This window comes from Lottia gigantea, assembly GCF_000327385.1.
Source record: "Lottia gigantea unplaced genomic scaffold LOTGIsca_111, whole genome shotgun sequence".
Classification (NCBI taxonomy): Eukaryota; Metazoa; Mollusca; class Gastropoda; family Lottiidae; genus Lottia; species Lottia gigantea.
The window spans coordinates 529902-595880 of NW_008707025.1; the positions used below are offsets into that span (position 1 = coordinate 529902).

At 31.5% G+C, this 65979-nt stretch overlaps 2 protein-coding genes across 2 annotated transcripts; one reads left to right on the forward strand and one right to left on the reverse strand.

Annotated features, from left to right (window-relative positions):
• Window positions 1-12798: 12798 nt before the first annotated feature.
• On the forward strand, window positions 12799-14388 carry LOTGIDRAFT_198998 (hypothetical protein; the record flags this gene model as incomplete). Its single annotated transcript, XM_009047398.1, has 3 exons — window positions 12799-12863; window positions 13676-13745; window positions 14083-14388. Coding segments are annotated over 3 exons (440 nt in total), but the record flags the coding sequence as incomplete, so codon positions are not given.
• A 12809-nt stretch (window positions 14389-27197) lies between these two features.
• LOTGIDRAFT_137010 (hypothetical protein) lies at window positions 27198-50220 on the reverse strand (the record flags this gene model as incomplete). Its single annotated transcript, XM_009047399.1, has 4 exons — window positions 27198-27386; window positions 30406-30471; window positions 31912-32148; window positions 50047-50220. The coding sequence occupies 4 exons, from the start codon at window positions 50218-50220 to the stop codon at window positions 27198-27200; spliced, it is 666 nt and encodes a 221-aa protein (XP_009045647.1).
• Between the last annotated feature and the right edge of the window lie 15759 nt (window positions 50221-65979).

Genomic DNA, 65979 nt, shown 5'->3' on the forward strand with positions numbered 1-65979 from the left:
CACTCCCTTGAGTCTTCTACAGAATGTTGTATGGCTGTAAACTCCAGTTTAAGCTCTTTTCATGTACCACCCTCCTTTATTAGTCTATTCATAGGTTTATGTTTTTATCAACATGATAATATAGCTATGATTTATTCATATTTCATATCCTCTGAGTTAAAACGTGCTAATTTTATCAAGTTTAATACATTTTGCCTCAAGCATTCAAATCAAACCTGTAAAACCAGCTTTTGAAATAGATGTTACATATTTTATATTACTGGTGATTGATATATTTGCTTGTCTAATGTTTCCTGGTGCAAAATGCAGATTAAAGAAAAAAAAAATTTATAATCCTAGTTATTGCATTCATTACAAATTGAAAACATCATTACGATTCTTTTTTTTGAAATTCATTTATCCCACATACTTTTTGCCAATGAGTAAATAACAATGTTCATTTCAAAGTAATTGATAATCAAAGTTGGAGTATTGCCCCTTTTGCATTTCTAAAATTATCAGCTTTCTAAACGAACGGTGTTCAGAGAAGAACAAATGAATTTTGTGTAATGTAAAAGGCTAATTGTTTTAAGAACTGCACCTATTCTGGCCAACATTATAATGTAATATAAATAGTAGCCATTCCCAGAATAGTTTACTGCCCATGCCCTATAAGTGACCTACACCTTTTACCACAGAATATGGAAGCAGTCTACATTTACACTACAGTTAAAGAACAATTTGATTTACTGTGATTTTAAAAGGTATATTTTATCTCGGTCTGGTCCTGGCTGAGAACAGAACACTTCAAAGCAGCTTGGTGTAAAAGGGTATTATGCACCTTGTTGAGTTGAAACTGAATGTTATAGTATTTATTTTGAAAATTAAACTATGTTTTAAACTTATTACTGTTAAGTAAGCAAAAGAAATTCATGAAACAATTGATCCCTCTATTTACATTAATTGAAAACAAGGATTAATTTTTAAATATTGATAGATAGGTAAGGTATTGATGCAAGGTAGGCCATGCTCCGAACATCTTCAATACTGAGAACCTGTATTTCAGATGTTATTAAATGTTTGATGCAAATGAGAGATGAAAATTATGACTAGGCCATTATTAATGATTTATTAAAAAATATATAGAGATAATTAATTAGTCTAATAAATCAGATATTATATGATAAGTAATCATCAATCAATGTTTAATTATATAGTTATAATATATATATATATATATATATAGGTTAATGATAAGTTTTATTAAACTTATATTTTATTATCAAAGGTCAGGGTCTATCTATGTATTGTTAGTTGTTTTTCTTCTTTGTTCACTGTCCTTTTGTTTCGAACCTTGATCAAGATTTGATGTTTTTTTTATCAGTGGACTGATACAGATTTTCTGTTTAGGATAGTAGATGGAGTTTTACACCAAACTGGACTGAGTATGTAAAGAATTATTCTTAACTTCAAGTGCCTCAAATACAAATATTGAAAATTTATATATTTATATATATATATTGAACAATATAGAGTTAACATCACAGTTATGACATCAAAGCAATGAAGAGTTCATAGTTTTAATAACAGGGTAACGTAGAGCTGACATACTAATAATTAGGACATACTACGATGAGGACAGAAGTATGAGTTGATTTGACACCTTAATATGAGAACAGGTATGTAGAGTTGACATTGTTATAAAAACCAGAGCAATGTAGAGTTGGCATAGTTATGAAAGCAGAGTAAAGTAGAGATGACATCTTAGTTTTAAAACCAAAGTAGAGTAAAGCTGACATTCTAGTTTTAAAAACAGAGAAGAGTAAAGTTGACATCCTAGTTTTAAAAACAGAGAAGAGTAAAGTTGACATCCTAGTTTTAAAACTAAAGTAGAGTAAAGCTGACATTCTAGTTTTAAAAGCAGCAAAGAGTAGAGCTTACATCATATTTATGTGGACAGAGCTTTGTAGAGTTGACATCACAGTTATGAGAGCATATGAATACATCAATGTAACTTTGACATCACAGTTATGGGGACAGAGGTATGTAGAGTTGACATAGTTGAGATGACAAAGAAATGAAGAGCTAACATCCTAATTTTAAGGAGGAGGGGTGTAGAGCTGGCATCATACTTATGAGGACAGGACAATGTAGAGTTGATATCATAAGGACAGAATGATGAAGAGTTGACCTCTTATTATGATCACGGATACATTTTAATTGAAACTTTCTAGAAGTAGACATTTTGATGAAGTGAACGAACAAAAAAGCTAGAACCTGTATTTGATTGAAGTTTAAATTGTGAAAAGATTACAGAGATTTTTAACTCATAGCCCATTGAACTTGTTTCTTTCCCCATTATCCTAAAAAGCTGATTATGTTTGAAAATTAAACAATAAAATTTCATTTCATTAACTCCCATGAAGATTAACTCTTATAGATCAAAAGAAACAATTCCGTGCATAGTTGATTATAGAATAGATGAATATAGTAAAGTTGATGATGTGTAAAATACAGGATATTGATTAACTACCTGTGGGAGATATGATGACATATTATCTGGTATATAATTAAGTAGAATATATGACCTATGTTTTATCATTAATAATAATACACCACCTGATGTCAATCAATATCAGACTAATTAGTAACTAATTATAATAGTATTAAACTATTTTAACATAGTGCACCTTTTCATAAGATGATGTAGGATTCATCTGTTTGATGGGTACATCTTCGTATGTATGATAGGATTTTATTATGAAAGTCATTAATTTTTTGCATATTTGCCATTACTCTTTTGAGATTTATTTCACTGGCTAAAATTTTCTTTAAAATACAAAATTAAGAGAGCACAATTTAAAATATTAGCCTGCAGTCCAATAAACAAAATAAGTCTAGTTTGTATAGTTTCAGCGATTATCCATCTCCACAATTCTAAGCTATAAGAATTTCTTCTAATACCTTGACTGCATTAGCCTCCTTTCCTGTATCACAGATTTTGGATCATAGAGGATTACACGCCAGCGAATACGGCCAATCAGAATCCCTGATAGAAAGTATTTAACAATAAGCCAGAATTACAGTCTGTTTGTCGAGGACTATGATTGGCTGTATTGGCGCACAATCCAATCAAATGGCTGCTTTCTGTGATAAAAAATCGATGGCTATTGCAGTCAAGGTATAAGTCAAAGTTCGTAATAGTTTGACATTGTGAAGTTAGTGATTTTCTGTAAGTTTGTTCAAAGAAATCTTTAATGAATAATGACAATTTATTTTCAATATTTGAATAAATAGTACTTACTAGTATTACAGAAAAGGGTTGGTATTTGTAAAACATATGACTGATATTTGTAAACATCAGGAAGCATATTATTATGATACAAATTGTTAATAGTCATATTTCTACATGACTAACTCATAGACTCATTAATTTGGTTCACTAGTGAACTTTTGAAAAAGTGCTATGGATAACTCAAAGCTTTGTTTTGGAAAAATCAGATCTGAAGATGATAACTCTGAGCATTGTTTTGCAAATATCAGACCTGAAGATGATAACTCAGAACTTTGTTTAGGAAAGAACAGAACTGAGGATGAAATGTAGGAGAATTTTTTACTTTCATTTTATATGTAGTGTGTTGTTTTCTAAGAATTAATTATGGTTTAGAATGAACTTAAGTTATAAACATGTCTATACAATTTGCTCTTCTTGAATTAATAGCTTTGTTTAGCTGTTTCTCAAAACAAACCTAGACTGATGACAAATTTTTATGTTTATTTCATTTATCAAATGATTAATAATTGAGCAAAATAATGTGAAAGATCTTTAACTCTTTCTGAAAAACTGTTTAAAATAAATTTAGAGATTTCATTTAGTTAGCTGTTATTGACATTTCTGTTAACATTGTCAATTCCAGACATTGTTTCTGTTATTATTAATTAGCACTACTGTTACGCTGTGTGTCTAATATGGATTGGTTATGTAACGGTCAAGTTATATTGGTTATTTGATTAGAATTATATTAGCATGTATCTTATATATCATTTGTTATATTTCAGGTTTTCAAATACACGAACATTACAAGGTACTCGCAGTATATCAGAGGACAGTGTTTTTAATCCAGAATTAAAGGAAACTAATCCCGAATCTTTGAAAAAAATAGCAGTTTCAGAAGAAAATATTCATCAGTCGTCCCTTCAGGTCAGTTCTTTATATTTTATGTTTGATCAATAGTGTCATAATGAAATAGGCACTTACAGCCTGTTTAAAGCATCTCTGCCAGTTACCATACTAAGCAGACTAATTAGACAAAACTTTTGGTCCATTTTTTTTATTAGTTTAAATTTGGTTTGGTATAATTTTACTTAGATTGCCTTAATGAAGTTGTTCATCCATAGTTGTAGCCCCTGCTAAGTTGACGTTGATCTATTGTTAAAAATAATTTAACTCTTATAACCTGACATGACTCAAAATAACTGGACTTTACTCAAAAAAGATTATTATGTTTTATGGCGGAAGGAATTTGAAGATATTATGTATCGCTAAGGTATGTATAAACTGAACTGATCATAACAATTCAATAAGGCCTTGGTTTAGCATAGGATTACGTTTCATTTTTTAATGTGGTCTCTAACTCTAAATGTAGGTTAAACTTAAAGATTGATAATGATGAAGTCTAGTATATTATATTGATCAGGATAATGAATCACATTTGAATATTTCATGAGAGTAATTATTGATGTTAGATAATAAAGATTGAAACCACTGTCTGTTAGTGATGATGTTCAGATTAAAAATAAGCTAACCAAATGAATTTTCAGACTTTATTTTTCAGTTAAGCACTGATGAAAGCATCTATTGTTCTAAATATATTGTATCTAAATTCAGCTGGCATTAGGCAACATTTCTATATGTAATCAATTAATTATTAGTTTATAATATAAACTAAAATAACTAAACCATTGATACGGAAGTCTTGACTTTTATGGAGGAATATGTGTTAGCTCATTTTTTTATATAATTACATAAGGAATTGTGAGATAGTGAAACCCAAAGAGGTTGTCATATTGCTCTTGTTTTCATTATAATAATCCACAAATACATGACAGGCTTTGATTGGTTAAAAGATAAAAACATTGAACAAGATTGTGTTAGAAACTTGTTTGATTACAATGGAGACGAAAAGATTTGAACACAATAATATTGTTTCAAATTTAAAAAAGATTGTGCTTATCTTCGAAGTAAAATTTTTTTAATTTAATTTTAGCCATACAATTGGATGTTTATGATAGAATTAGTTCCTTAATAAGTGACTATAAAAAGGGCCATCAAAGGGCAATATTATTTAAATAACAAACAAACAAACAATGACAGAGCTACATGTATGCTGTTTTCAAGTTTTATTGTACCTAGTGATGTAAGCATATCAGCATTACATTGGCGAGATAGTTTCAATATATTCCAGTGAAACATATTGTACTTATTGATTTTATGACAACACTAGCTAGATTAGACTTTAATAGTACTGCCTTTTTCTTTACTTGGTTTGTTGACATATTATGTACCATACATGGACTACTTGTGTTATGAAATTTATCACTTGTTTATATACGTGCTCATCACAAGTTTGGTGTGACATGTGAAATTGCATGAAGTATGACCAATGTTAAAGAATATCATGCTGTTCATTCTGTTTTGAAAGTGTTATTTGGTTGTATATTGAAAATATACTAGTAATGAATTCCACATACCAAGTATGTATATAGTCTATATTATTGATTTGAAAAGTATGTCAGCTTAACTGTTCTTTTAAGTAAGAATTTCAATACTGTTTTATTAAGTGTTATTAACTTCTCTTTGGGCCTGTCCAAAGTACTGTTACTTTTCTTGGCTATCATATTTTATTTTGATTATGCGTATTGTGGTATAGACTTTTAAATGATTGTGCATGGCAAAGAAATGTAAAGTTTTGTCACTGAACTTTTAAAATAAAACAAGCTTCCTTCTGAGATATTTCACATAAAAATCACCCTTGATAGGACTGGAAATTTCTTTCTGTAAATTTTAGAATTATATCTTGTTCCCATGTATGTATGGATTCAAATTTTTTCAAAGATTATCACTTGTATATTGAAGCTGATTCTCATACATGTACAAGTAATTGGAAAATTATTCACAGAAAGATTGGAAATTTCTGAAACATGTATTATTTTCACAAATTTAGTATAATTGAGCAGAATTCCATGATTAGAGACACTTTATTTTCTAAATTTATATTCTATGCACTTTTACTAAACTGGAAATATGCCAAAACAGTGTTCAAATCACATTGTAGGACTGTGTAGTTACATGACATGACTTATTAAAAATCTGTGACATTGTAGATGTCTTGGGTTAGTGCAGCCTGGTGCCTTGCTTGTTCATTTCTTTAATAATTCAGGATAGTTATTCTTAGACTCCATTCATGTTTCAGTATATCATTGATATTGTAAGATTTTAGCCTTTCGATGGGTTGCTTGTTGGATATATGTATTGAATTTGAGACACAGTTTGACCTTATGATTTAGCAAATCTTCCATTGATAACATTTTATCATCCTTCAAGCCTGATTGACTATCATTTATAAATTGTTTGATTATGCAAGATCAGGATTAGATAGTTCATGTGTTAAGTGTTTAGCAAACTGCAATTGCCAAAAATTTTCATGTAATTTTCATTGAAGTAAAACTGTCTGTAGGGTAATTCCATTCAAAAAGTTACTTTTTAATAGTTTTTAAGAACTAAAATTTTTTTAATTTTTTTCACATAAAATAGTTATATGATTATTGACTAATCAAAATCCAGCCAGAATTTTCTGCTCTCCTTATGTCATGTGACTGGCGGCCATCTTGAATCTGCCTACTTAGCCTAGGTCACCTTTTCAACTCCATTAAAACAGTGTTTTAGACATAGATAAAAGATTTTTAAGGGTAAGTTTTGTTTTTATTATATAATTTATGTCTTTTAGTGTCTCAATGCATAAAAATTCAATCATATTTTACTTTCTGTCATAAGAAAAATTAACTTTAATTCATTGAGTAAAAAATGTTACGCAGTTGAGTACAAACGTTTATTAATATATGTAAAGTAGTTACTTGAGATTAAGAATTAACAAAGAAAAGATTGAAAGTAGATTAAGAATGAGAAAATCAAGACTCCTAAGAAAAGAAAAAGTAGAAGGAATTGCACAATCACCGGAAAAAGCATTTGGGTCTGCTCAATCATTCGGAAAAGCAGTTAGGAGAGTTGGCAAAGCTCTACCAAACAGCCCAAGAAAACAACTGGCAGTGGTAAAGAAATTAGCCGTGAAGTTTAATCTACCTACAAAACATTCTACATCTACACAACATCTTCAGATGATAAAACAATTGTTAATTATTACAAGAGTGACAGTATTTCCAGGCAAATGCCAGGCATGAAAGATTATGTGACAGTTAGGCACAATGGGGAGAAGGAACGAGTTCAGAAAAAGGTTCTAATGATGACGGTAATGGAGGCTTTTCGTCTATTCAAACAGGAGAATCCTTCGATCAAAGTACAAAAATCTAAATTTGCCAATCTTAGACCAAAGGAAGTGCTTTCAATTTCAGAGAAGGATCACACAGTTTGTTGTTGTGTTTACCATGAGAATTTTGATATGTTGATAGCAGGTTTAAGTAAACATGTACCAAATTTACCCAGCAGCGAAGGTGTTCTTGGCTGCAAATGTTGCGTCAGTTACAATGGAATTACCTAGTAATCATATGACCAAAATGATTGTCAAGTTAGTTTATAATAACGTACCTATAATAACAATACTAATGAAACCCAAGCAAAACAAGTTCGACTTTATGGCCACCATAAAACCAAATTAATTCAAATTTTACTTTCTTCAAAACATGTTTTGTTTACAGTACTTCACTTATAGGTACAGGTAGTTTATAGTTTTGAAAGAAACAATTTAGGTTCACAGTTAAGGATCCTTTACACCAGCTGGTCTGTGGTCAAACCTTGACATTGATCTTTCCCGGATTATCTTCACCCATTACAGCTGGGTTGACTGGAATTATGCGTGAAGACTTATTCAAGGTCATCAGACTTTCACATGCTAACCAGGATTACATCCCACAGATGCCATTTGTTCAACATAACGGATGCAAATGACGTCATGTAAAGAACAAACGTTTGTGCTACAGGACCTTGACAGAATACAACATGGTATTTCTTAAGTTTTATATTGCAATTCTGGGACAAGTGTCCTTTAAAATGTGTAGTAAGAATAGTTTTCCAATCTAATTCCCAATGGTGCAATAAAATAATGTTTAATTTACTATGTGACTAGATGAAGTATGAAAACTAATATCTATAATGTGCAGTATAATGAATAATATATGAATTAATATCTTGTTATATTGACTAAAATACTGATGGTATGTGTATGTTATTATATGTTTATATGTAGGCATGTGTTACATAGCTGGTTACTTTATTACAATTGGAATACATCTTAGTTATTAGAATATGGTACTAAATTTTGGATTTTAATAGTTCTATTAAAATGGTAATCAATGTTTGATTGATCTAAAAGAAAATTCACCAGCTGAATTCATGGGTTTCAAGTTTCTTATAGTACAGTTTGGAGTTAAAATGACTGGTAGCTGAAATTAGACTGTTGATTGTGAATGGATGATCATAAACATCTTTGATAAAGTGTAACATTTTCGTAACCTGTTTGGACTTTTTTGTATGACCTTTTCTAAGATCTTGGAACCCATTCACACATCATAATCAATGTGAAACGGGTGAATGTTTCAACCAAAAGTAGTGAATTGTTCGCACTGTAAACAGAAATGTCTGAATCCATTGCTGAAATAATAAAATCTATCATACAATATAAAATTTCCACTAGACCTTTCATACTCATTGTAGATTTATAGTATGCTATATAGTATTGAATTTCTGTAAAAGGAAATAGCAGCTGATCATATGGTTATTTTGGAGACACTGTAATTTTACTCAGGAAACAATAGAAATATATTATAGTGTTACCACAGGATTCTCTAAGTTTCCTTAGGCCACACAAAATGCTTGCTGGTTTTGGATTTAAACCAATCTTTTTTTTTAGTTGACAACAGAACAGAGGATTGGCTTTTTGCCAGACCTGTTTTAACAGTATGTTAATTTTCCATGGATATGTTCTGATATGTTTTATAGACACTTTTTTGAAGGTTTTTGTCATAATCAATCCAGAAGGAGCTGCTTTTTTCAATTACTTAACTTTCCTTTTTTCTGGATAATTTTGAACTAGAAACAAAAGTGTTGTTCATGGATGCACTGTGTGCAATTTTTGATTTTGTCCTTAGGTAAACCTATGTGTGTCAATGCCTTAATTTTTAAATGTTGAATCATGTGGTAGATTTGTTTTCTGCTTATCTTCATTGGAAAAGACTGAGAGACAATACTGAACTGAATATATCAAACAAAGACTGTGGCATTAAGATTTGTCTGTCTTATTAAGTAGGATTTATATCATGAAGGATTTTGCCTACTTGATTGATGGTTTGAACATGTTATTGTCTATTTTCTCTGTGTGTTTTCTTGATTGGATGCTTACCTTTAGAATTAGCAAGTGTTTGCTGTTAAGAGTATGGTAGGAATCAGAATGTGTTTTTGAAGAGTGTGATAAAGGAGCAGTTTTACACCATACCCAATATGGGATGGTATATATATATTATGATAAAGATTTATTACTTGACTAATTTAGGATAGTTAAAAAATGGGCATGGTGATATTGGGTTTCAAATACCTGAAATATAGGTGTAAAAATTTAGATATTAATATCAAACTATTTTTATGTTTTAGGCTGAACTAAATGCAAAATTAAAAGGTCGTCTGTCAGTGTATTCTGATGATGATGATGCTGATGATGGTTTACCTCACAGCCCCACCCCACCAACAACTACTGCTGATATAATAATGGGTGGAGGTCTTAAGGTAGGAATTTGATTAAAATGTTATTTCTATTCCAAACTTGAATCATGTTGTTACTCAGAGTTTCACACTGAGCAATCTTCAAACAATTTGCATAGCGTGAAACTCTGAGTAACAACATGATTCAAGTTCTGTTATAATATATTTTTATCACTCTACAATTGATGTATTGTATTTTATTATAATTGTATTTTAACAGTGAAAATATATTTTTATTGTATTATTTAGTCTGAGATTATTTTTGATTGAATAGTTATATTGTCATTCACATTGGCACTACTCAAGAATGTCCGAATTTTGCATGTGAGGTCTGTAATTCTTCACCCCAGATGGATCTGATCTTAGTAATATCTAATATCTAGTAAAGATCTCAAATGTTCTAATCAATGACATATGAAATATAAAGATATCATGTATTTACAACAAATAGAAACTGATATCATTTAAACCAGTTGTTGTGAGAGTGAACAAAACTCTAATTATTCGATTCTATTCCCCCCTTCACAATTAGATGCGCTCATTTACTTTCATTGCAATAGTAAGAAGATCAGTAGGAAGATATGCACGTTAACTTTTCCTTATTCACTGTGAACTTTTCTCCAATTTTCCAACACATTTAGTCCATAATATTATCTAATATAAAAATATTTTTATTGTTTAGCCACTACCAATGTCTGGGAAATCAATGAGTCGAGAAAGTGATTTAATTAGTGAAGATGCCTCAGATGAAGTAAGTTTGTTTTCAATCCATCTTCTTACTAGCTTTAATGTCAGCTTTTAATAGATTTGATCAGAATAGAGTAAACACTCACTTAGACAACTCAAGTATTCACTAAGTTCTCACAAATGACCTATTTGCTGGATGTGATGGCCAGTCATGAATTGAAATAGTATTTTTGCCCAATTGGCCATAATCCTAAATGATTTAACAAAATGATTTTATTGCGTTAGTCATTTCTTGGCTGTACTATTCAACATATTATAATAAATACAATTGAAGCAGTCTGGCTCAGAAAGAATTCATCTTGAAAAGAGAGAATACACTAGCTTTAGAATTTACAAGAATTCAGATTTATCAATTTCTATGTACATTGTGAAGTTCATTTTGATTTGTCTGTTGGGAAGTGGGAGATCGTTCATAGTTCATAAAACAATGATACAATGATTACTCTATCTCTATTGATCTTAATGGAAATCCAAGCATGATTTTACTATATTACTGAAAATTGATTTGTATATAAAGGTAGACATGATTTTTTAACAATTCATGTTAATTGTGAAGCTAGTGCATATTCCCCAGGGACAAGTTCGTCATCTGTTTGACCAATCATACCTTAGTCTCAGAAACAGGAATTTTTTTATCTAAGCTAATCAGTAATAATGTTGTTAACAAAAATTTGAGCCTACAAATCCATGAGAGTCTATCATTTATAGAAATTTAAAGACATATATAGAAATAAACCAAGTGAAATTCCTTGTTAGATAGATTTTTGAAGGATTTTTGTACGTTTCTAGTACTTCTTCAGACTTTTTACGTAATTCAAGACCCAAATCAACCCCCAAAAATGGCGAACTTGGGTTTTTAACGTTATTATAGGGAGTATAACTCTTTATCTTTATCAAATAATTTTTGGGTCACCATCTTTAGAATTGTTGTCATTCAGAGAGAAAATCTTTGAAATCAATATCATCTCAGATTATTTAAAACACCATAACATAAGAGTTTGTTGTATTTACAGGAAGATACATTTAATAGAGAATGGAGAAGTTCAGTAGCATCTGTTCAAAGACCAAAGAAACAATCATCACCAACGAAAGGTAACAAGTTCTACACCTTATATTGATATTAAAACAGGACTTGAATCATGTTGTTACTATGAGTTTCATGCTATGTGATTTTCAGATAACTGACCTTATTATATTTAGAAAAAAGAGAAGATTGAATTCTGATAGAGGCCAAGATGTAGTTGAACATGTATTGTTGACTGTTTTTAAATAATATATTAATATCTAAGTTTAACTATGTCTTGTTCCAATGGACACAATAGTGTTTGTTTATTTTAATCTAGATTAAACTAACATTACTTGGCATTAATCCAGATTAATTGAACACTATCAGTTTTAGAAAATACTATAAAATATCTAAGACAAGTATTACAACGTTTTCCTTTGCCTGTATTACATATAGAAAAATTATTATTAGTATAAAAGTTTTTATGCAACACTTGCGATAAATTTTGTGATAAGACTTTTTGTGTATCATGGACCCTAGACTATGTTATGATACATGTATATCATATTTTCAAGCAGTGAATAACTGTATTTGTACCATTGTATGTAGATAATGTGGTCTTTACAAATGTTGAAAGACCCTGTATAGAGGTATTCAGCAACAAAAATTGGGGCAAGTCTTAAAAACAGATGTGGGACCACAGCAAAAAATACTACTCTTTCCTGATTGTTTTCAGAGTAAAAGAAAAGGAATATTCCAATTCATTCAAGAATAATCAGTAAAAATTTGTCAGTTTACTGATGAAATATGATGACTATAGACACACAAACACATTAATATATGTTATCAATAATCATCAGCTACGGCTAAATGAACACAATATTTTGATTTATGTTCTGATAAAGTTTGTTTATTCAAATATTCACCTCACCTTTATGGTTTAGGATATACAATACAAGGTGCAGAATAGAATATTTGATGTCCTCACAATTTGATATTTTGATATTTTCAGAAGAAAAAGCTATGATTGACTTGTCGTCTGTACAGAGTACACAAGTTTTAGATAATAAGTTATCCAAGGATAGACTGTTAGTAAAACCATTACGCAGATCTAGAGGACAATCTAGAAAGAAACATAAGGAGGTAAGATATAGTATGTTTGATAGTAACAACTTAATTTGACAAATGCTTGAATTTTGCTGTCCTCATCATATTGTGGATAAAAAATCAGGAATACAACAATGTTATTCAATGATATGAAAATGTTGACTCAAAATAGATACTCATATTGGGGATGTGAAACATATTATCATAGTTGATTGTTTGGTATTATTAACTTAAACAAACTGTTAGAGAGTTTTTGTAAAAATTTGTATGTGTATTGGGGACACTGATAGCTTCAATTTGCACCATTTCAGTTTTCAATCAGACATCTTGCGGGCTGAACAATTTATGTATGACTATGCTATTCTAGGGTAGTAAATATTATATACAGCTTACTGATGTCATACAGTAAAGCAATTACAGGAACCACAGACGTCTGACAGAAAATCAGAATAATGCAAATATAATCCATAAATGTTCTTTAGATTTGTACATGACTTTGAGTCAACTCTAAATTTGTCAGACACCACTATATGAGTTAACTCTTAATTTGTCTGACACGACTATATGAGTCAACTCTTAATTTGTCTGACACGACTATGAGTCAACTCTTAATTTGTCTGACATGACTATTATGAGTCGACTCTTAAATGTCTGACACGACAATATGAGTCAACTTTAAATTTGTCTGACATGACTATGTGAGTCAACTCTTACTTTGTCTGACACTACTATATGAGTCAATTTGAAATTTGTCTGACATGACTATATGAGTCATCTCAAACAATAAATAATCAAAACAACTGGACATAAGACACTATAAACTGTAATTAATGGCATTCTATTTTTAGGAAAGATCAACTACACCATTACCTGGTGTTAAAGAAGAGTCACCAACTAAACCAGATGTAGTATTTGAAGGTATGTAACATAGTAAAAACTACACTGTCCTTGAATTAGTCTGGCCTTTAAAAGTATTATGCTTCAATTTGTCATGAGCTCACATCTTTGGCATGTCTGATGACCTTAGAAACAGTCAGCACTCCTCATTATTCCAGTCAACACCGCTGTTATGGAAACTGATTCAAGAAATAACATTGACATGAGCTTTGCCCAAGGACCAACTGGTAGAAAAGGATCATTGGCAATTATCTCATCCTAAATATTTGTGGATGCAGCTCCCAAAGAAATCTGATTATTTTTCAAGTGATAAAATATGGAAAAAATATCTAATCTCATGAATTTGTATGTTTTTCAGATGCCACAAAGGAAGTTAAACTATCAGAAATATCTTCCTCTAAAGCAGCACCCAGTAAAGTTATTACTGCTCCTACTCCCTTAACTAAACCATCAGTTACTCTTAAACCAAGTCCACAAACAGACAGTGTTACTAAACCAGCTATAACACCCAAAACAGAGGGTGTTAGTAAACCAGCTGTAACACCCAAAGCAGAGAGTGTTACTAAACCAGCTGTAACACCCAAAGCAGAGAGTGTTACTAAACCAGCTATAATACCTAAAACAGAGAGTGTTACTAAACCAGCTATAACACCTAAAACAGATGGTGTAACTAAAACAGCTATTACATCAAAAACAGAAAATGTTTCCAAAATAGCTGTAACATCTAAAGCTAGTTCTCAGACAGAGAGTGGACCTAAACCAGCAGTTACCCCCAAACATAGTTTACTATCTGATAAACCAACAGTTACCCAGAAATCTAGCTCACAAATAGACAATGATACTAAGCCAGAAGCTACACGTAAAAATAGCTCTCAGTTTGACCACAAGAGTTCAGTTGTATCATCTTCCAGTAAAAATGAGGACTCTGTAAGTAGTGCTGGGGACAGTGAACTATCTAATGTGTTCAGCAAATTAAAAAAGCCCAAAAGTGAATCAGAGAATGTTGATAATGGTTCTAAAGATACAAGTGAAACTAAAAACAATAGTGTAGAGGGCAGTGAAACAAAAGACAAAAGGAACTCAGAAGAATCCTCCAATGTGAAAAAGCCTAGCGAAACAACATCAATTGATGAACCAAAGAAAAGTGTTATCAATTTGCGAACGACAGACATTAAAGATTCTGTCACATCCTCTCCTAAAGAGGACTACAAACTAAAGAGACAAAATCGTAGCAAAACTCTTCCAGTAGCTGCAGAAATACTGAAAGAGGATCAACCTGTGGTTTCTGTACAGAGAGCTAACTCTCAACGTGTAGAGCCTGATGCTTCTCCAAAGGTAATTGTCAGTAAAAGACAATCTGTAGTGTTACCTTTGACACCAACAAACAAGCCAAATGAAAATAAGCGTTTGTCATGGGTGGAACAACCACCAAAAGCTTCTGGTACTTCTGGTCAACCAGATTGGTTAGCTAATCTTAAAAAGAAGAAAGCATTGGAAAAGGAGGAGAAATCTCCATCGCCAACAGAAGAAAAGAAGAAACTTCCAGAAAAAGAAAAATCTCCAACTGATGAGATTAAAACAATTGTTGTTGATAATAAAGAAGAGAAAGTTGTTATGAGGAAGAAATCTGTTAGCGATACAAAGGCTCCAGCAGTAGCATGTAAATCATCAGCAGTCAAACCATCAGATGTCAAACCATCAGATATCAAACCTGTAGAGAAAACTGCTGAATCGACAAAGGCACCTACATCACAAATTCCAGAACGCAAGTCTTCCATTGGTAGTAATAGACCTTTGAATATCTCAACGCAACCAGCAAAATCAGAACCTGTCAAATCAGAAAGTCCAACAACTCCTGTGGCAAGCAATTCCATAGCTAGCCGCATCAATAGCTTAAAAAGTTCAGGTGGTGACAGTTCTAAAACAGAGAAAAGTTCTGTTACAACCCCTACTACAGACACAAAAACACCTACACTGACTAAACCATCTACAGTAGTCAAACCTACACCTATATCTAAACCATCAGTAACAATAACCAAACCATCACCAGTCAGCAAACCAAATACCACTCATGCTGTAACTAAGCCAGATGTAACTCCAACTTCTGTTACCAAACCAGTAACTTCTTCTCATATAGTTACCAAACCAATTGCCACAACCACATCAACAGCAGCAAAACCTGCAACTACTCCAGTGATGTCTAAACCACTTTCAACAACGACACCATCATCTCGCTTCACTGGTCCTGTAACTTCTGTAAAAACTCCTAGTTCCTTCAAATCTGTTGAAAGTTCTTCCTCAACAACTAAACCAGCAGTGAATCTGTCCAAGTCTGTATCAGCTAAAGCATCATCACCGCTGAAAGAATCACAACCTAAAATTGCCACATCAACAGCATCTGATGTACCTGCCTGGCGAAGAAATATATCCACAAAGAAAGCTGATACTGGAGATATAAAAATTGAGTTGATAGAAAACTCATCACCTTTACCTAAAACTGAAAAGAAAGTGGAAAGTAGTGTAAGTATATTTTTTTTAATTTCAATTGGCATAATAAAAATTCTTCAGAACAAAATAGTTTGAATCCATGACTCTAATTCTTCAAAAAAAGATAGTTTGAATCCATAATGCTTGTTCTTCAAAAATAGATAACTTGATTTTATGACTCTAATTCTTCATAAAAAATAGTTTAAACCCATGACTCTGATTCTTCATAGATAAAAAGTTTGAAGATAGATTATAGAGTTTGAATCCATCACTCTAATTCTTTATAAAAAATAGTTTAAATCCATGACTCAATCTTCATAAACAAAAGAGAAAGATAGTTTGAATCCATGACTCTAATTCTTCATAAACAAAAGAGAAAGATAGTTTGAATCCATGACTCTAATTCTTCATAAAAAAGATAGCTAGTTTGAATCCATGACTCTAATTCTTCATAAAAAAAGATAGCTAGTTGGAATCCATGACTCTAATTCTTCATAAAAAAAAAGACAGCTAGTTGGAATCTATGACTCGAATTCTTCATAAAAAAAAGACAGCTAGTTTGAATCATGACTCTAATTCTTCATAAAAAAAGGTTGAATTCATGAATATAATTCTTGATACAAAATAGTTTGAATCCATGACTAATTCCTAATAAAAAATAGTTTGAATCCATGACTCAAAGCCTTGTCGATATTTCTTAAGGTATTGATATTTAAGGGTTATGTTGAATTCATGTCATTTCTGTCAATACATCCTGAAAAAGCTTTTTGAAGTTCTGCTTAATTTTCTTAAGGGTGTTAATGTTCAAGATTCGAATGTTGGTGTACCATCAATATAAATTAACCCAATCCCTGCTCTATTTCCTCAGTTTTTTTTCCCTCCTATTTTGATAAAAATGGATGATAAAAGGGAGATAACCTGAAATTTCTATCTTATAATTTTCAGAATTCAAGCTCAACCAAAACGGAAACACCAACAGAAAAATGGCCTGATGCCAATAACAGAAAGTCCAAGGTTTTAGATATGGTGAAAAACTTCCAGAAATTTGAAGTCAGTTAGTGGTATCAGGTGTTTGGGTTTGAAGCTGTAAATAATAAATTATATATATAATATTTATATCAATATATTTTGATGATAATCATTTCAGAGTTGTATAATGTAGGGCTGCAACAATTCTACATAATTATATTGATGAACCATGATTCGTTCCTTCTTATTGATGTATTACATTATTAAGATAATATATTAAAAAATATATATATATAAATATATGATTTGATTTTTAAACAGACAGTTGCACCATTTTGGGGGGTTGACTTTAGCCTTGAAATATGTAAAGAGTATTCAAAAGTACTAGAAATGTTACTAAATCACAAATTTTAAATATTCCTTTAAAAATACTAAACTAGGAATTTTACTTCTATATTTGTCTTTTCTATATATCACAGAGTATCTTAAAATGACGAGTCCTCATTTTAACATTCAACCGCAGATAATTCTGGACACATACGTATTTGAAGGCTCAAATTTCCATGGCGAGCTGTGAATACTATTAATGACTGGCTTAGCTTAAAAAAAATCCTGTTTCTGTGACTAAAGTATGATTGGTCAAAAAAAATGGCGCACATGTCCGTTTAAGTACAAAAATTCTATAAAAAAATATATTTCTGAATTTTAAGATTGACAATTCTTCTATGTTCTTATATGCTAAATAGTGACAACATTTTAAAAATTTTGTTTATTTGCTTTTCTATTGAATCACTATAATCATTGTATTGGTGAATGAGCATCGTTTAGTTCATCAAATTGCAACTTAAAGAATCGTTACAGCCCTAGTATAATGGGACCAAGATCGTTGTGTACATCTGGGACAATTTCAAAAGAAAACAAGAACAGTCTGATTGGTTTTAGGTAGAAATTAACCTTTTGACCTAACCCTAACCTGATAACACCTTGCCACAAAATGCCAGCGCTGGAGAGGATAAAAATTTGATTGGTTGAAGCAGATGCTATCGAGTTAGGGCTGTCGTTAGACCTTAACTGAAGTGGCTATATTAAAAATAAAATCTGAGATAACGTAATGAAAATTTGGTATAATTTTATTAGACTGATATTGTGGGTAATGTAATGTAAAGGCCCAAAAGTAAAATTGATTGTTTTGAATCTTACTCAGATGTACACCAATAAGTCTTATACAGAAAGTTTTACATACAAATAAAACTTTATTAAATATGACAAACATTCAAACGCTTTTACTTTTTTACTTAATTATTCAAAAACTCCACAAAAAAAAAAGGTTTTAGAAAATTTTACACGAAATTTTATTCAAGTCAAATTTGATTTGCAAATTTAAAAAGTGAAAAAGAAAAATATTTCAAATATAGCATTATGTTGACTGGTCAAAATCACAATATTGTGTGGTCTTCCTTTTTATATCTTATCTATTATAGCATTGCTCTTCTAAAGAAATACTTTAGAGATATTGTAAAAAGGTTTTCTAAAATTTATGTGTATAGGGGACACTGATAGCATCGATTTGCCTGATTCCAGTTTTTAGTCTAACTTCTGTGTTTTTTGCAATTCAACTGTGCTTTTTATTACGTCACTATTGTGAAGGTCCTTTTATGTCAATTTGCAATAGTGACTTCATAAAATTCCTGATTGAGTAGAAATTCAAATGGTTCATTGATAATATGAGTTTCCCAGATGCAGATAAAAAGTTCAGAAAACGCCTTCACAATCCTTTTAGTTTTTTTTCTGCATGCATTCAAAGGGTTTTGTATTCATCCATGCATGAGAAACTCAAGGAAAATTAGTTTTTGATGTTATGGAATTTTTTTAATTTAAGGCTCAGATACCTTCCTAAATTTCAAAAGGCTATACTTGAGTCATTTTCACATTTTATTAGATTTTACTAAAAAGAATTAAATTTTCTCCTATTTATGTATAATTGCTTACTGTTCAATACAAAATATAGAATAACCTTATGGGCAAAACAACATATGGTTCTCATTTGAAATTAAGTTATTAATTTAAATACATGAATATTCATTTTAATTTGCTCAACAATATATAAATTCCAGAGATTAGCTCTCAATTAATGGACCTTTTTTTCTCAAATATTTCTATTTATTTTTCGTTGGATAATTATATTCTATATTTTTATGTCATCTATATATATATATATGCTGTAGTTTTGGGTCGCAATTTTTCATTTTCATCCTTTTAAGCTTTGTTTTGGACTTTTAACTGTCTTATTAAAGACTAAATTAAGACGTTGTAATTACAAAGAAAATTGTAATTATGAAGAATTTCCAAAATAACTTTTGATAAAAATTTTGTCTTTTTAAAATTTTTGACTTCAGACTGGTATTAAAAATAGGTTATATATACATTATGATGAAAAAAACAAGCTTAATGCCTTACTTGATGAAAACCAGAGGTTATAGACACCAATTGTGGTTAATATCAAAAAAATTGAAGAGCTGTGATTATCAGAATATATTATATTGTTCAAAAGTTCAATAGCATATCTTTAAACATTCATGATTTTAAGCAATTATTTTTGTGTTCATATAAATTATGCTATGCTGCAATATATCTATGTCTTATAATTTTTAAAGGGATTGGACCTTCTACATAGATTATGTCTATCTCTGACTCGCAGCGCTCAAAGTAGTGCCTTGAATTACTTTGATAAGACACCGAAATTTAATGGTTATTCTCATGGAAAAAAAATCTGTCCAAGAAAGACAATTCCATTAATCAAAATCTCATCCAAATCAAGAGTAAATGTTCTATAGTAGTAGACTCCTCCGAAGAGAAGTACCATCAGGTGTTTCAAAACAGTTTGTCATGGAAAATAATTTTTATCAAAGACACATTTTGAAATCATGAGATGAGACCTTCTCATTGAAGTAACTGCCAATGGTGTACTGCCAACATCTGTATGTTGTATTTGTTGAACTTTGATGCTGATTGTATAAGAACCTGATGTCATTTTAATTCTGTAAAATGATAAAGATAGCTGATAATGAGCTCTATAACCTACTACAGCAAGTATTAAGATTAAGTCACAAGTAAAATCATGTAATTAGAAGGTCTAACCCCTTTACGACAATATATAATCTTCCATTATTACTTATATCATGATATTTACAACATACTTATAAATATAATTCATTATAAATATAATTCATTATAAATATAATTCATTATAAATATAATTCATTATAAATATATAGTGTTATCAATTTTCTTTTAGATTATGTTTTTAGTTGTTGTTCACCTTGGCTTTCAGTATTTTACTTCCAAGTAGTATTGTGTTTAACTTGAAAATTAGAGATATTTCTTTTTTCTTTATTTTTATTTAAATTCTCTATTTTTATTTTGTATACTTGTGTATATATAAATAAGGCTGTGTATATTTCTGTATTTTGTATGTATATCTTGTGTATATTTCTTTATATTGTGATCAATGCCTAGTTTGTCACTTTTGATCAATTAATGTGTGCATTGCATTATGGATTCTAATAAGTTCATTTCAAAATTGGTTTGCTTTATTGTTTATTGATAAATTTTTTGACTTTTTATGGTTTTTTTTTGGTTAAAGCAAGGTTTATTTACTTGACTGTTTATTGTACAGCAATTAAATGATTTGTCCTCTACATTTACAATTTTAAGATGTTTAGGGCTGTTTAAATTAAAACACAAAAACAATTTGTACTTTTGGGCAAAAATAATTTTTGTAGGCATAGATAAATGACAAAATATCATAAGATTCTTTGGCACATTGGACCAAGATTTTTATATAAAGTAAAAAAAAAAAATATAATCACATTAAACCAATTAAAGTCATGAAACAAAATGATAGTCAAATGAAACAGTATGATGGTCAAATGAAACAGAATGATATCAAGAATGAAATCAAATTATTTCAAATGAAACAGAGTGATGTCAAGAATAAAACCAAATTATTTCCAATGAAACAGAGTGATGTCAAGTGAAACCAAATGGTAATATGGGCCAAAACAAAGTGATAAATATTAAGATGGCAAAACTTCAGTTAATGCTGCAATATTCATTGATTTATTATAATTTCTTCATATACTATATTATAGATATTATTATAGTGGCTTATGGCAATATTACATATTTAACATTATTATTATTATTATTAGTCTGTATAGTTGGTTAATTCAGTCTCCTATATAAGGCATGCCATTCAGTTATTCAAAATTAGAAGGAGTTATATGCTTTGTAAAAATTATTTGCTTCTTATAAACAGTAGCAGTATATTTTATATATTTCAATAATAGTAAAATTACTAAAAATAATTTGCTCTTTTGAAACTTTTTTTTAGTCTTTAATTTAACATATAAGTAGAAAATAATTTTTCTAGTATTTCAACATCAAAGGTTAAGGTTTCTATTTTTGTCAGAAATGACCATTTTTGTGTTTTTAGAAAAACAGTGACTTAGTTCTAGGTTTAGGTTTGTCAAGATAGATACAAGAAATTTCTGTCCAAAGCAAAATAATGACTTAAAATGGTATTCTAAATTTTATTTCCGTACTTAAGTCAGGGGCTTTTTTAAAGTCTTTTGACACAAACTAAATTTATACCAAAATCTGAGGCTAGTTATCAGAAAATCTCAGTTTGAGGTTAATCATAAAAAAACTATTGAAAGATTGGGTGGTTTCTAATTACTTCATAGTTGAAAACTTTCTGACAACAGATGACAAGTCTTTTTTAGACATCAAACATAACTTAATGGCTGGCTTCATGTTATTATATGTATATATTAATGTATGTATATATTGTAATACTAACCCCTTGTTGCTGTTTGAATTATTATGTTTTAATTTGTGCTTTTAATCTGTCACCCCTCCATATCATTATTATATTATTGTTAAAATTGTTGCCTTCTATACACATGTAAATCCAATAAACTTTATAATAAACAAACACAGGTATTGTGCTTTCATCAAATCTTTCTTTCAGATATCCAAACTTTAGGGAGCAGTCATGGCAGATATATAGGTAGAAGAGTAATGTTAGCTACTTACCAATATTGAGCTGTCATGTCCAGATATCAGATGATAGATAAAAGTCATGTCAGATTTCAGATGATAAGTAGAACAGTCGTGTTAGATATCAGATGATATGTAAAACAGTCCTGTCAGATGATAAGTGGAGCAGTCCTGTCAGATATCAGATGATAGGTAAAACAATCATGTCAGATATCAGATGATCGATAGAATAATCATTTACATATCAGTTGATAACTTAAAATGTCATGTCAGTATCAGTTGATAACTTAAAATGTCATGTCAGTATCAGTTAATAACTTAAAATATCATGTCAGTATCAGTTGATAACTTAAAATGTCATGTCAGTATCAGTTGATAACTTAAAATGTCATGTCAGTATCAGTTGATAGGTAGAACAATCATGTCAAATATCAGATGATCGATAGAATAATCATTTACATATCAGTTGATAACTTAAAATGTCATGTCAGTATCAGTTGATAACTTAAAATATCATGTCAGTATCAGTTGATAACTTAAAATGTCATGTCAGTATCAGTTGATAACTTAAAATATCATGTCAGTATCAGTTGATAACTTAAAATGTCATGTCAGTATCAGTTGATAGGTAGAACAATCATGTCAAATATCAGATGATCGATAGAATAATCATTTACATATCAGTTGATAACTTAAAATGTCATATCAGTATCAGTTGATAACTTAAAATATCATGTCAGTATCAGTTGATAACTTAAAATGTCATGTCAGTATCAGTTGATAACTTAAAATGTCATGTCAGTACCAGTTGATAGGTAGAACAATCGTGTCAGAAATCAGATGATCGATAGAATAATCATTTACATATCAGTTGATAACTTAAAATGTCATGTCAGTATCAGTTGATAACTTAAAATATCATGTCAGTATCAGTTGATAACTTAAAATGTCATGTCAGTATCAGTTGATAGGTAGAACAATCATGTCAAATATCAGATGATTGGTAGAACAATCATGTCAAATATCAGATGATAGGTAGAACAATCATGTCAGAAATCAGAAGATAGGTAGTACAATCATGCCAGATATTAGATGATAGATAAAACAGTCATGTCAGTATCAGTTGAGATCTAAAATAGTCATGTCAGATATCAGATGATAGGTTAAACGGTCTTGTTAAATATCAGATGATAAGTAGAACAGTCATGTCAGATATCAGATGATAGATAGAACAATCATGGCAGATATAAGATGATAGATAGATCAGGCATATCAGATAAGTAGAACAGTCATATTAGATATCAGATAGAACAGTCATGTCAGATATCAGATGATAGATAGAACAATCATGGCAGATATCAGGTGATTGATAGATCAGGCATATCAGTTAAGTAGAACAGTCATATTAAATATCAGATAGAACAGTCATGTCAGATATCAGATGATAGATAGAACAATCATGGCAGATATCAGGTGATTGATAGATCAGGCATATCAGTTAAGTAGAACAGTCATATTAAATATCAGATAGAACAATCATGTCAGATATCAGATGATAGTCCAAATGGTGAATAATGTTTATTTTATTAATGTAGTAGTTTCCCTTTAATTCTACAATGCTCAGTGAAATTTTTTGATTAATTGATGAAATAATAGTAGGCCCTATCCCACATTTTTGTTGTTCTGGGAATTTGAAATCAATAAATACATCATTGTCAAGGTCAAGATTGATGTGGCCTACACTGATAAGTTTAATTGATAATAATGTTGATACAACCATTCACATCGCTTCAATAAAAACAATCAAAGACAAATTTGATGGATATATTTTGGGTGTAGTCATAATACATGGTTGATAGTTTCTGTTTGACATCAAAACAACAGTTTGTTTTTTTGACATGATTGATTAAGTTAAAAGTGTGTAGTAAACAAAATAATAATCCACCCCCATACCTGCATTGCAGGGACACTCTAAAGGCAATATCATCAGCCCCACTGTTAGGGTGGGTTCCATGGGAGCAAGTGAGAATTAAGCCCCAACAAAACCTTTTTCAGTTCAGCAGAGATTGATTCACTTACAGCGTCTTTTTACAAAATCAAAAAGATTTTGATACGTTTTTATATATATAGCACCATTTTCTCAGGGCCTTCAATTCTTCAAATTTTTTTAGTATAAAATCTGAGCCCCAGCACCAATTTATTCCTGACAACAGGGCTGAATATCTACTGTCAGAACGTTTTTATTTTGGTAAATCGTATTTTTCCTATCTTATTCAAAGAATTGGATTATCAGTAGAAGTTTGTTCTGTTGGTTTACATTTGAAATAAACCCACTTCACCACTAGACAGTGTTCCTAATATTTGCTGAAAACTGACGACTGTTTAAGCAACTACCAAGAAAGAAAGAAAGAATCAATCAAACAACAATATTTTACAAGGGTAACAATCTAAGTTCAAGAGGATCCTTTCTTCCCAATCATCCTTGGCCAAAACTTTTGGCATTGATCTTTTCCAGATAACCCATACCCATTTACAGGTAGGTTTACTGCTGGCTTACAATTGCTTTTTTTTCACCACAAGCATTTTCAGACTATTGAAACCTTTCTTGAAGCTGATAATCACATTAACATAAAAGTACATTGGTAAAAATTGATTCTGAAACAATCAGACACTCACTGTCAGATATTTATATAATATAAGATACATAATGTTATTAATATACAATTTATTTCTAACATAATAATACATCAAATATTTTAAAATAACTACATGTATCTTCAAAATACTGACAACTCTAGATATGTTTACCACAGTCAGGCATAAATATTTGTGAAAATTCAAGGACAATTCGTAAGAAAGCACAGTATAATCTGGCGGGTACAGATTTAATTACTATTCATTATACCTGAAAATAAAAAATCCAAGTACTTACGATCCAAACACAAAAATAAGCTCCAAATCCAAAATAACAGTTTAGCAATACATTGGTTGCAGCAGTTTCAATATGATTGAATTTTCCCTGAATGTGCACAAATATATTTGCTGGACTATGAAGCATTCAAAACAATGAATAATATAATATATGACACTTTTGACTGACTAGTTTATCAAATACATATTACCTGTAACTTATTTATACACCCCAATTTTACACTTAATACATAGATAATATTAAGGTATCTTGAAAGAAAGATATAGTCACCTAGTGTTAGCTTTACCAGATGGATCTTAATTTAAACTACCCAGAGCACTTTACAGAATTAAAATCTGTGTTGTAGTTTAGACAATTAGACAATTGTTTTCATTAATGGTACTTTTAATTAACTTGTATTTATTCCCTTTAATATGACACATATTGATATCTATCTTATTGGAGATGCATCAATAGAGATACATTGTCATCAATGATGTAAAATGATTTTTCAGTCATAACAAGATTTCTGCCTCAATGATTTTGAACATACATAAGAAGAATCAAACAAAATGAATGAAAAAGTAAAGTTGCACTCAGAATGAAATTTTCCAAATTGAAATATCTTGACAACATCTTTTAAAATGGACCATTAAATCAAAAAAATGGCCAAAAAAATTCATTTGCACCAATAAAATCACGAGAATTTGTCATCTAAACACAAACAAAAACACAGAATAATGTTGGTTTGGGTTTATTTATTGATGTTTTGAGCCAATTTCTTTGTGCAGCGTTTGTTAACATATTTTTCTACGGAATTGAAAAAAATATCAAAATAGTTTGCACTCTAGATTATTCAACAACAGAGTACAAGATTATTTGAAATCAAAAGAAAATGCGTGACCCAACATGAACTTTGGACTGTGATACCCTGTAATGGATGACAATAGTCACGTGAAGAAAAATCTTTGAAACAAAACATCTAGAAGATGCATTTTAAAAAGATTGTAATAATACATGGACAACTTTGGTTCGCAGGATCCTGTCCACCAGCTAATCCTAGGACAAACCTCTTGACATTGATATTTTTTCAGAGTGTTTGACCCATTTTCAGCTGGGTTGACTAGAAGAAATAGATGAGAATCCTAGACTTCCATTTTCCCCAATTTTCAAAAAAATCTCAACATATATTTTAGTTAAGAGTCTGATGTTTGTATGAAACAGAAACTTTGCAAAAAAGATCACACAATTCTTTGTAACAAGCTACAGCTCACACACCAAAATTAACAATCATCACAAAATCAAATTAAATTATCAAACTTAACATATTTCTTAATAACACACGATAGTTAAAAAATATAAATCACATAGTTAACATAACTTAACATATAAAATTTAAAACATGTCATTACTTAAATAGACATACCCACTTTGTTATGTAATGTACAGTAACACACTTTAATGTCCACAAGTTTTACTTTAAAACAAATATGATATGTAAAAAAAAGAAATGAATTCGAGAATTCTTATTTCATCCATTAGTACGTAAAATAGGACAAAACTTTAACAGAAACACATCAAAAAGGTTTTTAGATTTCAAGTTAAAAAGTTAAAGTCAATAATTCAATAACCTGTTAATTTGTATGATCCAAGGTAAAAAGTAATTCAGTTACCATCACTATACACTTTTACTTTTTTTTTATCACCAGGAAAAACGTTTCATTCTGAATCATTATTTCTTTAAGCCTTTGAATAGTAGTTTTTTTTATCAATAACATATGATTCTTAATCTACTAAAGGTGTCATCACCCTAGTTGGTGCATGGTTGGTCAGTAGCATTTTCTTATTCTCAATCATACGCAACTGGTGATCGTAATGGTGTGCGGCCACCTTTAGGAAGCAGAAGATCTACCTTCTGCAAAGGAATAGAATGACGCTGAATTTTTAAACCTTAATTTGGTCCACCATTGTTCCCCTTCACTCTTTTCACATTGTCGATATGTAACACATGCACATCAATTCATATCGTTATATAATCCAACAGATTATTCTTGTTGTTCTCGACACAAATCACATCTCTGTAGACCATTATCATCACACTGCATACATCGTAAGGCACAAAATTCTTCCGTAAAATGATTTCTGTGAACAGATTTTTTACTTCCATGACAAATTATACAAGGTATGAATCTATAACCACCACATTTTCTACAATTTGATGTCACTATCACTTTCTGAAAATATCAAAATAATATATTTTAATGAAGAAAGGTTTCCATAGCAAAAAGAAAGTACATTAGAATAAGGATCTGACTTCAATGAAAAAAGAGACTGTAACTAGGTTAGACTTTGTATCAATTGCTAAATTTTTTGCAGCCCATTAAATGGAATTCAAAGAAAAAGGTGACAATATATTATCAACTGCAAAATATGATTAAAAACCATTTTATGATTCCAAAATTTCAAATTGCAAATGAGCTCTTTCACTAATCGTTTTTGGTTCTATTTATGTGATTCAGGGACACTTGTATCTACAAATTGTCCCATTTTGATTTCTATATCTGTGGTGTCTGTTATTTCAGAAAATTTACAGGGAATGTAAAGAGGCTTTCTAAATTTCACATGTATCACTGACACTGATAACATTGATTTGTATCATTTCAATTTTCAATCAGACGTGTGTGATTCTTACAATTCCACTAAATTTTAGTGTTCTATGATGTCCATGTTACAAAAGTTGCCTATGATATATAAAAACTTTTGCGATAGTGACATCATAAAACACTTACTTAGTTTTAGTGGAATTGCAGAAACCACAGACTTATGACTGAATATTCAAAGATGCAAATCAATGTTAACAGTGTTCCTGATAGACAAAAAATTAAAAATCTCTTTACAATCTCTTTAACCACATTGTGATGTCTCACTATGACTAAAACCATTCAAGATAAATCGTATTTGTAACAGAGACGCCAAATTTTTTTCTGGAATTACTCAACCAATGAAATGGAGAGAATTGCACAAATAGAGGCTATAAGTGTCTCCTTTGGTGTTTTTTTCGGCAGATGTGATATCAACTTATAATAGATAATAATGGTAGATAATAATAATGTTTATAATAATAATGATATCATATAACTAAGTCAATATCTTATATCAACCTTATTATTATAAAACTTCCTTTTCTAAGGCAGACGTGATATTCTAATTGAAAATAACAAAAACTTGTGATAGGTGAAAAGTGATCTTAGATGTTTTGCCTCATGAGAGTGACCCTTTCAACTTAGTTTGAGATAGTGGAGATACTTTATTAGTAAACTTGTAAAGTAAATGTGGATTCTCTAAAAGAATCTTGAATTGACAGACCTAGTGTAAGAGTTGTATCAGGTGTTTAGGGGTATTGACAGACCTAGTATAAGAGTTGTATCAGGTGTTTAGGGGTATTGACAGACCTAGTATAAGAGTTGTATCAGGTGTTTAGGGGTATTGACAGACCTAGTATAAGAGTTGTATCAGGTGTTTAGGGGTATTGACAGACCTAGTATAAGAGTTGTATCAGGTGTTTAAAAACATCAATAATGTAAGAAATAAAATAGAGTTTTAGAGCCTTCTTATTTTTTTTTTTTAAATGTCAAGGATCTTCAACTTGCATAGTCTGTAGCACACAAGAGTTTGTGTAAGTATGTTTTTCAGCTACTTAATTTTCACAATGTCAACATATTATAAACTTCATGTCATACCTTGACTGCAATAGTCACTGTTCCTGTATCACAGGCATTTGTAAATGTAGTGATTTAGTTGGATGGTATATTACCAAATACAGCCAATCAGAGCCCCAGACAGAAGGTCTGTAAGCAATATGCCATAATGTTTACAGTCTGTCTGGCGAAGGCTATGATTAGCTGTATACGCTGGTGTACTGCATTCTGTGATATAAGTAAGGTGGCTATTGCAGTCAAGGTATAAGACAAAGATTGTAATAGCGTGACATTGTGAAGATGCAGCTAGCTAGTTATATCCCTGACAGAATACCAGTTGAAAAATCTATAGTATCCTGCTCTATCCAGGCAATCTAACCTTTTGGTAACTAAGTAATTTCTAACTCACTAAGGTTAGAAAGAATGATAGTATAAGATTATCTATTCTATTTATTTTGTATCTATTTCATCTATTTATCAATAGTTAGTAATATAATATGTATTTAAATTGAAATATAATATTGTATCTATTTATCTAACAAAACCTCCAATAATCACTTCAAGTCTTATCATTGTAATAGAAACTCAACTATTTTTTCATCTAAAATTTCACTTTCTAACTATCAAAGTTGGATTGGGATTTTGTCCTAAAAAAAAGTATTCTAGAATCTCCAACTTGATTTGTGAGATCTTCATCATGTCTGTGACAAGCGGTGTTAATTTTATTTTGGCAATTTGACCAAGACTAAATTTGAGCTTAATTATAATAAGTTCAATAACTGGTGTTGCTAGCTAGACAGTGTGAGCTCAATCATCAGGAACACCTGATATCATCAACGATAGGCTTTGTCAACTATGCATCCTTTATAAATAGTCTGCCATTACTGTTTTCATTGTCTTAGATATATATTGGTATGTTTTTTAGAACTATGACATCATGTGCCAAAATGTTCAAGGCAACTCATGATGTATGTGAGTCAACTAATGCCAGAACTTCTGGCTTTTCCTGGATATTGACCAAAGATTGGTTTAATGGCGCTGTGCCAACAGTTTGAATGGATTGGAAGGTTTTATTTTAATTTTTTCAGGTATAATAAATCAAAGGGGTTTTTATCTGGATACAAATGGATATTTCAATGTGTCATGGTGATTGTGCTAAATTATTTGTATCAAGCATCATGCAGTCAAAATAAATCATTCCATCAAATAATGAAAATGCCAACTTGAAAATCAGTGGTCAAGGCAATCATTAATTGTTTTGTAAATAAAATTAGTATTTACCTTTCTTGGCTTATTTGTAAATATAAATCAAATAACAATATATTAAAGTCACAACTCAAAAACAATTCACAAAATTTGGCAGAAGATAAGACCAGTCTTACTGTTGCCATGGATACAACATGAGGATTGTTAGTTGTAGCCTGTATTCCTTTTGGGCTAAGTACCCGGCTGGATATGTCCGTCAAAAAGAGTCGATTCAACAAAAAGATCCAGAAATTGTTGCTAAAGATTAAAAAATCCAAGAAAAGAAAAACATGGCAAAAGCGTTACTTACTGGGTAATTATGTAAGATATTTCTTAGTTCACCAGATTCATTTAATTTTTCTAATTCTGCAGCACCCTGAAAAAATTACAAGTTCATTCATTGGTAAGACCATTTCTAGCTCACTCCTATAAATTATCTATTAACAGAATGGTCTAAGAACATTGAAATTAATAGGTTTGATATGATTTCCACTTTTCTGCTTGTAAAGAAGACAGGAAACAATGTGTACTGGGGAAAATTTTGCCAAAACAATGACATTGTAATACTACTTTTCAATCCCAAACACTCAAGGAATCTTGTGCAGCCTGTTTGGTTTACTCAAATTCTACAGACCTAACCCCTTCTGAAGCAACAATAGTGTTTCAGTCAATAATGAAGTCCATAGAGCCATATCTAGTAGCTTTATTAGACAAATTTTGACAATTCAAACTTTATTAAGTAGTATCTTGTCATTTGAACACAACCAAGCACAACGAAAAATAAAGCCATTAAAGAAAATCAACATTAAACTCAAATTTGCACCGTCATGACCTAAATTAAAGTTTGATAGTTAAAGAAAGTCTATAAAAGATGTAGAATTTGATTAAATACAATCAAGAGCCAACAAGTCAATATTGGGTTGGCTAACTAGTAAAGGAAGTTCAATGTACTGGTGATACACTAGTTCATGGTCAGTATCCAGTGTGATGGTTCATAGGTGCACTGGAGGATTCTCTCCTGCCCAAAATATTTTTGTCAATTGTCAAATGGTTAATAGTATGCAATACTTTCTTATAACTACTAAACTTTATGAGCAGTATGTCTAGCTTGGATGAAACTAATAAATTATCTCAGTCTTTCAGGTAATCCCATTTTCCTACTCATTGGAAGGAATAGTTAACTGAGAACATGTATGCCTGAAGATCCTTGACAGCTATTAATTGATAAAGTGTAGGCTAATGGTGCTGTTCTGGCACTACCTTATTTTTTAGACAATATATATAGCACTATATAATAGCATTAGATCTTGACCTTAGAAAGTGAGAGCTGGCTCAAAATGTCAAAGCGTATTAGTGAAACAAGGCTCTTACAGCCACCAGGTTTCTGTGATACAAGCAATTTTTGATCAAATCAAAACATACATGAGTCAAGTATGTACGGACTAGCTCTGACCATCGTCTGTGGCTACAACCCTGGAACAAGTGCAGTATTAGCCTCCCAAGACCGGGGTTAAACATAAGGGGCAGACTGACTCAATGTGGGGTCAACTATCCATGCACAATTCAAAATGCGGCAAACTTTGGAGGCGTCTTCTTGTAAACCTCTCATGGAGCATCTTAGATGGTTCTCACAAGCAAAGTTTTGAAAATTCAATTGATTTTGTGCATTCTGACACATATTTTAGGGCAAAAAAATATATATAAATCATATTTCTTTGTTAAAAACATAAGTATGGGTATAATTTTTCAATTGCCCTCCACCACCTGTTCCTCCACTACTGCCCTGGGGTGTCTCTTTACCGGTATCTGTACCTACCCCAATTAATTCACCATCAGCAAAAACTTGTGGTATTCTTATATCATTACTATTTACACGTTCTGTAAGTTCTTTCTGGTTTTCTTTACTCATATACAGATCTCGTTCTTCATATCGTACCATATTAGTTTGTAATATATTCCGTACTACTTTACATTTCTCATGTGTATGGCGTACCACTGACATACTAGTTGTATAAATGACTATTTTATCTTTCTCTAATACATGGTAATTTCTCTGAAAATAAGAGAGAATAAAAGTTAGATATCTCCATAAAACTATAAATGTTTTTATTTGGTAAAAATACTATCTTTATGAAATAAAACCATTCTCATTGATATAGCCTTGTTTAAAGCAAGGCCCCTTATCAGTAAATACATGGGACTGGGGTTCACTTAATAAAAATAGTTTCGTATGAGGAGGTAAATTTCAATCAAACAAAACAACCTTTTCCATATGAGAGGGGCTGCCCGTACTCATGTCACTTTCATGAGTTTCGACCAATCAAAACTGTCTATTGCACATATTCATATTTACAAAACAAACAGTAAAAATGATCATGTGGAAGCGTTTTGAATATCTAGTATAAGGTTCACCCACTACAGTGAAACATGGTAGAAAATTTGTATGTAATAGTTTTGGACAAAAGTTTTACAAAATCAAATCTCTGTATTTTATAACCAAGTTCATTAATTTTTGAAGTCAATGACTCTATATCAAAAAGTCAAATAAATGAAATAAATATGCCCTATACATTTTCAGTAAAAGTTGAAGAAAAAATCTCTACGATTTTCAAAACAATTTGTACTATAAAACATGACACGAAAATTGTATTCAAAATAGATATTCAGATGAACCTGCACCCAATTATGTCTTACAAATATCTTATAATTAATCATAACAACATAAAAACTGTATATAGGTTAGCAGGTTTAGAAAGGAAATATAAATCATAAACTTGTTTTACAGGTCTGACTAAAAATATAAGATAGCTGACAACATTATATAGTGGTAATATATCATATAAAACATCTTAAAACATTACATTACAATTATTAACTCCCAAAAAATATATCTCATAAAACAAGATCCACAGGTGACTAATTGATGTAGTCTACTTAATATGCATTACATTTTCTCAATAATTAAAAGACTAATTAACTTGTTGTGATAAGGTGCATAGTGGAACAAAGAGAGTTTGATCTCTTCAAAAGTTAATATTCTGCTTTTGTTTAAACCAGGGGGTTTAACAACAACAGGTAATTACCCTATCCATATCTCTTGTCTGAGAAGCTCCTCTGATGTGTATCATTTATAGGTGAGAAACAGTGTCTGTAAGATCTTAAGGTATCTAATTCAAAATATACATGATGACCTCTAGGTTACTTAGTACATGCAAGGTTACTGGCTACTGCACCTTAATAAACCTGCCTAACCACTACCTGATAAAGTCGTGACTCTAGACGCTTGCTCACTAACCTGAAGGTCCAGGATTCAATCCCAGCATTAGCGAGATATTACCTTCAGAATTTTCAACCTAGGTACGAAGGTGGCGGGAAAGTGTCTATTCGTTCAGATGGGAAAATTAACCGAGGCACAAAGGCTGTGCACATTAAAGATCCCTTGACAGCTGGTAATGCCACTGCCCAGGCAAAATAACCCTCATTGCTCTGCCTGCCTTTAACTCCATTTAGTAACAGAATAGTAAGATAGACATAAAACTCCATTAATTTCATTTCACTTCCTTGAGTGGCATTTAGTAATTGATGATATTAACACGAACACAATTATATGGATAACAATTACTTTAATAAATAACTTGCGGCGTTTCGACGATGATTCTTTCTTCTTTATCAAGCAATGATAAAGACGAAAGAATCATCGTCCAAACGTCGCAAGTTATTTATTAAAGTAATTGTTATCCATATAATTGTGTTCGTGTTAATTCCATTTCAATTTATTTGATGAATCATCATGTTAAACATTCATTAAATCTATCAGGCTCATATCAATTTACCTGTTAATGGTGTTTTTTCATCAGTTTTATATTTCTCATTGATATTTCTAATATAAAATAAAATCTGTATCTGCATAGAAAATTGAATGGTTTTTCTGATATATTTAGCTCAAGCAACTCTAATTAACAAAACAATCCATATTTTAGAATTTAGATAATTAGGCGATATGATTTATTATTTTTTTTTCACAAGTTTACAAGTTTACAGAAGGATGTTACAACATTTAAATCATTTACTTCTTCTGTTTTCATATTTCTGTTATATGTTATAAACAGAGTAAGATAGTCATTTTACAGAGAGATGTAAACAACAGTAACTTGATCATAGAATTCTTCTTTTTTCATAATTCTGTTCATGTAAAACAGATAAACGGTTTACAGAAGCTGTAACAACACTTAATTCTTTAAATTCTTCCATTTAATTATGCATATTTTGTACAGAGATAGATGGGCATTTGACAGAAAGATGTAAACAACACTAATTTGATGACAGAATTCTCTTGTTTTCATAATTCTGTACATGTAAAACAGAGATGTATTGACAATTCTTCTGTTTTCATAATTCTGCATATTATAAACAGAGAAAAGTTTACAGAATGATGTAAACGACAGTAACTTCTCTTGTTTTCATAATTCTGTTCATAAAAAAACCAGAAACAGTTTATAGAGGATGTAACATCATTTAAATTCATTATTCTGTATTCATAATTCTGCATGTAGTATACAGAGTAATAGTAAGATGGGCATTTTACAGAGAGATGTAAACAACAGTAACATGATCATAGAATTCCTTTGTTTTCGTAATTCTGTTCATGAAAAACAGATTAAAGTGAACAGTTAACAAGAAGAGGTCCCCCTGTTTCCATAATTAATAATAAACAGAGAAGGAAGAACAGTTTACATAAATATGTTAACAACAATTATAAGATCAAATTTTTTTGTTATCAAAATTCTTATTTGGGTTTAACATGAAAATGGAACAACACTGTGGACACCTTGACTTACCATCTCCTCTACACCACCTTGACCTTCCTACAAACACAGAACAGAAATCATCAATTAATATACTGTAAAAACTTAAACTGTCAGCATAAATAAAACCAAAAGACTTTTTAGACAAATTAGACCATCAAGCCTATAATGGCTTTGGCTCAAAAAAGTCACCAAGATAAAGTTTAGCTAAATTGCCACCATAAATTGTTTGAAATATGACAAATTCTCTTTTTCCGCCAAATATTAAGGTCAATATATATTTAGTCATAATTTATCTACATGTTCATAAAGAAGGCAATATTTCATCTGTTTTAATTACTTAGTCTTCAGAACATTGAGAAATACACAAACAGCATGAATATTTGTTGGTTTTACAATGTCTTGAGTCATAAAAAATAAAAATGCCCCTTGATGAAAAAAATAAAATTTGAGATAATATTTTCCATTCTAAATAATTTTCAAAACTATTTTTTATTGGTAAGTGTTTCATGTCTTGTTTTTGATGGAACATATCACTGTTTTTGATGGAACATATTATCACTGTTTTTGATGGAATATATCACTGTTTTTGATGGAACATATCACTGTTTTTGATGGAATATAACACTGTTTTTGATGGAATATATCACTGTTTTTGATGGAATATAACACTGTTTTTGACTGTTTTTGATGGAATATATCACTGTTTTTGATGGAACATATCACTGTTTTTGATGGAATATAACACTGTTTTTGACTGTTTTTGATGGAATATATCACTGTTTTTGATGGAACATGTCACTGTTTTTGATGGAACATGTCACTGTTTTTGCTGGAATATATCACTGTTTTTGATGGAATATATCACTGTTTATGATGGAACATATCACTGTTTTTTGATGGAATATATCACTGTTTTTGATGGAACATCTCACTGTTTTTGGAAATTATTCCAACAGATAAAACCAAAAATACGAAAGACTGGTATGTTAACACCGCTGCATTTCAAGTGCACGCAGACTCAAATATTTTAAAGATCAGTGCAGCTAGTTGTTTAAGAGACAGGTTAAATTTCTCTATTGACATTAAATACTATCAAACATTGAACAAGATTATTGAACAGACAACAGTCTAGTAATCTGGTGTAACTGTCTAGTCTAACGGAAGCTGGTTTCAACAACTGTAATCCTTCCTGCAAAAAATATCAGGTTAAATGTTGTTTTTTAAACACAAGTAAAAGGCAGAAGCAGATTTCAACATTTTTAATCCGTCCTTTAAAAAATATATCAAATAGTTTTTTTCACATACACACAATTAATTTGTTTTTTATTTTGTCCCCCTTCCTTAAAGACACAGGTAATTTAAAAACTGCGTAATTTTTTACACTTTTTGCTTCCTTATGGGCAAAGTTACTTGAAGCAGAAGGGGATACCAGCTCATACACTTGGGAACAAATTATTCAAGGAAATATCACTAGCCCAAAGCAGGTCATAACCATTATGCAAACAACAAATTAATACCAAGATTTAATTAAAATGATCAACAGAAAAAATGTTTTTCATGAAAAACAAGTTTCATCATGAAAAACAAGTATCAACATGAAAAAAATAAGTATCATCATGAAAAACAAGTATCATCATGAAAAACAAGTATCAACATGAAAAACAAATGAAAAACAAGTATCATCATGAAAAACAAGTATCAACATGAAAAACAAGTATCATCATGAAAAACAAGTATCAACATGAAAAACAAGTATCTTCATGACAAACAAGTATCATCAGGGAAGACAATTCCATAAATTATGCTGGAATTATTGGAACTATGGATAATGAAATGCTTCGAAAATCTCAGGGCCACAAAACATTTGCTCAGCTTAGTTTTAACTCAAATTCAGTATATCCCTTGCATCAAGGAAAGGTAAAATTTGAAGATATTTTAGATATAGCTAGAAATATTGTGCCCTGTGGAATACATTGATATATTTGTCTTTGAAACAATCAGTTCTGCATCTGTAAGACCTGCTTCAAACTGAATACAATCTAAGCTAAGTATGTAAAAAGTTTGTAGCCCAGGGCGGAAGTTGGCTAGATAATTTGACCTTGAACATGGTGAGAGCAGGTGGTTTATACACCAACTTATTATTGAGAACACTAATTACTTCTGATTATGACAACCATATAGTGGTACCAATCAATAATAGAATACCTAGTATTGTTACCTATATTAATTAGTGTACTATTACTGTTTATTAGATACTAGTTATTTAAAGGGAAACATTCACCATACACAGTGGTACTAATCAATAATAGATTAGATACTAAATATTTAGAGGGATACATTCTTCAAAATTTTTGAGGACAGTGTGTAGCTTAATCTGTAAGAGTGTTGTCATGGTTACATCTTACAAATATTGTGGTTGGGGGTTCTAATCTTTGTTGGTACAAAAAGTCTGGTGACCTTACAGACCAGGGTGTGGCTCAGTCAGTATATATTACGTTGGTATGGTTACATCCAACAAATGGTGGTTGTGGGTTCTTATCTTGGTTGATTCCCAAATATCTGATGGCTCTCATCTTTCCTACCAAAAGGTTCCTCTTTCAAACTCTATGCTGTTGCTCATCTTCATTATCCCAAACAGCTACAGGAAAGTAAGGTGTAAAGCTCCATTTCAATTCAATATTTTACAAGCTCTGCTTAAGATGGACATGTAAACTAGTTCTAGCAATCAAAGATTTAACTGTCTTCGTTTTTTACGTTATCCAACTTTGTGATTATTTAATCTTGAATTAATGTTTTTTCACCCGATTTGGTCATGTCAATGGATTTTGTAACTGGCTTTGAGACTTTTGAATTCTTCAGCTTTAATCTTAAGAATTTTGTAAATCCAGTTTCTAAAAGTGATACAGGTATCTAAAAATCAGTTCAGATTGTATTAAGATTAGAGGGCTTTATCACTTTAATATCACTAGTGAATATATCAATGGTATATCTAATAACTTTAACAGCTGTAAAATCAATATAACATTTACTTATTAATATATTCTATTTTACAGATAAACAACTTCATTTTAGTTTTAATCCAAATAACGGCAATAAAAATTTCAATATTTGATTTGACAATGGAAATATGAAAAATGTTTATTTCCGTAAAAGGGTTTAAAATCAAAAATGAAATTGTTGATCTGTAAAATATAATATATCTTTAAGTCAATTTTATTGATTGGAATGTAACTATTATTTAGAAATGTTAATTCTCCCAAACTGGTGAGCCATTCTTTTTGACCAATCATACTGTAAAGTCTTTGAATGGCATTTAGCAATTGTGAGTATGATATTTAGACACAGCTTTATGGAACAACAATCACTGGTTAAAGTTTTATGCAACGTTTCGACGTGTTTCCCCCGTTGTCTTCAGGCACATGAGGACAACAATCAAATTCAATCATATGAGACCCTGCACCAGGTATTAAGTAGCATTTGGTGTATGTAGAGCTATTAGTATACTTGGATTTCTGGCACCATCAGCTACATTTTGATACCAATTCCATCTCAACAAAGGTAGTAAAGAGACAAGATGAAAATTTCCTTAGCAACCATTCAGCTATATAAAAAATACTGGTTACAAATAAAGTTAAACACTTTTAGATACAAAATACAATGTTTCAGAATTTCAACCCATCCAACCATGTCTTCATCCCAACTTTGTAAGTTAAACTTTTTAAAAAGCTCATGTGCGACTTAATACCTGATACTATGTGCAGGGTCACATATATTAACTTAATGCGGCAATTTTTTCAAATTATTTGTGTTTCACAACAATGACAAATGTAGAAAACAAGTTGATTTTACAACATCCTGGTTCAGAAAAATTACAGTGTCCTCCTGGTGAAAACATCATAACTTTCTCTCACTCAGAATTTTTTCAAAAATTTTTTCAATTTTTGTTTATTATTTATGTTGTTTTTAAAGTATATAAAGTATAAAGTTTTTATAATATTGAAATTTTAGGACCATCCACCTTTTATTTACAACAAAACTGTCCTCTGTGCTTTCCAACAATCAAATAGACCATCATTTATGGGAAAAATATCAAAAACGATGGGTATTTCCTTTTCCTATGAACTCATTCTCAAATATGTGGGCAGCACTTGATTGATATTCGGTCTATTTCTGCCCTGCCGAGCTCTATCCACCAATCTTATGACAATCTACAATTTAACGAGACTCTAACGACTTGTAATTCTACTTCAAACTGTCAAAAATCAACAAACATCTAGCGAGGAGCCAACATAAAAAGATCTAGGATGCGACTGCCAAAACTTTTCAGGTTTTTTTCAACAATTGTTTCAAGCTAAACAAGTTCTATCTGTCAATATTGACAAACCAAACACAGCCACTGATTATGTCATTGAACCAAATCTAGGTAACGAACACAACATGAAAAATATTTGAACAATCTTTGTACTGCCAGCCAAACTAAGGTGTCATAGAATTTTGTTATTTTTGAATCTGACGCACTGGGAACAGCATGTCATTTTTATTAAAAAGAAATGAATTACAAATTTCTTGGTCTGAAAAAAGGTTTCTCTTTTTCACATTTTTATGTAAACTATAAAAATTAAAGCAGTTATCCCACTTAGAGTTGATCTGAATAAAGTTCAAGTTGATGCTATAAATAGACCATATTATAGGTAATGCATGAAATAACAAGACATTGTACCAATATGCATCAGAAACAACTCAAAGTGCCTCATTATCCAAGTCTATTTCTTCTAGACACACAAATTAAAATTTTGTAGCCTTGATTATCTTAATGCTTAATTTTCGAAAATATCTTAATTATTTGCTTAAAATTCAGAAAACTTTTACAAATTTTTGTTTTTACTTTGAGTGGACATCCAATTAGGGATCTTTAGTAAAATTTTGAATTGGGACATCAATTCATAAACTACGCATGTATCTATATAGTGGGAAATTTGTGTATCGTATTTATTTGCTGCAAAGAGTTTTTGTTTTTCTCTTGTGGCCATATTGTTCACTTTCATATCAGAAAGAAATGAATCAATCAAAAAATCTGTGCCATGTCAACCTGAATAAAAGAGGATGTTTTGTAAGTAAAATACAACAATAGATAATAATAAACAATTAATAGTCTAATAAATAAATAATAGGACTAGTTGTACTTGACTACAGTTTAAATATTGATTACTCTATCGTCCAGTTACCATTGTCAAGAATTCAATCCATTAGTAGATAATGAAGACATACTATTAATTTGACCATAAACCTTCAAAACCTTAGGGACTTTCATGATGTTTTCATACCACTAGAGCTCTCTCTTCCATTATAAGCAAATCTACCAAATGCCAAGCTATTACAAACTTCATCTTATACCTTGACTGCAATAACCACCTTGCTTGTATCAAGAAATGCATGGATTTGATTGGATTGTACACCAATACAGCAATCAGAACTCTTGACAGAAAGATTTTAAACATTATGGCATAGTGTTTACAGACTTTTTGTAGAGACTCTGATTGGCTGTATTTGCCAACGTACAATCCAATCAAATCGCTGCATTTATGAACTTTCATGAAACAAGAAAGGTGGCTAATGTAGTCAAGGTATAAGACACAGTTTGTAATAGCTTGACATTGTGAAGATGGTATAAAGTAGCAAATATAGATACAGATATTCACAAGTATCCCCAAAGGGTACCAGCACCAAGGCATCATAGACTTAAGTAACAGTTAAAGTATTCTCTAAAATGCTATTTTGACAAAACCTTGGTGCTATAAGTGCTTTAAAATACTACACAAATGCTGCAGCATAATTAGAATTTCATAGAAAATCATAATATTCACATTTGTGTCATGCTTTAAAATAGGTCTGATACTTGTTTTTTATTCAACCAAGTTAAACACTAATATATACAGACAGTTATGACATTTTGACACATTTACTGTCCAAAAATTGACAGATAACCAAAATTTAATATTTTTTATGGAAGCGTCACCTCAATGTTGTAGATGGTAGAGAAAGCACAACATGATAAAAATAATATAGTCAAAACATAAATAAGCAAACTTTTTTTCACTTTGAATAAGGGAACACAATTTCTAGGCTATGTCCAAAAAATGCATATTTGGCAGCAAACACAAAAATCAAAAGGACATCCATATTTCAAAGGATTCTCAGCTGGTTCAGGTCAAATTTCAGGGCTTTGATCTTTTCCTGATTATCCATACCAATTTTACTGCTAAGTCAAATGGAATAATGAGGACAAAAGACTTATTCAGGCACCAACAGTCTGTCTGATAGTGATGTACCAAACCAGATGATGTCATAAAATTCTCTTACTCTAATAGACTGAGCTACAACTTTCCCTCAAAAGTATCTCTCTTATATTCATACTGGAATTGCATGCCTTAAACATAAGATAATCCATATTATAAGGACTTTTAATCACTAAAGCAAAAACTGCTAAAAATATCCAATATCTGTGATAGGTCATAGCTGAATTGGAAGAGCCATAGATGTCCGAGTGAAAATTGGAATGGCGCAAAATCCCTTTAAGCTTGACTTGCTTGGTAAACAGTATCTTAAATGTCAATCATAAAGTTTGAAAAAAAAAACCCTTTTCTTCTTCCTTCGACATTAATTATTTATTAGATAAATAATTATCAAGCCATTTCATATATTTTACACTAATTATAGCCTAATAATAATAGGTAGCTAGGTTTTTGAACTTGGGTAATTCCTTTCTAAATTTTTGGACCATGACCATGAAATACATTTGAAAAATTTTAGGTTATAAATATAATTTTTTCCTTCTAATTCTAAAATTATTTAATGTATACAATTATATAAGCCATAAGGAGAACATATTTTTAAAATGGTACTTTGAAAGATATCAGTGTTGTGTGTTATGGAATATACTCTCCTATAGAAGCACTGGCCAAGGTCACAAGAAGAGAACATACTTCATTTACTTCAATTATCAATTTGAGTAATAAAGATTAAATTGAAATGGTACTATCAATGTTCTGCGCTGTGAGAAAATAGAAATTACAACAGTCATAGTTTTTGCTTATTGTCATATTGCATATATATATAAATAATCTGTTTTTTTTTTTAATGAATTCAAATTTTTGAAATCTTGATTTGTTATTTTTGAATTATCATTGTTGTGTTCCATTTCCTATTTCAGTTTTCTGAATTATGGTTTAATTTATTTTTCACTTGTAATTATTAAATAAGCATTTTTTTTTACAGAAAACTTCAAAATGAAAAACAAAAATCATAGTTGAGATAACAAGAAGGAAAGAAATTTTTATAATATTTTATGATTCAAGTAGTTGTTAATCTTTTTACTTCATGTGAAATATGACACATTGTCAATCAAAATAAACAAGTTGTCTTGGTATTTGTCAAATAGAATACAAGTTAAATATTTCAAATATGACCCACTTCCAAAATTCAAAAATGATTTCCTGGAAAATTAACCACAAATCAGCCATCCTGATGAATGATTTAATATTCAGAAAGTCAGTTGCATTAAGAAAGAGAGATCGAAAAGAAAGCAACAACCATTTTTTTACCAGGATAACATCTGTAAGAACATAAGAATCCAATCCAAAAGCCATGGCCCTTGGTAATGATCTTTTCTCAGATCATCATAACTCATTGGGTCAACTGGAATAATGAAGAAACTTGAAAAGTCACTAGACTTTCACATGCCGACAGATATGAGAACCAATGTCCACCATTTTGTCAACATATAGGAAAAGACACTGAAAATTAAGGCTCTAACCAAATATTGAAAAGTTATTTACTGTTAATCACCTCTTTCAAATAGGCTGTCCTGATATAATTTTCAAACACATGTCAGTCGCATCAAAAAGAAACATTTCCCGCTTGTTTTATCAGAAGCAGATATTGATTTAAAAGAAATGTTTACTATATTGTCACTAAGTCAAGTTATATCTGTGTAAATATCATCACAAAAACTTCAAATCCAAGGCTGCACATGAAAATGTTGGGCATTATTACAAGAAGAAAAACAAATTTAGGATATGTGAAAGTTTAAAACTTTTGTTATTTTTGGTGTTGATATAAACTAAGTTATCACATTCATCAAGTACGCTGTTACAGATTGTACAAGATGGCCAATAAAAAACATTAAAAGAAGAAAATGGAGATATGTTTTCTTAAAAAAGTGAAAAATTTGTGACTTTTTTGTACAAGCAACTACCTGAGTTAGAAGATACAACATGTTGAATCAGCTATATCATCGTTTGGCGAATTGAAAATGTTTGGTTGCTCTTAATAAAATACTTATTTAACTCGGAGCAGTGGCTTTTCCATGGGAGTGGGGAACCTATGAACTGATGCTGGTCTGCCTTTGGCTTTCCCACTCTGAAAATTCTTATTACATGTATTTTTTAAAGGGAAAGAATTAACTGTATAAATAAGATACTGGATATAGTATAGACAATGTCCCAATATATCAGAAAGTGTATAGTAAACATAATTAATGATAATAATAAAATAAAGTAATATATCAATAATAATTTATGATATTGTGATGGTATATTAAATCATTAATTATCACTTTAATATAACTCAACATACACCTACATCATAACTTGAATATTGATAGATATTATTATATCGTCTCCTGTCTTAATATTGGAAATTTAACCCTGTTATAAACAAGGTGGAATACAATCCAAATTAAAAATCTGTCTGTGTGGATTTAAAATACATAATTAGAAAAGACACTTCTCAGTTATGGTCCCAAGTATTTGCCTCCATTACACTACAGGCTTGACAAATTCACTTAAACTGTTCAATGGCAGTGCCAGTCTCTTAGACTGGGGGTGCAAATAGGGGGCAGACTGACTTCATGGGTGGACAACTGTCATTGGTGAAATCCAAAATGCAGCAGCTCTGTTGAAGGGTCATAGACACAAGCCTGCCATGAAAAGTCTGAGAGGCTTTTTCAAAAGCATATTTTGGGGCAAATATGTATAAAGAATTATATTTTTAAATTTGTTAGAAATGAAGTCAGGGTTAAATAAGGGAAGAAACCGTTTTTCAATAGCAAATGATCAGGATAAAACTAAGGCTTTCAGAAGTTGGCTACCAACTAGTACTTGCCCAGATCTCTTGACATTCATCTTTCTTATCATTCTTTCCATGTAAATATCTGAGTCAACAGGAATATTGAGGTAAAAAGTTTAAGACCTGGCCACATATTCTCGAAACGATCCTAGCACTAGGATGTCCTGGAGTCAATGTTAGAAGATAAGAACCTTGGACATCCTAGCGCTAAGATCGTTTCGAGAATATGTGGCCAGCTACCTACATGTTCTCAAGAACTCCACAGTCCCTAATTGATCAAAGTTCAGTTAGTGCGAATTTTCACATAAAGGTGTAGGCCTACAAAGATAATATTTCTTAGAAAAAAAACTTTTAAGAACAAAGTAGAAACATTACTTCCTAGTTCTATATTCTCTTTATAACCACTATAAATTCCTACAGCTCCAACTGTTTACACCAAACACCTACTTCAATATCTATATTTAACTTTTTATTATTAAAAAAAATATGTAATAACAAGTATATCCTGCTTAAAAGATTTTGAATATTAGTTATTATAAATCTAGATAGGGATTTAAAACTGCTTTCCTGCTATCTGTTTGTGTATCAGACAGAAAGAAAGAACCCACCATTTTTAACAACTTCGGTTCATGAAGATCCCTCTCTACCAGCTGTTCCTTTTGCCAAAGCTCTTGGCCAGATTATTGATACCAATGAGTCCACATAGTCACAGACCTTAAACTTGATGTCCATAGGGGCTACTTTGACCAGACAATTTAGGTGAAGATGTCTGGCCCATATGGCCAAATCAACATGACTTATTCAAAATCACCAGATTTTCATAACCTAGCTGACTGAGATTAGAACCAATGACAACCATTTTGTCAAGCTAACCATGTAAATAACATCATGTAAAGATTGCAATGCTCCAACCAACAGTACAAGAACCAATCTTTGCATACTTATAGCTGACACCATTCCATTTCTCCATGGTTCCTGTAGTTCCAGAAATCTTGGTCCAACTGTGACTTATGCAAAAATCATTCAATATTTCTTGCTTTAAAGTGAAATCTGGTCTATTAGAATTTAAAAAAAAAAAAAAAACAATGAAATGGTGCAAATTGAAGCTATAAGAATCACTGTTACATCAATTTGATTAAAATAAGATTATAATGTTGTTTTTGTATCATTTTTGTTTACTGATATCTTTAGTCCTCAAGTTTAATCTAGCAATTTTTCCTACCTCGTCCCATGATAGCAGTGGCGGAGCCAAAGGGGGGGCAGAGGGGGCAGAGGGGGAAGACTCAAAATATCGAAAACGAAAAAGGTTTTTAATAAGATTGCTGTTACACATACAAAGACTAGAAAATCTTATATAGATTCCCTTTAATAAGCTTGACTGCATATTATTTGTGCTATATCATATAGATCTATTTTTATATCATACCTATCAATTTACCATCCTTTTCTGTCTGATTAAGGTAAATAAGGTTTGTATCATTGTTAGTATTCTACTGATGAAAATAAATATCTATACAACTTTTATACCATATATTGATGTCAACAGCTATACATAGCTCTTGCCAAAAGCTGGTTAAAAAAGTGGGGGGGAGGGGGGAGGCTTAAGTATTTGACATGATATATCATTGAGGACATACATCATTGCAGTCTGTATATTGTAATAATTTAACATCATTGGTCAAAATATATCACAAGGGGGAAGGGGCTGATCCCAGGGATGACTCTCCACCTGCTATCTGTATATATAACGGACTATAAAGGAAATATTCATATAATAATGTATACAATAAGAACTGAAGTCCTTGGGTAGGTGAAATCATGTGAAAATAACTATATAAATTGGTAGATTATGAGTATTTTGTACTGAAACTATTGTCCACTCTTGACAGTTTTATATTTTCTTTCACCCAAAGTTCATAACATGAAGACTTACAACATCATTTTGGTGTTGAAACGACCCCCATTATAGCCGACATCAGAAAATAAAAGTGCACGCAATTGGTTAAAATGTAGCCATATAACAAAACAACAGTTAACATGTGTCTCGAACAACACAAAAAATGTGATCAAAGCACTCATTAAACGTGACATCCCAGATAAAAATTCTAATTTGCAAAGTTGTTGTCAGTTTTGAAGCTACAACAGAAAGTATCATTCAAAACCATATCCAAAGCTGTAAAAGTATGAGTCAAGTAGTGGAATTGCAAGAATCACAGACATCTGACTGAAAATTGGAACGGTGCAAATGAATGCTTCCAGTGTTCCTGAAAGAGATTGTAAAGATGTTATCTAGAAAATTTATATGTATCCGGGACACTGATAGCTTCAAATTGCACCATTCTAAATTTCTGTGTTTGATGATGTCACTAGTTAAATTTGCTTTATCAGATAAGGCCCTTCTTGAATTCACTGAAAAATTTAGAAAACCGTTTTACAATCCCTTTAAACAAAGTCATAAACTGTACATAGTAAATAACAATAGATAAATAGTTTACAGTGCCCTGATTCTATCTGAATCAGATTATTCTTAGCAGAAGTCATTCATTATTCAACTCACCCACTACCTTAATTACTAATCAAGACAAGAAATGAAAAAGAAAATCATAAAATCAATGAAAATTAGAATAGAAATGGCTGTACTATTATATTTGTTGTCAACAATCAATTTTTATATTTACATTATAACAATAAAAGTTGACTGACCTACAAACCATAAAGTCAACCATTCTGAAGGTGAAAATAGACAATTAAGGTCTGATGTCTGGTACAATGTTCCCTGTCAAATCATCTTGATTGTCTATATGAATTACAATGTCAAATCAACCAAAGCGCAATAGGAAATTTTAATGTCAATTCAACCTGATTGCCTATATGAAATAATACAACCTGATTGCCTATATGAATTACAATGCCAACTCAAAATGGTTACCTGTATGAATTAGATTGTCAAATCAACCTATATTACAATGACAAATCTGATTGCCTGCTTGATTTTATAATGTCAAATCAACCTGATTGCCTGTTTGATTTTAAAATGTCAAATCAATCTGATTGCCTGTTTGATTTTATAATGTCAAATCAACCTGATTGCCTGTTTGATATTATAATGTCAAATCAATCTGATTGCCTGTTTGATTTTATAATATCAAATCAACCTGATTGCCTGTTTGATTTTATAATGTCAAATCAACCAAAGTGTATGATTAGATTAAAATTCTGAAAAGGGTTAAAATTTCAAATTTTATCAAAGTTAATCTCCATACAATATATTAATTTCAGTGAATCTGAAATCAGTGACCCAATCAGACAACAGGTTTAATTCAGTGACAGTATTCAAGATTAAATATTAATGGTATTTCTTGAATATTAATTCATAGCCTAAGGTCATAGGGTCAAGCCTTGACCACATTTACTATCATAAAATATGAATATTCATAAAGATAAGTACTCAAATAATGCATTTTATATGTCTGACTAAAATTCTTTTATATTTTTTATGGTTTTGAGATGATATCTTTGCTTGTCTAATTGCCTCAGGATATAATGTGACCAACAGATGTAACCTTGATTATTAATTTGAGTGGGTTCTGTAGCTTGGTCGGTTAGATTATTGCAAACTTTACATGACATCATTTGCTTGGTAATATCCATTTGCAATGCCAATAGGTTTGACTAACGATTGTTTCTGTTAATCATTAAAGGGACAGATGCACCATTTTAGGGGGTTGATTTTAATCTTGAATATATTTAGATAGTCATTAGAGGTACTTGAAATGTAGAAACTGTATAATTCCTTTAAAAATACTTCAAACTAGGAATTTTACTCACTTTTCCTATATATGTCTTTTCTATATATCACAGAGTATCTTAAATTGATGAGTTCTCATTTTAACATACAAGCGCAGATAATTCTGGGCACACAGGGATTGAAGGCTCAAATTTCGACGGTAACACTATTAGTGATTGGTTTAGCTAAAATATTTTCGTTTCTAAGACTAAAGTTTGATTGGTCAAAAAACTGGCACCTATCCCTGTAAGTGCATATTATGTTTGTCTATACTTGTATCAGTTTTCAGAATTAAAATTGGGTTGTCAGAGGCAAAAAAGTTTTGGAAATTTGACATTGAAATATGCATTCTGAAGTATATCAGTTTCAACAGTTAGTTTGAAAATGAATCTAAGTTGTTATTTCAACATTTATACATTCAAAAATATTTACTGACATTTACTAATCTAACTGTATATGACATCAAAAAACACAAGGGGTATATTATGGTATAACTCACTTCTTTAATAACAAAGTACATAATGTTTCATCAGAGGAGGACACTTGTAAATTGTGTTGACACTGTAAATTGTGTTGAAACGTTATGTACTTTGTTATTAAAGAAGTGAGTTATACCATAATATACCACTTGTATTTTTTGTTATATCTTCTCTCCACTTCTAAGTGTGGTTCAAATCTTATGTATATGACATCATATCACCATCATAAATCAATTACTTTTCTTATATACTATAATATGATGATTAACATTGTTATCTTATAAAAACTACCCTGTTATAAATCAACTCTACTCATCTCGTTTCAAACAATGCTATAAACCTTCAGGACATTGATACAATTAAAGATAGAGGGTCATATAAACCTGATTGTACACTGTATGTCATTGTCTAATAGGGTGCAAACACAATAGATTATGTTACAATTAAATCAATGGCCAATCTGTTTTATTAAAGTTGACCTCATTGTACACTGAATTGTATTGTTTGTTTGCATGTAAGGGTAGAATATTAAGATATCAAAGTTATCCTCAATCAATTTAAATTAAAAACTTCTATACACCTTATATATCTGTTTATATAAAGCTACTGGTTTGAAATTACAAACCTACATTATAATTAATAAACCTATATCAATTGCGTTAAATTAAAACCTATTTTTATATATAATACCTCTACATATCTATAAAATAATAAATGAAAAATACACCTATTACATAAGTTAGGTCTTCTTATATACTTAAATAAACCCATATAAACCTAATAATATATATAGCTGTTTGGATAATAAACCTACATTATAATTAATAAACCTACATTAAATAAAAACCTATTTTTTTTATATAATACCTCTACATCTATAAAATAATAAATGAAAAATATACCTATTAGTTACGTCTTCTTATATAATTAAATAAACCCATATAAACCTAATAATATATATAGCTGTTTGGATAATAAACCTACATTATAATTAATAAACCTACATTAAATAAAAACCTATTTTTTTTTATATAATAACTCTACGTACAATACAATCAATTATTTTCACTGTTAAAATAGCGCTCAATACATCAACTGTAGAGGGATATAACAACAAGTAAGAACAACATATTTTTTTAGGTTCTGTTTTAATATTTCTATATAATAACTCTATATCTATTAAATAATAAATGAAAAATACACCTGTGAAGTGTTTATATAATAAGTCACATATATAATTAAGTTATATAATTAAATAAACCTGTATAAACCTAATAATATAATATATAGCTGTTAGAAATAATAAACCTACATTATAATTACTAAAAAATTAGATGAATTGCATTAAAATAAAAATATGCATTGTTATGTTTTAAGTGAACCTGAAAGTTTTGACATAATGAATAAAAAATGTAAACCTAACATATTATATAAACCTATCTTTTGATATAATAAACCTAGATGATTGCATTATAATAAAACAAAAACTTAAATGCATTTTTAAGTAATAAGTAATCCTACATGTTTTGGTATAAATAAACATAAATAAATTTAATATATATAAACCTATTTGTTTTGAAATATTAAACCTATTTATAAAAATGACTATGATTGCCGAATATATTGCAGGATAGTAAGTAATATTAGCATGCTAAATAACTAATAATAAATATTAGCTCATTTTACAGTAGTGTTTATATATGAGGAAGTATATAAATTGGTATGACAAAAATAAAAAAAAAACACCCTACCTTTTCTGAAAATGGTTCAATAAATGTGGCTATCCCCGCTCTCACTCTGTTTTTAAACCCACGGACAGTTCCTCTGGCACTGACAATTTGTCGTTCTGCAAGAGTTGCAGGACTTTTAACATCCCTCCTTCCAGCAAATGTTGACTCTGCTCGATTGGCATAGCCATTTGTCATATTGGTATGGAATTGCTCTTTGATTTCTATAAGATTAGGTGGCGGGGAATTCGGAGAGCCCAATGAACCAATCGAGTTCAAAGAACTGTCGGATCTTCGTCTATCATCCCCGAATTCATTTTCATAAAAATTGTCTCTACCATTCATTTTCAAGGAATCGAACCCGTTGCACAAAATGTTAATATCAGCAGGCATGATGGAATTAGAATCAGAATTATTATCTTGTTCCTCTTTTAATCCCCGGTGCATCTCCTACACCGGATAATCCTTAATCCCTTTGATTTCCAAATCTCTCGTTCAACAGATTATCAACGGCTACTGTATTTGAGACATTCTCACGTTGTTAATCGAACACCGTTATAATATAAAGTTAACACCCCAAACTTGGTAAATATCATTCGGTTCACTGGATGTCCAAACTCGATCACGCTACATTAAATCCAAATTAGCCAAGTTAAATCCAAATCATGGAGATTTTCATTCACCTTGGGGTGTGGCACGACTCTCCTGCCCACCGTATTCATATAATCTATTTGATATACCACGGCAAGTCTTTAACGATCTGACAGCTCTAGTTATCACGTGACTTAACGTCATACCTGTCATTTAACAAGTTACCTGTAATATGTACTATCTCTTGGCTTGTTTCTATCACGATTATGGCTCAAATAGATTTTAATAGATTATTACGATAGAAAGGGAAGAGAAGAAGGAACACGACGTTTTAAAACAGTAACAATAGGACCTACATCTATATATTTATCAAGTTTTCTTTAAAACGAATCAAAAATTTATAACCTTTGTATAATATGTTGAACACCAGTTATTTAAGTAAATGGAGGAAATTCAGACGGGTCTCTGGGGTCGACTGGTCAACCTGAAGCTGAGAATTAATTGCATGATGCAAAACCCTAAATTTGGACAGATTTGGGTGTTTCCACTGTCTATGCCTCCAAAATGAGTTACTGTTCTGGATTTCATGGCAACATTCTGACTCAACCCCGCATGTCCCAAAGTTTATGTAATTCCAGAAAACTTCAACAGTTTAAATCCCTTGAGCCCATGGAGCATTAGTGGGAAATAAACAGACATGTAACCTCAATTAACTTTTTACCCCCCTATTAACATGACTGCATAATTTATTGCAATAGAGCATGGAAAGGGGCATTGAGGATACACAAGAAGCCAACAAAACACTTTTTTGACACGATACTGACGTTTTATTTAGTCATACAAATCTTAAGTTTTGAAGGAGAGTATTGCATTTTAAAATGATAAGTATCAGTTTCAGTTTCAATTGCCATTATCATTTTTCAGAATGAAAATCCGGCCTACAGTTTGTCTACATTCAAAGAAAAACATAATAAAGACAGTCTTATTGATGTCAATTCATAATAACATTATATTATCTGGCATATCACACAGATAGGAGCGCCGTAAGCCGTAGCTACTCTAAAAACGTTCGATCAGTTTTTGATGATCAATCGTGTCAAAAGCCGCAGACAAATCAAATCATTACCGATGTCAGAGTAAGGTCCACTCTCTTTTTGAAACAAAAATAAGTGCAGTTTCTGTACTGTGATTCTACAAGCAGACTGTTATCTATCTAAGTAAACAAATTTGTGTAGCTTCAATTAATCTTTAATTGTAGACGAACCATTATCCTTTCCTACAACCCAATTCTCCCAGGGCACGTGTTTTATATTAGATGTGCCAACATTTAAGGTAAGTTTTTTATAGGTCAATATTTAGTTGACCTACACCGACCTTGAGAACCAGTCGTTAACCAAATCGTTAAAATATTTCTGCTGCTATATCACCGTGCAGATCACCAGGGTGAAATTCTACATGAGTATTTATATAGGGCATAGAAAGAAGGACAATCTGCTGACCGTACTGTCTTTTTGCTGCCATTTAAGCAAGTAACACCAAGCTGCGAGTCTATGAGGTAACTTTTGCGGCGATGATCAACTGTGTTTCCAATTTTCAACTGTCGATGGATCTGTTAAGTTTGTTGCACACGGGGCTCCGCCTTACCTGCATCACTGACAAGGTTTATACTACGACTTACGCCAGGAATGAACCCCGAATCTCCAGTTAGCCACAACATAACCTGATAAAAGATAATCTTAAGCTAACGATTTTGCTATTATTTTACAAATTTTCAAATTGAAATCATACTCAGTTCATACACTGTTATTTTTTTTTATATAAAGAACTACAGTGCTGGAAGTTTCTGAATTTGAAAACTTTACGAAAAAACCCCAACCCAAGTGAAGCGAAACTTTTTGTAAAAGCTTTTTAAACTTAATCATACTTATACTATTGAGTGGTCAAAGTTGTATTTCTCTTGAAGCAGGAATGTTAAGTTAAAGTTGGTGCAACAGATTATATCGTGGATAATCTGCAAACATCTAGCCTACTAGAAAAAGTTTTTGGAACGTTGTTTTTGAACTGAAATGATTTGTTGAAAAAGGTGATAAACACAGAGTGTCATCATGTTACTCCTAAAATGTAAGTATGAACAATCGTCAGTTTGAATCTAAAGGATAATCTTACCAACCAACATAATCCCATGCCCTGCATGTAAGAGGCTGTGAACGGTTTCCTTTACAATTTGTAAAATATATACAATGATGTGAATGATGTGAAGATTTGCTTCAATATTTTCGTTCTTAAGGCAATATTCATTCAAATTTCAGATCGTGAAAATATGCAACAATTAAAATGAGAACACGACACTGGATGTAAAATCGATTTCAAATCATTCACTTCGCATTAAGGAAAACTGTCATTGTTCCATGCAAAGTTCTCTGTACCTTTGAGAGACCTTTTCAGACGGGTGGGAAAATTCTTCTTCGACTTGAATCATCGGTTGTTGAAATTTTTTTTTATTATTTTGTCATGTTCTACACATATATTTCGATTACAGAGAATAAATTTTATCTGTCATTGATATTCGTATACCCACAGCTCCAGAGTAAACACTTCAAAGCCTCTTGCATATTTTCATTTTAGATCAATGGCGGCTCACTGCGACAGTATCACATTCCGTTAGCTATTTGATCACGTATGATCATTATTGAAACGTCTGGAAAATGTGCACCTTATGATGCAAATATAAGCTAGCACTTAACGAATTTCTCTCTGATATGGAAATGCTCTAATGATCTATAGCTTTTCATCATTTGAAGTTATTTGAGACAAAGTTATGTCTGTCCTGTTTAGTTTCCTGGTCGTATGCTAATATCTCAATATTGATATTTCTCTTGTTGATAATGAATTTGGATTGGAGATTACTCTCTGGGCAGACGACGTGATCTATGACGTTTGTTTCTGATCATTATCTTAACATTGCAGACGTCATTATGTAATTTTCTTACAGCATTCTTCTTTCAAATTAAGATTTCGTGTGAGATTTGCAAATAATCAAAATACTTTAGATTGTTTTTATTGGAATTTTAAATATTAGTCTAGGTCACAATGTTATCCGTCTCACGTCCCCGAATTGAAACAAAGTGATGTTTTACATCCTAATTTTCTACTACAGTTTGGATAGATAAAAACGATAAACACCATGCAGTGTGTGATGCGGGGAACTTTTCCAGACCACGATTAAATTTCTGGCTTCTTTTTGTCTGAAAATACTTAAATCTTGAAAAACAAAACCTATTTTTGAGTCTATAAAACATGACAGGATATTATGTAGCTGTGGTCTGCAAGTCAGCCGAAGAACTGTGGAGTTATTTGCTCCTTTTTTCAAAAACGAATTTGTTGGCGAAGTTAAATTGGGGATAGGTTAAAACAAAACCGACTTCCGAGATTGATTGAGGAGAAGACAACTCTGTTAATCATAAAAATCTCAAGACAATAATTAGTAGTTAAACCGACACGAAAACGCTCATCATTCAGCTTATAACGTACAAAACAAACAGCCTCGTGAAAGTTTCGCTAACACCAGACGAGACATCATGATGTTTAATGATGGAAATTTTAACCGGCCATTCTCACTTGGTTTTGGCTTTTAAACGGCATAAACATATTTTCGGGACTGCAGGTTTTTATAAATAACAAGAACAAGACAGAAGACACAAGAATTTGTCCTTTCTATTCTCGAGGTAGTATCAGTTTTTATAGAAACTGTCAGAGTTGCTGAATGTTTGTTTCCATGTAATGAATTAAGTTCTTTAATGTATAATGCATTATATGTACTTGTGCTGATGATATGATATTTGAATGTAAGTACTTACTGGTGTAGGAAAAAATATAATGTATGGACATGAATTGGATTTGGGGGAATAAGTGCTCAAATTTACGTCGTTCCTATACACAACTTATTCAGTTAGTAAAGATCGAAAAAACATTGCAGTGTGTAAATGAAAGAAAATCAATGGCGGCGCCAGCCTTCATAGACTGGGGGTGCAAATAGGAGGCAGGCTGACTTAATGGGGGGAGACAATTGATGGGGACGTTGAGAATCAAAATGAGTCTTCGCGAATTGACGCGATGGAGCGCTGAGATGGTTCCCTCCAATAAAATTTTTGTATAATTGATCAGGCGCATTCTGGCACACATTTTGGCAAAAGCGTATCAAAATCATATTGCTATGTTTGTTATAAATGAACTTGAGGTACAATTATTGTGGGTACAAATCATTTTCTTAGGGTAGTAGGGAATGCCTTCTCCAATGAAGACAATACAGTTAGTTTAATTAAGGGCGTTCGTATTCTAAAAAAAGCACATTCGCTCTACTTCAGCGATTACATATTAAGATTACCAAGAAGTAATGTGTTTAGGTTTCTTTTGTGATTCAATCAAGTTTAGTAAATTTAAACGAAGAGAATTTTTTGACATACCTCAGTGATCTGTAATAATAGACCCTACTAACTTAATGCTATATGACTACAATTTAGAAACTAGAGCCATACGTGGCACAGAGTGGGACTTTGCAAATTGCAAAAGACCCCGAAAAATCAACCTTCGACGATCATTAGATCAAGCGCAAGAACAGTCTAAAGTTGAGAAATTTTCATTTTTTAGAAGATTCTAATACCGGAAGTAGACGTCAGACCTCACAAATGAAAGTATCAACAGATAGCCAAGGTCAATGACCTTTGATCTAGTAAGAGAGAAGGTCTAAAATGGTAATTGTGTGCAAAGTCCCTTTTTTAACAAACGTATCCTATGCGAGTTATGCCCCAGCCTCAAAATGTAAACAATTAGTAATTCAACCCGGATGTGCCACGCCCACCCCAAATTTTTTGCAATAGGTGAATTCATATTCAAAGTGTCTAGTTGTATTCCAAATATCAAGGTTCTACATCAAATAGATCATAAGATATACATACACCAAGCTCAAAAAGACACAAATATGGTAAAACAAAACTCAAATTTGAAAAAATCACGAATTTCAATTTTGCTTTAAGAAAACAATTGTTATATATCTATGTAAAGTGCATGAGAAGCACTTTAGGAAACCGAAAAAATTAACCCTCTAGGTTAATTAGGTCACGTGCTAGAGCAGTCGAAAGTTGCGAATTTGGCTTTTTACGGATAGCTATAAAACCGGAAGTACATGTCAGGGGTCAAAGGTCAAAGTATCAAATGATAGCCTTTGACCCTATAAAGGTCAAGGTCATCAAAGGTCAAGGTCACGAGATAGAACTTGCACAAACTTCAATCGGAAGTTGCAAAAAAGGAAAAGCGAAATTCAAAAATCGGCTTCCTAGTTTTTGTTGGCAATCGATTGTAGATTACATACACATCAAAATTATACACGCCCATTTCTTCATAGAGGCCCCATTTTTCGATTTACAAATATGTGTTTTTTCAATATGGCGGCCAAAGTATCACTTCCGGTCTGGATTTTATTTTAAAATCGGCCAAAGAATTTCATTTGGTAAAAATCAGATAAATTTTGTTGACCTACATAAATTACACCGGAAGTTATTCAACCGGAAGTAGATTTGAAATTCAGTCGCTTTCCTGTTCAAAAGCGGAAATGATGTACAAAATTTGACTGTACCATATTATTTACATTAGTAAAGTCTCTTTGCATTTAAAGTTTCAGATCAATCGATGCAAGAGCAAAAAAGTTGCAAAAAAATTAAAAAATTTGATCGAAAAAAGTGAGCGACAAATTTCGTAATTTTTTAAGTTCTATCAGGTCAGAATTTACACGAAGATTGTAAAAATTAAAACCCGAAGAAAATCGATGCAAAAATACGCCTTCTAGAGCCGATTTTCGACTTTTTACACATGTTGAACTGTGGCACTTCCGGTTTATACTTATGCACATCGTCGCCTATATAGAAGGTCTATGATAGTTGAAAGGTTGTTGCAACTACTGCAGTCTAAGCACAGGAAGGTGTGTAAAAATCGAAAAAAAACTAGAGCCACTCGTGGCACAGAGTGGGACTTTGCAAATGTAGCAATTTGCTAAAGACCCCGAAAAAATCAACCATCGACGATAATTAGGTCAAGCGCAAGAACAGTCTAAAGTTGATAATTTTTTATTTTTTAAAAGATTCTAATACCGGAAGTAGACGTCAGACCTCACAAATGAAAGTATGAGCAGATAGCCAAGGTCAATGACCTTTGATCTTGTAAAGGAGAAGGTCTAAAAAGGTCAAGATGAAGAAATATACGTCATCAAAATTTCTAATTGCACACGACTATAAAACCGGAAGTTGACAGCAAATATAAAAGTATAAATAGATAGCCAATGCCAATGACGTTTGATCCTACAGAAGTCAAGGTCAATAAAGGTCAAGGTCAAAAATTGAAAATTTTGAATTTCCAAAACCTGTTCCTTTTTTTGAACTATGAAGTGGAAACAACCGAACTTCTAAGACAAAGTGGCTCAAAACATGAGATAATTGTATGCAAAGTTCCATTTTGAACAAACGTATATTTTGCGAGTTATGTTCCTGGCCAAAAATGTCAATAATGAGTAATATAACCCGGATGTGCCACGCCCACCTTAATTTTTTTTGCATAGAGTAATAGATATTCCAAATGTTATGTTGTGTTTTAAATTTCAAGCTTCTACATTATTCAGGTCAAAAGATATAGGTCAACAAATGTCAATAATGGTCAAAATCGAAAAATGAAAATATCCAAATGTTAAAACCCGTTCCTTTTTTGGAACTATAAAGCCGAAACAACTGAGCTGTTAACACAAACGGGCCAAAAGGATGAGGTAATTGTGTGCAAAGTCCCTTTTTGAACAAACTTATCCTATTCGATTTATGCCCCAGCCCCAAAATGTAAACAATTAGTAATTCAACCCGGATGTGCCGCGCCCACCCCATTTTTTTTGTCATAGGTGAATTCATATTCAAAGTGTCTAGTTGTATTCCAAATATCAAGGTTCTACATAGAATAGGTCATAAGATATACATACACCAAGATCAAAAAGACACAAATATGGTAAAACTAAACTCAAATTTGAAAAAATCACGAATTTCAATTTTGCTTTAAAAAAGCAATTGTTCTATATCTATGTAAAGTGCATGAGAAGTACATTAGAAAATCGAAAAATTAACCCTCTAGGTTAATTAGGTCACGTGCTAGAGCAGTCGAAAGTTGCGAATTTGGCTTTTTACGGATAGCTATAAAACCGGAAGTACATGTCGGAGGTCAAAGGTCAAAGTATCAAATGATAGCCAAGGTCAATGACCTTTGACCCTATGAAGGTCAAGGTCATCAAAGGTCAAGGTCACATGGTGTGGGTGTTTCAAGTTGGAAACAATTTTAACCGGAAGTTGCAAAAAAGCAAAAGCGAAATTCAAAAATCGGCTCCCAATGTTTTTGCGCAATCGATTGCGGAATACATTCACATCAAATTTGAGCATATCAACATTTACCCTGAGGCCCCATTTACTTACGATCAGCATAAATTTCGTTGACCTATTTCAATTACACCGGAAGTTATTCGACCGGAAGTGGATTGTACTTTCAATTGATTCCCCGTTTAAAACCGGAGGTAAAGTTAAATATTTGACAACTACATATTATTTACTTTAGTGATGCCCCTTTGCATATTAAATTTCAGATCAATCGATGCAAAAACAAAAAAGTTGCAAAAAAAATTGAAAAATTTGATAGAAAAAAGTGAGCGACGAATTTTTGAATTTCGTATTTTTTCAAGTGCTATCAGGTCAGAAATTACAGGTAGATTGTAAAAATGAAAACCCGAAGAAAATCGATGCAAAAATTCGCCTTCTAGAGCCGATTTTCGACTTTTTACACATGTTGAACTGTGGCACTTTCGGTTTTGCAAAAATGTTCCAATTTATATTTATGCACATCGTCGCCTATATAGAAGGTCTATGAAATTTGAAACGTAGCTGCAACTACTGCAGTCTAAGCACAGGAAGGTGTGGAACGAACGCCCTGCATTGTTTTCTAACTGTTTATTTTTTTTTCTTCATCCCGGGAGCTTAGTTCTTGGAAACGGCAATGGGTACGGCAAAACGGATTTCACCATGTTTTCTAACCTGTGGAGAATTGTGGAATGAATGTAAAACGAAAATTTTCTGAGCAACATGAAGCGACGCTAGTAACAAACAGAAAATCGCCTCTAGAGGGCATGTTTATCAACCGATTTTGATCGGGTTTCTTTCATTGTATTTCTTGTAACAAAGGGCAAATGATAGCAGTTAAAAATTTTCGATTTTCGAAAATTCGTTGCATACTTTTTTTTGCCGAAATTAATCGAAAAATACTATTTCGGTTATTATTTGGCGGATTGACTTGAAACTTACATAGTGTAGACCGCCACCAAAGTGGAATAAAAGCACACATTCAAAATTTTTTCATTACTTCCGGTTTCGATGTTAGTACTTCCGGTGCCGTCACTTCCGGTGGAATTGATTTATGTCAAAAGTAACATATGCATTATATTACCAGCCTTAATACAAACCTTTTAAACTAAAAAAAAAATCGTACCGGAAGTAACGTGTTTGTCGCCATATTGGTTTGCCTCATTTTTGCCCAAATCGATTCCCAGAATTCATTTTTAATCCGATTTGCGTAACGTTTGTGTCAAACGATCTGTTCAATGTTTGTCTACAAATGATAGGAAGCATAATTTTGATTTTCTGTTTTGCCTTTTTTGTACGACCGGATTGTTTTTTTCAAAGTTTGAAGGCATATATCTCATGACCTTGACCTTTGATGACCTTCATATTTACTGTGATGATAATTTGTGACCTTGTCTATCTGATGACCTTTTGACCTTTGGGGTCAGATACCTATTTCCGATTTTACAGGGGTCTAAATATGGACCATTTTGAGCCTTTAAAGTGCTGTATCTCGGTCCCTGATAGAGATATGGCAATAATTCTTTCGATTTTGTAATATAGAGATTCTCAGCTTTCCATAGATATATAACATGCATACCTTACATGCAAATTCAAAACTCCATTCACTTAACATGGGACTATTATTAGATAAATCGGCTAATTAGATTAACCTTGTTGTCAACTCCAACAGAAATCAAATTTTAAGTTGTTTTAAAGATACCCTCCCTTTTATATTTCTTAAAAATGATCTTTGGCCAGTTATGGTATAAAATTGAAGGTATACCTCCACTTAATTTACCAACTTTCTTATTTACTATCCGATTTTCATCAAACTTGGTATGTATGTGTATAATTAAATTCTAAATTTGATGGAATTATCGAATTTGCGTAGTGCGCATGCGCATTGCCAACTTTCTTATTTACTATCCGATTTTCATCAAACTTGGTATGTATGTGTATAATCCAATTCTAAATTTGATGGAATTATCGAATTTGCGTAGTGCGCATGCGCATTGCCAACTTTCTTATTTACTATCCGATTTTCATCAAACTTGGTATGTATGTGTATAATTAAATTCTAAATTTGATGGAATTATCGAATTTGAGTAGTGCGCATGCGCATTACCAACTTTCTTATTTCTTATCCGATTTTCACCAAACTTGGTATGTATGTGTATAAACAAATTCTAAATTTGATGGAATTATCGAATTTGCGAAGTGCGCATGCGCAGTGCCAACTTTCTTATTTATTATCCGATTTCATCAAACTTGGTATGTATGTGTATAATCAAATTCTAAATTTGATGGAATTATCGAATTTGAATAGTGCGCATGCGCATTGCCAACTTTCTTATTTCTTTTCCAATTTGATGGAAATATTGAATTTTTGTTGTGCGCATGCGCATTACCGACTTTCTTATTTTTATCCGAATTTCACCAAACTTTGTATGTATGTGTTCAATGAAAGAAACCCGATCAAAATCGGTTGATAAACATGCCTTCTAGAGGCGATTTTCCGTTTGTTGCTAACGTCGCTTCATGTTGCTCAGAAAATTTTCGTTTTACATTCATTCCACAATTCTCCACAGGTTAGAAAACATGGTGAAATCCGTTTTGCCGTACCCGTTGCCGTTTCCGAGAACTAAGCTCCCGGGATGAAGAAAAAAAAAACTAGAACTGTACTAATAACAGTACTGATGCAGGCGTGTTACGACATTCGGGTACATACGAAGTTGGTCTATTGCAATTACATGGATGTAAGTACTTTTCTGCATCTCTAAATGCAAATATCCAAAAGTGCCTGGAGTTGACGAACTTTCTGATAGAAATTGGGGAGAATGGTACTTTAACGGACATGTCAAACTCAGGAATTTTATCTATACTGACATCTCATTAACCAACTTAAATTTGATACCACAATGTTAAACGAATGTAATTTTTAAATATGCATGCTACATAGACATGTTGTATATCACTGGAAAGCTCAGAATCTCAGCATTATGAATTCGAAAGAATTATTGCTATATCACTATTACGCTACGAGACACAGCACTGCAAAGGTTTGTTTTTGCTATCTCACTTCCGGTTGCGCAGAACATTTTCGTTTTACATTTAATACGTGAATAGCCACGAGTTAGAAAACGTCATGAAGTCCGTTTTGTCGTACCTATTTCTGGTTCCGAGAAATAAGCTCCCTAGTTGACGAAAAAAAAAATAATCGTTACGAAAACAAAGCAGGGCGTTCGCTTACGAACGCCCTGCAACTAGAACTGTACTAATAACAGTACTGATGCAGGGCGGGTACATACGAAGTTGGTCTTTTGCAATTACATTGATGTAAATACTTTTCTGCATCTCTAAATGCAAATATTTAAAAGGGTATTTATTTGACGAACTTTCTGATAGAAATTGGGGAGAATGGCACTTTAACGGAAATGTCAAACTCAGGAATTTTATCTATACAGACATCTCATTAACCAACTTAAATTTGATACCACAATGTTAAACGAATAGAATTTTTAAATATGCATGTTAGATAAGAAATAAGAAAGTTAGTAATGCGCATGCGCACTACGCAAATTCGATATATCCATCAAATTTAGAATTGGATTATACACATACATACCAAGTTTGGTGAAATTTGGATAAAAAATAAGAAAGTTGGGAAATTAAGTGGGGGTATGCCTTTAATGTGCTTCTATAAGCTTTACTTACAGTATAACAAGGTTCAATCCATCCTAGAACCTATTTATATAGCTAAAATGGACACAAAACATTTTAAAGAAATATAAAAGGGAGGGTGTCTTTAAAACTACTTAAACTTTGATTTATATTGGGGTTGACAGCCAGGTTAATCTAATTAGCCGATTTATCTAATAATAGTCCCATGTTAAGTGAATGAGGTTTTGAATTTGCATGTAAGGCATGCATGTTGTATATCACTGGAAAGCTCAGAATCTCAGCATTATGAAATCGAAAGAATTATTGCTATCAATATTAGGATACGAGATACAGCACTGCAAAGGTTCATAATGGACCATTTTTAAACCCCTATAAAATCGAAAATGGTTGTCTGACCCCAAAGGTCAAAAGGTCATCAGATATTCAAGGTCACAAATTAACATTATAGTAAATATGAAGGTCACCAAAGGTCAAGGTCATGAGATATACGCCTTCAAACTTTGAAAAAAAATATCCGGTCGTACAAAAAAGGCAAAACCGAAAATCAAAATTCTGTCCTCAACAAGTTTTAGATAAACGTTAATTCTATCATTTAACACCAAAATTGTTCAAATCGGATAATAAATAGCTTCAAAATAGCAAGTTTTGCATATTGAGGCAAACCAATATGGCGACCTATATGTTACTTCCGGTACGAATTTTTTTAGTTGTAACACTTTGTATTAGTGACACTAAGCTTATGCATATGTCATTTCTGACATAACTCAATTTCACCGGAAGTGATGCCACCGGAAGTACTGATATCGAAACCGGAAGTGATGAACATTTTTTGACTATGCAGAATTATTTGCCCATACCGACGGTCTACGTCATAAAAATTTCAAATCGATCCGTCAAAAAGCAACCGAAATAGCATTTTTCGATTAATTTCGACAAAAAAAAAGTATCGAACGAATTTTGGAAAATTGAATATTTTCAACTGCTATCATATGTCCTTTGTACTAAGAATTATAATAAAGGAAACCCGAGAAAAATCGAACGATAAATACGCCCTCTACAGTCCATTTCCGGTTTTTTGCTATCTCACTTCCGGTTGCGCAGAACATTTTCGTTTTACATTTATTACGTGAATAGCCACGAGATAGAAAAACGTCATGAAGTCCATTTTGTCGTACCTATTTCTGGTTCCGAGAAATAAGCTCCCTAGCTGACGAAAAAAAAAATAATCGTTACGAAAACAAAGCAGGGCATTCGCTTACGAACGCCCTGCAAAAAAAAAAATCAAAAGAGTATATTTCCAAATTTCTTTTCGCAATCGATTGTGATATCCAGATATACCAAAATTATGAAAAGCGCTCTATACCCTGAGGTATGACATATCAATATGGCGACCACTCTGTTACATCCGGGTCGGATTTTTTTATTTGAAGTTTTTTGTATGGCTATTTGTAACATATTGCAAAAAGAATTTTTGAAATATCTTCAAAATTCCGGAAGTTGAATTTTATATTTTACAAGCGAATAGCGTCAAAACCGGAAGTGATATCGAAATTTTGAAAATTAGTTTTTGTTCGCAATAAAAGTATCTATGCCTCTGTAAGTTTTCAAATTGATCGAAATAGAATTGTAGAAGTTAGAAAAAGGTTAAAAAACTAAAAAATTGGAGCTAAAAAGTCAGCGACAAAAGTCAAAATTGTCGATTTTTTCAATTGCTATCTTGTAGTCATTAGGGCGAAGTAATAAACAGTAAAGTTTAAGCAAATTCAGATCAGTATTAAAGCTGATTACTGGAAAAAATCGAAAAAGAGCCATTGTCCACAGCTCAATTCCTGTTGGTCAAAATGGTGCCAATTTACATTTAACAAATAACTGTCAAATATTTTGACAACAAAACAGAAACAGACAGTCTGTGGCATGTTCCCTTCTTAGAAAACAAGCAAAGGTAAAATTCGAAAAAAAAACTAGAGCCATAAATGCAACGGCGCTGAAGCAGTGCGTTGCATCCTGGTAGAATGATGCATAGTATATTTCATTATCCCTATTAGAAAGGTTTCATGATACCAGAGTATTTTCACAGATTTTCCTTCTAATGTTGTATTGTAAATTACAAGATAATATACCCCTTATGTTTCTTTTAGAACTTTTCACTGGTCAATGATACAATTCTAACACATTTTCTAATTTCTTTTTTAAAAAAATTAAAAATTACTTTTGTAGAATTGATTCTTTTGTTTGGAATTGGATTAGTCTCTTCAATATTTAGACATTTTGAAATATAGGAATCCATGTTCGAACCATTTAAGAAAATTCCTGGCACTCGGTTTGTGTTATTGTCCTATTTGCAATATTGAAATGGCTATAAAAACGGATGTAAACATCGTACAATAAAATCAAAGACACCATGTGATAGATGTTGTCAAGGGCTATGACTTTTGTTCAGGCGACATAGTCACCACAGGTCAAGGTAGAGATATGAGCCTTAAAAGTTTTGAAAATTGCTGTTTTTGGAAGCCTGTAAAACCGAAAAGAGGTGTTGGACATCATAGATCAAAACATGAATTGACATTAAAGACCAATGACGTTTGACCTTGAAAAGTTCAAGGTCATCAAAGATGAAGGTCAAAAATGAAAATTTAGTCAATTGTAAAAGCTATTCCTTTTTTAAAAGTAAAAAGCCAGAAGTTATTTATCTTCTTACGATATTGGCCAAACTAGTGACCTATTTTCCTGCAAAATATTATCGGTGAAAAATGTATTCTTTGCAAGTTATGATAAATTACAAATATATAATGTATATGTAAATCTAACCCGGATGTGCCACGCCCACCCCCAAAATTTTGCTATGTCTGCTATCATGTGTACAATGTTAAATGATGTTCAAAATTTCCAGCATCTACAATTATTAGATCATGAGATATTCGTTGTTATACCTTAAAAGTTTGAGTTTATACGGTAAAAATCAAATTACGCACAGTTACTATAGACGTCAGTGTAAAATTTTAAAATTTTTAAAAGCGCAATATTGATAAATATATCAAGTGTGATATATCTTCAGAAAGTCGAAATCGCACTCATTAAGGAAATGAAATAAATTTTGTCGTATGATAATTAGGTCAAGTGACAGAGCTCTTTAAAGATAAATATTGCGATTTTCAAATGGCTCTAGAACCGGAAGTTAACTTCGCGTGACAAAAGTAAATATATTTTTAGATAGATCTTGTTAGGGACCACAACATTTGTGCAGGTCAAAGGTCACCAAAGGTCAAGGTTACAAGATATATGCCTTAGCAGTTTTGACAATTACTGAAAAAATATAACCGGTAATTAAAAAAAAAAAAGCCAAAATTCAAAAATCGGCTTCCAAAATTTTCTTAGCAATCGATTGCAGATTCTATAGACACTATCATCACACACATCGGCTTTTCCCCTAAGGCCCCATTTTGAGTTTTATAAGTTTTTAGGTGTGTCAAGATGGCGTTTGACCCTATACTTCCGGGTCAAATTTATTCATCTCAACATGTTTATGGGGTCTACTTTAACTAATTGCAAAAAGAATTTTTTAAATATCTGCAAAATTCCGGAAGTTAAAATTTCAACTTTACGAGCGAATAACTTCAAAACCGGAAGTGATATCGAAACGTTGAAAATTAATTTTAGTTTGCAATCAAAATATCTAACTATCTGTAAGTTTTCATATCGATCGAAATAAAATTGTAGAAGTTAGAAAAAAGTGAAAATCCTCAAAAATTGAAAATAAAAAAGTCAGCGACAAAAGTTTGAATTTTAGAATTTTTTAATTGCTATATTATAGCCGTTAGCGCGAACTTATTAACAAAAAAAGATCGATCAAAATTGGAGCCGAAAATTAGCAAAAACGTAAATAATGGATTTTGTTCTACGTCATTTCCGGTTGGAAAAAAATGCATGAAAATACATTTATCAGATTTAGTCTCGCGGCATTAACGGGAGAAATGTTAACAGTATTTATGTGGCATGTATAGTTTTGCCTGGGCGCTCTGACCAGAATTCAAAAAAAAAAAAAACTAGATCCACAGGCTTCGCGAGGTTCTGATGCAGTGCGTAACAGTTTTGATTTTACGCTTAAAACTGTGCCGCAAAGTATTGTAACAGAAACATAATTTTCTATCATAATTAACTGGATATAGATCGACCAAACGCAAAGCATATTGGACAGATCGCTTCAACTCACATTGTATTCAACAACAGTGAAGGGAGCAAACTACCTTTATCGTTTAGACCACAAAAAAAT